Genomic DNA, 72,089 nt, shown 5'->3' with positions numbered 1-72,089 from the left:
TTACAAAACACCCACAACTAAGACAGTAGAATATTTTTACACTAAACCAGCAGTACAGAAGGAAAATACAAAATCTCAAACCTTCAGAAATCAGAAGTTATTTCAAAAGGATAATAAACAACAGTGGGAACAAAGAAGAGCGACTGGCTTGTGCTTCAAATGTGGAGAAAAATATCATCCGAGGCATCAGTGTTCACTGAAGATGAATCAATCTGTTAATACCACAATAGAAGCTGATGAAGTATTTGATGAATAGCTATTGCAGGAAGAGGAGGAAGAAGAGATAGATGAAGAGACCATGACAGAAGAAGAAAAAGATAAAGACATAGAAACAGCTGTATATGCCTTAATGGGACAAAACCAAAATAAAACTATTAAGATTCAAGGAGAAGCTGGTCATAAAACTCTAGTCATTCTAATTAACACAGGAAGTACTCATAACTTTATTGATTACCAAGTGGCTAAAGAAGTGAAGACTACACTTACTGCAGCAAACCCATTAGTGGTAACAGTGGCAAATGGACACAGAGTGTTGAGTAAGCTCAAATGTGTCAATTTTAAATGGACTATGCAGGGAGAACAGTATCAGACAGATTTAAGGGTGATTAGATTAAATGGATCTAGCATAATTCTGAGAATTGATTGGCTAAGAATCTATGGTAAAGTAACATTCGATTGTTTGGATAATGCTGTTACTTTTATTAAAGAAAAAAAACAGATAACATTGAAAGGTATTACAAAAGGATCTAAATTAAAGACTACTAAGGCCAAACTTCAAATGATCATTGCTACATAGTGGTACAAGTCTGGACTTAAAGGAGGTTGTTGGGCAGTTGAGCAACTAAAGAATTTTGATGGAAAAAGAATAGAGATAGAGATACCTGATTCAGTCAATAAAGTATTAAAACAGTACATTGATGTGTTCCAAGAGCCTAAAGGATTGCCACCCTGTAGGCCACAAGATCACAGAATACCTTTGTTATTGAGCACTAATCCAGTTAATATCAGACCATATAGATATACATATGAACAGAAAAATGAGATTGAAAGACAAATACAAGAAATGCTTAAAACTACCATTATTCAGCCAAGTCCATATGCTTCACCTATATTATTGGTAAAAAAAAAGATAACAGCTGGAGATTTTGTGTGGATTATAAGCAACTCAATAAGGCAACAGTGAAGGATAAATATCCTATACCCTTAATTGATGATCTTTTGGATAAACTTGAAGGATCTCAATATTTCTCTAAAATAGATTTGAGATCAGATTACCATTAAATCAGAATGAACCCAGAAGATGTATATAAGACAGCTTTTAGAACTCACATGGGCCACTATGAATTTTTAGTGATGCCCTTCGGATTAACTAATGCACCAGCCACATTTCAAGCTACCATGAATGAGGTATTCTCTCCTTATCTTAGAAAGTTTGTGCTAGTATTTTTTGATGATATTCTACTATACAGCAAAATCTTAGAGGGGGCGACTGGCAGCGATGGAGATAGGGCCGAGGAGGCTATCGCTGGTGGAGTGGGGCCGGGGAGGGGGTGGCCGGCGAACGAGGGAGACGGGGCGAGGGAGGGGGCGGCGACGGGGAGGGGTTTGCACGATGGGGAGGGAGGAAGCGAAGAGAGAAAGGAGGGAAAAAAAGAAAAAATAAAATTAAAAAATTAATCAAATATTTTATTATTTGATTAATAAAAATAAAATCTGAATCACGATCTGAATTGAATCGAGGTCGAGATTCAGGTCGAGACTTCGATTCGGATTGGGATCCGAATCAAGATCTGATCCAGGTGGCGCAGGGTCTGTGACAGTGCCAGCATCGTAGGAGCGGGGGTCGTAGGAGGCCAAATCTGAACGGCACGAGGTGTGTGACAGCACCGGCACAGGTGCCGTGGCAGTGGGGGTCGCGGGGGCCGAGTCCGGGAGATACGGGGTGTGTGACGGCACCGGCATCGTGGGAGTAGGGACCATGGGAGACCGAGTCCGAAGCTCATTCAAAAAACAAATTATTTAGAAAAAAATATTTTTAAATAAAAAATATTTTTTAAAAAAATAAAAAATTATAAAATAAAATTTAGGTTAAAAATATTTTAGAAAAAAATAAAAAACTATCAAATCCTCGGGATTAGATTTCATGTTATTATTTTGCGTTAATATTATTTTGCATGCTCAACTACTTATAGTTTATTTTATATTTATTGCATAAATTTATTTTATATTTATTGCATACTCAATTACTTATAATTTTTATTATTATTACTTAATATTATATTTATTTATATATCAAGAATTGCAGGTATGGTACTAGGAGACAGACGACGACGTTCGTGTTCGCTGTCTACCTCGAAGGTTGAGGCGTCCTCACCGATTTCTATTGCCGCACCAGTTCTGTCATCAGAAGGTCCTGTACTGGTAAGTCCCAGTGAGACGGATTCGAGTGAGGCGGGTCCAAATGATATTATTATTTTTTTTATATAATAAAATTTAATTTTTTAAATTTAGATAGCTATCATATTAATGATTTATTTATTATTATTTCAGGTCAGTCTCCATCGGTAGTGAGGTGAGGGCGAGGTCCATCGAAGAACCTCGCTATAGAGCATTGGAGACATCCAAATTTTTTTTTGAGTTTAATTATTGAATTATTTATTCTTAAATTAAATTTATTATCTATTAATTTGACTGATAACTGTACAGAGAAGATGTGTCTAGAATGTCGCAAATCGGATGAGACAATAATGGTGGAGCGGATGTATCGATGACTATTAGTGCTTCCAGATCCAAATGATAGAGCGGATGATACAGATAGAGCAGACGATACAGCTGATGAGACAGCAGCAAGCCGATCCGAGCTTCGTCGAGCGCTCTCCGTCCCCAGCTCATTCTCCAGATGTCGATATTTGATGGCTTATTGATATTTTTTATTATTTTAAATATCTTATAATTTTAATTTATTATAATAAAATAATAAATTTATTTATCAATTTATTATGTAAATTTTTTATTTTAATTTTTTTAATTTATAAAAAATATTATACATATAAATTTAAAATATATATTCATAATTTTTTTTAAAAAATATGACTAAATTATTAGCGACAGAATTATTTTTGATAAAATATTCATCATCAAAAATATTTTACTAATATAATTTAATTTATCAATAAATATATAATTAACAGTGGCAAAAAAAATTTTATCGCAAGTAATTATTAGTGACATAAATTTTTGTCAGAAATTATCTTATTTGTGATGAAAAATTTTGTCACTAATATTATTTATTTTTTATTAAATTAATAGCGACGACTTATTTTTGTTGCAAAAATTTTTTTTTGCGACGTAAATTTTTCATCGCTAAAACTTTTTAAATTAATAACGATGAAAATAATTTCATCGCTATTAATTTTTTATTTATCATCGATGATTTTTTCATCGCAAATATCTTTTTTTAGATTAAATTTTTTCATCCTATTTTTCTTAACGATGAAAAAATTCATCGTAAATATCATTTATTAGCGACAAAAAAAAATTTTATCGTAAAATATTATCAATGATGAAATTATTTGCGATGAAATATTAGCGATCAAAATTTCATCGCTAATATGTATTAGCGACGAAAATGGATTATTAGCGATGAAAAGATTTCATCGCTAATAACTTGTTTTGTTGCAATGAAAATTGATGGATCTCCATATACAAGGCTACTATAATCTCTGTAAATTTCCACACAAGCCTGGCAAGAAATCAGTATGGATTTCATTGAGTCATTACCAAAATCAAAAGGTAAAGACACTATATTAATAGTGGTTGATCGATTAACTAAATATTCACATTTTATTTCTTTAATTCATCCTTATATAGCACAGAATATAGCAAGATCATTCTTAGACATAATATACAAGTTACATGGGATGCCACAAAGTATTATATCAAACAGAGATAAGATCTTTACCAGTCAGGTATGGTAAGACTTATTCAATTTAATGGGGGTCAAACTACATCTGAGCACTGCCTATCACCCACAGACTGATGGACAACAGAGAGAGTAAACTGATGCTTAGAAACATATTTAAGATGCATATACTTTCATAGTCCGCACAGATGGCTTAAGTGGCTATCCCTAGCTAAGTGGTGGTATGATACCAACTATCACTCCTCCCTAGGGATGACACCTTATCAAGCTCTATATGGACATTCACCTCCTATGTACCCGATAATCAACATGGACATGCAAGAGCAAGGTACAGTGGTAGATTAGAATAGAAAAAGAACTAAGATAATATAAATCTTAAGAGACAGACTTAAAGAAGCACAAAACCGCATGAAAAAGAATATATACAAGAGAAGAATAGACAAAGAATATCAAGTAGAGGAAATGGTATATCTTAAACTCCAACCCTACCGGCAGACTACAATAGCCATGCACAGAAATTTGAAACTTACCTCACAATATTATGGACCATTCAAAATACTAAAAAAAATTGATCCTGTGGCTTATGAGCTTAATCTGCTTGAGGGATCTAAAATACACCCCGTATTTCATGTATCTCTACTCAAACGGAGAATTCAGAAATCCGAGCAAGCAACACCAACAATACCCCTCACATGAGAAGAAGGACAACTATTAATCCAACCAAAAAAAATTTTAGACAGAAAAATGATCCACAAGGGAAACAGAGCAGTTACCAAAGTACTGATCAAATGGAGCAACCTCGATGAAGAAGAAGCTACATGGGAAGACTACTGGTCACTCAAGAACCAGTTCCCTCAGTTTGATCCTTGAGGACAAGGATCCTCTAAAGAAGAGGAGAATGTAACATCTTAGCAAAAAAAAAATAAAATAAAATAAAATGAGTTAGAAATATTCATCCTCATCAGGATTGCTGGTAGAGAAGCAAAAGAACCAGAAAGACTTGGTCTAACTCTAGGAGATCCCGATCCACGCCGGGCACACCCCTTCTCTTTCTTCGGGAGTGGCTAGAGTTTCAAAAGAGGGTCAAGAGTCGGCTAGGGTTTCAGAGAAGAAGACAAAAAGAAACAGGAGAAGCGACAGGATCCAGAGGATTCCGAATCCTTTTATTATGTCGGATTCAGATTATGGATTCAGCCATCAAACCCAACAACCCGCTCCGATAAGCCTCAAAAAAATCTTCTCAAATTTAATTTCACATTTTATTTAGGAAGATTTGCATTTCATTTCACATTTGTATTTCATTCCTGAAAAATACCATCTCCATTTAATTAGAGTTGTATTTTATTTCAAAAATATTGTATTTATATTAAATGTAACTGTATATAAAAAGGAGCTGTTACAGAGATTCAAATCATGCAAAGAAAAATATTCAGATTTCCTTCAAAACTTTCCTTTCTTCGATCTGAACTTCCTTTCCAATCTGACCTCTCTTTTTCCTGCTAATCTCTTTCTTCATCTCAATTCTATTTTTAGATTTATACATACATCTCATTGAATTTTTTTGAAAAAGCTGGGATATTACATGACCACGACGAGGGTGAGGAGAGGAGTCCATCTGCTATGGTGATTGGATGGATATAGGGCCTAACAAAAACGACCTATACCTATCCTTTTCTGTACGATGTTTGGAAGGTGCCGCCAGAATGCGCATCTCTGATGGGTAGTCATATACTTATCGGGAGATGGATGATGTGGCAGATTGAATCGCCTCTGATATGGCTCAGTGTTTTTTTTTTTTTTTTGGGGTAAAGAATATGGCTCAGCGTTTGCGAGATATTTTGTAGACCAAGACGGCCATTGCTCCCACTGATTTTAAAAATATTTTAATTTCTGATTTAATATATTGAATGTACTTGCTGGTATGATCAATTTGGCCCTTTAAAAATAAAAATCTTTTTCGCAGCAATAAGGTAGTTTCCCATTGTAATCTGAGAAATTATTACACGGCCGGGTCAAATATCGGGACACGTTTATGGTGCACTACTACATGAATTCTCACTTCGAAAGATATAAATGCAGGAAAAAGGGTTATGTGGCGAGTGACTGTTGGTCAGCTCCATCTAATAATTTATCCTTTCCAGATTGTTTCTTGCTCCCTGATTTTATGTTCTTGGGGAAGCCACGAGGGCCCACCGTCCCTGTTTATAATAATATTTTTAAATTTTTTTTAAAAAAATTATTATTAAAAAAATATAGATAACAAATATTATTTTATTATAAAAATATTATTTTATTAAAAAAACAGCCCCTAACCAACATCCCACGCCTTCCCCCTGCCCTAGCCCTGCCACTCGCACCCGATGGTCCCTCCTCTCCTTCGGTGCCGCATTCGCTACCTTTCCACTCTTCTTTTCTCCGACATCTCCTTCCTCTCCTCTTCCTTTTCCTTCTCCTTCGATTGTCGAAACTCTCACTCGATCTATCGATCGATGGAGGCGGCAGCGTTATCGCGCATCAAGCTCGCCTTCTCCTCCCAATTCATTACCGCCACCTCTGAGGCCTCCGATGACCCCTCCGACCTCGCCCGTTCCATCTCCGCCGAGCTCGTCAAGCTCTCCACCACTGCCGATCCCTCCTCCTCTTTCTCCTCCCACCTCAACCTCCACCCCCGCATATGGGCAAGGCCATGCGGTGGCTCGTCATCGAGCTCTAACACGATGCCGGGGCCGCCACTAGCGCTGCTCTCCATCCCCACATCCCCGTTGGGCTTTTTCTAAGACTCCATTACGGCCAATCCTGAATCTATGAACTGTAGGAAGAGGGCTGGATCGTCGTCGATGACAATGGCCGGAGCCTTAAGGAAGGGGGAGGGGATCTTCTTGCGGAAAAGTTTCTTGAGACGGTCACCGTTCTTGACGACGAGGTCAGAGAGAAAGGTGGAGAAGCCAGTCTAGACGATGAGGGAGGCACCGCATTCGGGCCGACCAATGCTAGAGATGATTTTTTTTTTTTTATCTCATTCCATGGAAATGAGATTTTGATTCCATTGGGATACGTCCGGATTCGGTTACTTAAAAAATAGATCATTTTCATTCCTCTCTAGAATGTGAATCAGAATGGGACTCATTCCAACCAAATAATTAGAATAGGAGTCATCCATTTCGATTTTCATTCTAAATCTTAATTACCCCAATCAAATATTTTTTTAATAAATATTAGCATCCAGTACACGCTAAAAAGGGAGATATAGAGCAGATTATAGACAGTACACGGTAGGTTCCAGATGAGAAAGAATAGCAGGAATCCCCTGCAAAAGAACATGCAGTTCAACTTGCCGGATAAAAGATACTCAAGAGCTGAACTATGTAAGGAGACCAAACTGGAAAATAACAGACAATGCCGTTGGGTGTCAGCTTATATCGGGAAGCCAAAAAAAAAAAAAAAAACAGGCGCATGGCTATGAAAAACTCCCAGAAGATACCTCTGAACAATTCAAGTAACAAAGAGAAGTCGTAACATGGGCAAGAAATAAGCCACAGCATAACGAAAGGCCAACATAGAATAAATAATCACCGGCTTAGACAGCCAACGCAAACTCCGATCTTGTGAACAAGAACAAACGTAAATCAGAAGTTTAAATGAAGTATAGAGAATGAAGCACCCAGCCACACAGTAAGCATGAAAGGCCCATGTAAAAACATCCTGAAATAAAGTTGTAGAAACAGTGTTATTGGTAAAGGATAGTGTTAGGATTTGACGCCCCGAGATTCAGCCCATATTAAGCCCACAGCGAGGTTTGCGGCGAAAAACGGAGTCCAACGAGACGAAGATCACTTGAAACGGAGCTCGGATGGAGGAGATACGAGCTTTTGAAGTCGGCACGAGAATCGAGGCGGTGGAGGACCGCCGGTGACCGGCGGCAGCGGTGCGGCTGCAGGCGGTGGCGCGCGGGACGCGCGACCCAGGCCCACGCGGTGGGGGCCCGTGGCCCAGGAGGGCGCACGGCCCAGGCGCGCGCAGGCCCGCGCGCAGGCACGGCCCAGGCCCCTGCGCGCGGGCCGGCCCAGGCCAGCGGCCTGCTGGCCCCCTAGCACCGGTCCACCGTAGACCGGGCGGGCCACGGCGGAGCCTGTAGACCGCGTGGGCATTTTCCACGCGTTTCTCGCGGTCCACTGCACTATTTCGTGGACCGGAGCGCGATCCGACGGCCCAGGAGGCTCCCGGTCTTGATCCGACGGTCTGGGATGTGATTTGAGTTGATTAAGGAGTCCTAATCATGATCTAAGTCGTGATTAAGGTTATAAAAGGCCCTATACACAGAGAACAGGGTGAGTGGTTGGGTTTTCTCGCCGCCGTATGAACCAGAGGAGAGAGAGAGGCGTGAGGCTGCTGTGAGAGAAGGAGCAGGAGGCTCTGTCGCCAGACTCTTCAGGGATTCAAGGGGGTCTCCAAGAGAGAGAGAGCTTTTGTGAGGGGAACTTCATTTGAGAGAGAATTGGGTGTACAAGGGTTGAGTGTGAGGTCTCCTCTTATAAAATTTTCTTTTCATAGTGAAGTTTGCATGCCCCGTGGAGGCAAGCCCTTTTGTAGCTGATCCACGTATTTTGATTGTTTTTTCTTTAGTTTTGTTTCTTCTTTCTTCCTGCTGCATCGCGTAGTACTGAAAGGATCTTGGGAGGTGGTGTCCTGGCCAGTCATCCACCCAACAAGTGGTATCAGAGCAAGGCGGTACAAGGACGCAGATTGCAATGGTGGTGAGCAAGACTGAAGATGGAGAAAACAGGAACAATCAAGATGGAGATCAACAAGTTCGATGGTAAGAGCAATTTCTCCTTGTGGCAGGCAAGGGTGAAGGACGTGCTCATCCAACAGGAGTTGATCGATGCTCTCTTGTGCGATGAGAAGCCGACCACCATGGAGGTGCGGGATTGGAAACGGCTACAGATGCAGGCAGTGAGTACCATCCGCATGTATCTGGCGGATGAGGTGGTGATCCATGTGCTGAGCGAGACTTCTCCGACGGTGCTGTGGTCGAAGCTCGAGGAGTTGTACATGGCGAAGTCTCTCACCAACACTTTTTTCCTCTGGAGGCAGTTTTACCAACTGCGGATGACTGAGGGACAGAGCGTGCAGGAGCATCTGAGCCACTTCTAGAAGATCCTCACCGACCTTCTCAGCGTTGGCGAGAACGTTGAGGAGAAGACAAAGGCGCTGGTTTTGCTGGCGTCGCTTCCCTCTTCGTACGAGTCCTTGGTGACTGCTTTTCTAGTGGGGAAGAGCACTATCAAGATGGACGAGGTCACCGCGACGATACTCCAGAACGAGGTTCTCAGGATGGAGAACCCAGCTTCGAGCTCAGGTGTCGACAGCTCAGCTTTGGTGGCTTCTGGAGGTGCAGGAGGTGGTAGAATGAGCGACAGGAGATCGCAACGAGGGCGGTCTAAGTCCAGGAGGGACTTGAGCAAAACCAGGTGTTACCGATGTGAAGAGTTGGGGCATCTAGCCAGAGATTGCCCTCAACTGAAAAATCGGACGGTGGCTGCTGTAGCGACGGCCGGCAGCGATTCAGATGGAGATGTCCTGGAGATATCTGACGAGGTATCTACTTCTTCCCAGCAGTGGATATTAGATTCTGCATGCCCCTATCATGTGTGTTGCAGAGAGGAGCAGTTTGACTCCCTGGAGAACAGTGAGAGCACTGTATATCTGCCGGATGGATCGAGCTGTGCGATCAGAGGCATTGGGACGGTCAGCTGGAGGACACATGATGGTGCAGTGAGGAGATTGGAGGAGGTCCGATACATACCCGATTTCAGACGGAATCTTATCTCACTTGGCAGACTGGATTCGAGAGGCTACAGGACGGTAGCTGGTGGAGGAATCCTGAGGGTGTTACGCGGCGATAGGATTGTGCTGGAGGGGAAGAAGGGGAGCAGAGAACATTATTACCTGGCAGGGAGCCCAGTGCGAGGTGGAGCATCGGGAGCCAGGCGGAGCCCAGAGCGAGGTGGAGCTCCAGGAGGCGGATCGGGCACAAGACAGGAGACTCGGAAGGACGAGAGGCGACGTCGCAAGGTAAGATTCCTATTGCCGCAGGTTGATGCTCCGAGCAGGTCTCAGGTCAGGAGGAGCACAGCATACGACGGAGATGGGATCGAGCAGCCTGGCTCGACTCCCATGTTTGCCCATCCATGATCAGCAGGCGATTGCCCCAGGGCATGGGGGCGAAGAGATCCAGAAGCTCTCGGAGTTTGGAGAAGGTCGAATATCGAGTTGAGGTGGAGATTGTTAGGATTTGACGCCTCGAGATTCAGCCCATATTAAGTCTACAGCGAGGTTCGCGGCGAAAAATGGAGTCCAACGAGACCAAGATCACCTGAAACGGAGCTCGGATGGAGGAGATACGAGCTTTTGAAGTCGGCACGAGAATCGAAGTGGCGGAGGACCGCCGGTGACCGGCGGCGGGCGGCAGCGGCGCGGCCGCAGGCGGTGGCGCGCGGGATGCGCTACCCAAGCCGGCACGGGATGCGCGACCCAGGCCCGCGCGGTGGGGGCCCGCGGCCCAAGCGGGCGCGCGGCCCAGCCGGGCGCGCGCAGGCCCGCGCGCAGGCGCGGCCCAGGCCCGCGCGCACGGGCCGGCCCAGGCCAGCGGCCTGCTGGCCCCCTTGACCCGGTCCACCGTGGACCGGGCGGTCCACGGCGGGGCCTGTAGACCGCGTGGGCATTTTTCACGCATTTCTCACGGTTCACGGTACTATTCCATGGACCGGAGCGCGATCCGACGGCCCAAGAGGCTCCCGGTCTTGATCCGACGGTCTGGGACGTGATTTGGGTTGATTAAGGAGTCTTAATCATGATCTAAGTCGTGATTAAGGTTATAAAAAGCCCTGTACACAGAGAACAGGGTGAGTGGTTGGGTTTTCTCGCCGCCGTACGAACCAGAGGAGAGAGAGAGGCGTGAGGCTGCTGTGAGAGAAGGAGCAGGAGGCTCCTGGACAGCGGTCGCCAGGCTCTTCAGGGGTTCAGGGGGGTCTCCAAGAGAGAGAGAGCTTTTGTGAGGGGAACTTCAGGTGAGAGAGAATTGGGTGTATAAGGGTTGAGGGTGAGGTCTCCTCTTATAAAATTTTTTTTTCATAGTGAAGTTTGCATGCCCCGTGGAGGCGAACCCTTTTATGGCTGATCCACGTATTTTGATTGTTTTTTTTTTTGTTTTGTTTCTTCTTTCTTCCTGCTGCATCGCGTAGTACTGAAAGGATCTTGGGAGGTGGTGTCCTAGCCAATCATCCACCCAACAAATAGAAAGGCTCAAACATTGCGATCATGGGTACGTAATCCCACTAGCAACTGCCATTAACCCGAGATCCCATGGCAAGATGTCAATTCGCTGCAAGCATAAATGAACCATTGGAGAGAGCATGGGTTGCTAACCAATCTGCTGCCTCGTTGGCCCCTCGATGCACATGCGACACCAGCACCAGCCAAGGTGGGAAGCATCCTTCCAAACCCCGACATCTCTGAGAATGGGTAAGGAGCAATGACTTGAGGTTGAGTCTTAGAAAGCGAATGCACCGCAATAGAGGAATGATCCCCAACCCATGAGTGCTGTAGATGAAGGGAAAAAATTGCCTCGCCCAACCAAGCCCCCATCAATTCAGCTACCGCTACAAGAAAAAAAAGGGTTATTAGCAACATTGCTAATAACCACTTTGTCGTCATTAATACTGTTAGCAACTGAATTCCGTCACTAAAAATTTATCAAAAATAAACTCATCACTAATCACCATTATTAGCGGCTGCAAAATGTCCGTCACTAATGTGGATAATTAGCAATGATATTAGCGACAAAAAGTCATCATTAATATTTTTTATTTTTAATTTTTTTCATAATTAAAAATTATTAGCAATAGATTTACCATCTATCATGCAGTCGCTAATAGTTTTTTATTTTTTTTAATTAAAAATTATTAGAGACGGATCTACCATTTATAATGCCATCACTAATAATTTTTTATTTTTATTTTTTTAATTAAAAACTATTAGCAACGGTGTTTTCTGTCTATAATGCTATTGCTAATAATTTTTTATTTTTATTTTTTTAAAAAACTATTAGTGACAGTATTTGCGTCGCTAATGCCGTCGCTAACAATTTTTTATTTTTTAAAAAAATTATAATTAAATTTTTTAAAATCTATTTTAATTATAATAATAAATAATTATATTTTTTAAAATTTATTATAAATAAAATAATAATTATTTATCATAACTATAATATAAAATTAATTATATTATATCAAAATATAAATTATATAATTTTATAAATTTATACTGCTTTACAAGTATCAAAATTATATACATATAAAAAAAAATCATGTAAGATCCTCCTCGTCATCTTTGTTATCCTCCTACTCGTGTATGTTTTCTCTAGTAGTTAGTGGATGAGATCCCGATGTCCCAGCATCTTGTAACAAAGAAAAATAAAATATTATTAATAAGTTTCGATGCGAAAGTGTATATATCGATATGGAAGTATATATTTCGATATACTACTTTGATTCTCGAACAGATTATTCCTACATATTTCATTCGATGATACGGAACTATAGACACTTTTGAACTATGAATTGGATAGTTAGATTGAATTGTTATCCCCTAGATCATATTTCTGAATTATTAATAAGTTTTGATATAAAAGTATATATGTCAATACGGAGGTGTATATTTTGATATGCTATCCGATTTTCGAATAGATTATTTTTATACATTTCATTCGATGATACGGAGCTATAGACATGTTCGGCTCATTAATTAGATGATTAAATTAAATTTTTACCCCTTAGATCTCATTTTCAGACTCAAGCCTAAATATGTGAATGTTTCTCCTGGAATTGATTTTGATGATTATAAAGCATTTGAGGGGGTTACTAACGATTTTGGCTTGAAAAAAAATTTATTATTTTTCAAGAGCAAAATTAAAATTTCATCAAGTCCTAACTCGAAAGCCTCAAAAGCAAGAACAGAAGATTTGTGATCTATTGGAGATAATTTCAAAATTTTTGGATGTATATTTTGAAAGAAAATCATGTTTATAAAATTGAGTCGACCCCATGAGTCGACTCATGTCAAAAAGAGCTGAACGGCATGCTGATTTTTTGGCTGGCACACCCAATTGAGTCGACCTTTATTGCTGTGTACGTCAAAATTATAGAACAGTCATTTTCTGTTCTGTGCCACAGAAGTCGACCCCATGAATCGACTCATGTGTGTGAGTCGACCCTATGAGTCGATCCCTGCGATGGAAAAACTCTGTAACGGCTAGTTTTTCAGCTCATTTTGGTGCATTTAATACTCATTTAATGATCTCCAACGGCTCTATTTCAGTCCAGATTACTCTCCACTATCAAGTGAAGTTATAAAAGGCACTTAAAGGAAGGAATAAAAAAAATTTTGAGGAGGATTTCAAGCACTCATTTCAGTCCTAAGCAAAGAGCCCTCTTGAAGTAAAAGAAGCTTTCATTTCAAGTTCACCAATCCCTCAAAAGCTCATTCAAGTCTTCAACCACCTTGAGAAAAATCAGAAAAGCTTCCTTCTTATTGTGTAAAATACATTTAAAGCTTTATTTTCTCATTAAAGGAGCTACATTTTTATTTCTGTGTGATTAACTATTACACTCTGTTTTTGAGTTGATCTTTAGTTTTGGAAGGATTCCAAAACGTGAAAAGGTTGATCCGAACTTTGAATCGGATTGTATTGGATTAGCTTGTACCCGAGAAACAAGTATTCTAGCTTGGAATAGCTAGAGTCAGAGGTACCGACGTTGTATTCTTGTTGAATACGGTTTAGTGAATTTGAATTCCCAAGTAGGAGCTTGGGGAGTGGATGTAGGTACAAGATTGACACTGAACTACTATAAATCTTGGTTGTTTATGGTGTGCTTACTTGTTCTCTATTTTATTTTTTTTTTTTCTTACACTCTTGTATCTAATATCTTCACTTTGCTTAAATCACTCACTTCAACTAACTTGTCTTTTATTACTTAATTCTTGTGGTTCTAAATTAATTTTAAATTTTTAGAAACCCAATTCACCCCTCCTCTTGGGTTGTATAGCTGGGCAACAGTGAAATTTCTAAATATAAAAATTTAAAATAAATAAAAAATTATTAATAAACTTACTTGCTGTGATGACTGTGATAATGACTCCAGCTGATCACATAGAAGAAGGTTCCGAAGAATCTCAATAACCGTATCGCAGACGACGTCTCGAAAGCTCTAAGGTCACTAGCTCCAAAGTCTCTACACGACCTCCTCCACATGTGTATCATTCCACATCTAGATCATCAAAGTCTGAGAGAAGAACGTCAAACAATATCGAGCTGCTGGAGGATTAAAGCTATGGCCGAATTCTATGATCCGGCTCTTACTTATCCCTCCAGTGGCACTGAGCCATCCCTCGAGATCAAAGAGGAGTTGAGAGGATGGGTCCTCACAAGGACTGAGAAATGTAGTAAACCTTTCTAGTAGCACGAAATTCGCCTACCCTCACGGTCTCTAATGACAAAAGCAGTCACATGATGCTCTTCGACCGCATCATCAAAATTTAAACTTACATATTTCAAGAGGAGGGGCCTAAAAGAATTGTCTGGTGTATAAAACCTATAAATTTTATTATTTGATAATAAAATAAATTTTATTTTTATTTGATGCATATTTTATAGGTATTACTTTTATGTTATATTTGATTATAATATAATATGTCCTTATATTGCATTGTATAGAATTCATGTTGATGACAGAGGTCATGGATAAAGAAACATAATATTCTATTTTCTTTGTGATATTAAAAATATTCACAATCTATGAGCCTAATCAGGATAGTATGCTCACTAGTAGTTGCTGTATGTTGTACTACTATTTGTGATAGAATAATGTATCTCAGTCACTAGCATGGAGACTTTTAATAATATTGTACATATTTATAAGAAAAATATTAAATTGGACCACTATATATATACTCTTAAATCTAACATTGTCACCGAGAAAAAGTTATTTTAATCACAATATACATAAAGTCCTTACAACCTGAGAATGTTATTAAATTTTTTATATAATTTATATAGTTTTGATATTGTTAACTGATGATGTTTAATAAGAGGCTATAGACATGCTGAATTACATAATGAGTGAATGAAGATTTGTAATCATCCAATAGGAGATCTACCGTGCATTCCTATAGTATAAAAGGATATTCTAGATTGTGTCTCTTATATATTGGACAGAAAAACTAATCAATTAATTTAAAAAATTATTTTAAATTTATTTATATAATATATATATATATATATGATATATATATATTTCTAAATTAAAGTTTTTGAATTATTTTAATTATCCATTTATTATCAAGAGACACACATATAAGTTAAAGATTGACAATATCATTGTTGGTTTGATCCTATTAGCTTATATGGAATATTGCGTTGATAGAGGAACTAACATGTGAGAAATTGTGAAATAGGTCTCACAAATAAATCTCTAATCATTTAGGTGAGATTGTAATTTGTTGATAAACATGATTATAATTGCTAAATTAGTTGAGACTAATTAATCAAAGAATCCCAAAAGGATCCCATACTACATGTTCTTATCCCGATCTGAGATAAGGTGTTGGAATTTCATAAGCCATTATGACCTCACCAAATATTTAGAAGGTTTTGGAATTCTGAAAGGAATTTTAATTTGGAATTCAATAAATCATGATGATCTCATTAAATATTTAGAAAGTTTTAGAATTTTAAAAATCATTTAAGAATTTCATAAATCACTATGATTTTATTAAATGTTTAGAAATTCTAAAAATCTTTGAAAAGTTATATAGAGGGTTTAAGAATCCCATAATGCATGAATGTAGAATCTTATATTTTTTTGGGAGCTATCACCTACTCAAGACATAAAGGTGAAAAGTTCAAGAACATCATGTGTGAACTTTGGAGGATTTTATATGTCTGAAATCTCTGTGAAGTAATCTTAATTTATCCATCATATTAAGACATGTACTTCATATGGTTGGTTAATCTGGACAATCATTGATTCATAAAATTTTTGAATTAGATTTGGAGGGCATTTAAATTAACAGGGGCTGCTACGACACTTGAATAGAGGAACCCTGTTGAAATTAAGAAATATAACAACAAACCAATTAAGGTCCTTGATTGAGTGTGAGGGCTGTCACTTGGAAAACTGAGGATACAGAACAAAAATATTCCTTAACAGTGATTCATGTATGCAAGAGTGATACTGAAGTATTCTTTCATTTTGGGGTTTTAATATTGGCCAAGCCATATGTGGGATGCTTTGAATGTAAGTCATCATGTGATCAGCTGAAAAAAGGTCCTTGGCTTATTGACATCCCATCCCCCATTAGCTGTCATTTACATGCCAACTAGCACAGTCAATGTTGACATTAAGATAAGTAGGCCAAGTGCTCGAAGGAATAGAATGAATCCAAGGATCATAGAGAAAACTAAAAGAGGATCCATCGTTGATAGACGAAATAAAATGAAACGATACCAAAATCCCCAATTTACCAATCAAAGACCATATAGCAGAGCATCCTTTCGATGGACGATATTGTAACCATGAGCCAAAAACCTGCATTTTGATGAGACCAACAAAGCCCATGAGGAGTTTGGATGCACATTTAACTGAGCTGCTAATTTGGCTAGCAAGACCTGCCTCCAAACATGCAAGGATTACATGCGAGGCTTGCCCATCTTCTTAGGCATGAAAATGTGATTTCAAGATATTAAGAACTCATTTAGTTCACAGAAATTAATGGAGGGGGGAAGGTGATTCCTAAGAATTGGAGGAGAGTTTTCTTATTTGGTTGGAATTTTAAAAAGAGAAAAAATGAAAAAGCTCTCCCTATAGTAATGCACTTCTCATATTTCATGTCAGATAAGAATCCATGAGGGAGGTGAGTTTCGGACTAAGGGATGGAAATTTATAGTCCTCTTTTATTTTCATTTTTTTTTAAATGCATGACTAAAATTCTGTAAAATATCATAGATAGTCAAAATGAAATTTCGAATAGTGATCGCTGCTGTTGGGTTCAACATAGTATGTACAATTACCTAATATGTTGATTGTAAATTAAAATAATAACAATGATGATGATGATGATTTTGTAAGTATGTAATTGTGGAGCATACAAAGTGTTTAAAAATATCCTTTAATATTGTCCTCACAAATATTAATTTAATATTATATTAATATTATACTATTATTTATATTAATATAAATATTATAAAATTAATAATATATTAATATTATTTTTATATTTATATCGATATAATATTTTTATTAATATTATATCATATTATATTAATATTATACTTATATTAATATAAATATAATATTTATATTTATATAAAGTTTGAGAACATAAAGATATGATCTCATATCTATTAAGAGTATAATGTATATTTTACATGGTTATCTCAGTAAAGTGGATGCTCAACTAAATATAAGCAATTTTTTTTATAGTCAATCAAATATGTTAAAATCATAACTTTTCAAAAATAATTTTTGTTCCCACGAACCAAACAAGTTTTACTGAACCTCCAACAATCAGATAAATGCCCCAATAAGAAAGTCCAAAACTCCATTCTAGATGGGAGACCTCACTTGCTATCTCTTTTATAGAGCATTAAGGTGATTGCCATTGCTTTAGAGATCCCTCACGGCTAATTGATAATAGTTCTCGATAATTTATTTTAATCTTGGACATTGATAACCTTTAGTTGTCGGAGATTTTTCTTATTTCCTACCGTCTGCACACTCGCATGGCAAACAAAGTATTAGAGAAAGCCTTTAAAAGAGTAACAAATGTACGCCCACAGGGAGATTAAAAAAAATGGGCGCACATTGGTAAACGGAGAAGGGATGATGTTTTTGAGAAAGAAAATAATGCTGCTTGGGTCAAAGAAGGCATGCAGTCAAAAAGTAGTTTGCCACCTAACCAACCGCAAAAGACTGGAAATTGAGAAATATTTGGTTAATTAATGGTCAGGGCATTCGCTGCATGTTTGAGTGCCCTATTGTTGAATGCCGATCCACCGACACTATCTTGTTGGCCATTTGATTGGTTCATAAGGGTGACCTCACTTGGATATATAAAATCGATTCATTTATTTATTTATGTATTAGGTAAACCAACAAAATTGAATGAAAGCAGACTCAAAGCACAGCACACTACAGTCGTCCAAGCTAATTGCGTTAACTTTCCAGCCTTATCCCAAACTACTCCATTAGCATGTGATCTGAGAGTCACAGGCAAAATTGAATTGTTATTTGAAAGCTATTTTCTGGCTGCTCAGGTGCAGCAGTTGCCATAGGATCCTCTCCTGCTCCTTTCAAGCTGGAGTGCACCAATTCAACTCACCTGCCGTTAATTTATTGCTTGTTGAGGATAATTGGATGGGGTAGATATTTTGGAGGGCACATGGTTGGAGTTGGTTCAGCTAAATCCTTCGGCTATATATCCAAAATATTGAATAAATTAGTATCATAATTTATTAAATTAAAAATTTTAACGATACAATTAAGTTTTAATCTCAAATTGGCAATAGTAGGTTTGATGAATTCTTGTGTTCCACTCCATTCTATTTAGTTCTATGTTAGATACTCTTTTTTTTAGAATTTTTTTGCATGTATACCCTCCTAAACATTCAAATTTACGTGAATATCCTTTCAAAATTGATATTTATATGCATATCCTCATAAAATACTTGTTTTGCATGTATATCTCCTTTTTTTTTTTGCATATGTGCCCACATCATTTAACTTGGTTAAAAAATTAATGATTTAAAATTTAAATAACTAAAATATCTTTATGAGTATATATGCAAAAAGAAAATTTATAAGGATATATATATAAATAGTAATTTTATGAGGATATTCATGCAAATCTGAATGTTTAAAAAGATATATACGCAAAAAAAATTAATTTAATTTTTATCTATTTCATCTAGATGAATTCAAATCTTCTTACTCTATAATGTAGTAACATATTATATAATCTAACAACAAGATGATGATATTATATAATATTTTATGTATTAGAATACTATATTATATTTTATTTTTATGTAAGATGGGACGATTATGTCCATCTTATAATAACATGATATATCTTATACCTTCACAAAGATATTTTCGATAAAAATTTTTAAAATAAAATAAATAAAATTATAAATTCTTCTTGTTATATAATGCCCAAATTTACAACTATATCCGTTTTATGCAAATATAAAAGCTATTCATCTAATATCAGGTTTAGATATTTTTTTTAGAAGTATATTATTATATATTAGAGAAAACATGGATAGTTCCAATCTGTTTATCTTTTAGATAAAATAATTTTGATTTATCATTTGATAAAAAGATCATTTTATCTATGTAAATTAATAAATTAAGTAAATTTATTATTTTAGTGGCATATGTTAATTTTTCTCTATTAGAATAAGAAAAGAATTAACGAACCAAGAGGGGTATATTTATGTTAAGGATTTTTTGTATATATACCCTTCCAAATATTTAAATTTGCATGAATATCCTCATAAAATTATTATTTACATATATATCCTTATAAATTTTTTTGGTACATCTATCCATAAAGATATTTTAGTCATTTTAATTTTAAACCACTAATTTTTAACGGTGTTAGATGATATGGGTATATATGCAAAAAAAAAATATTTTATGAGGGTATACATGTAGATATTAATTTTGAAAGTGTATTTATGCAAATCTAAATGTTTGAAAAGATATACATGTAAAAAAAAATTTAAAGTACTGATATCATTTAAAAAATATATTGAATAAATGGTAAAAAACTACCTATACTCTTATCAATAATATCGATTAATAATAATTATGACGACAATCATTCAATAAAATAAAAATTAATATAATTTTTTTTTTTTATTTTTAGGGCAACCCAATTATTGGATGAAAAATTATCATCTGTACTGCATCACGTGGCCGTGCACGACAGTTCATTTTCGGGGGCCTTATTCATCAACTATGCATTTCTTGATGTACCACAGTGGCTACGACTGGCTGGATCCATGTAGTGTAGGCAATAATTGCACTGGAACATGGCCTTTGAATCCTTCCATTTCGTTGATTTACATTAATTGTCACCTTGAAAGTGTCCAACATCACGTGGAAAATATTTAGAAAAATGCATGAGCTAATTATTAGTGATCCATTTCTATAACTAGCACCTCAACCATCTTATGATTCTTATTCAGTTGTCAATTACAAGTTATAAGCACATGCATCGTTAATTTTGTTCCTATCTATATTTGTATTCTATACAAATTTAGTTGCTTCATTTAATTCTGAGCGCTGGTGTTACTTGTATTTCTAAGGCTCTCATTTATCGAAAAGTGGGTGACACCTAATGAACCAACCCGAATAGTAGAAGCCAGTTATGAGTGACTTTTAGGAACCATTTGGCTGGGAAAGATCAGATTAATCATGGAGTAATCTCATAATTTTTAAAAATTATTTATTTAAAAAAATATTTTTTATTATGTTTGATCGGTAGAAAAATTATTTCGATGAAAAAAGATTATTATATTTGATTTAAGATAATCTTATATAAGAATATAATAAAATTATCAAATATTTTTTTAATATAAAATAAATTTTTAATACTAAAATAGTATTATCATCTCCAACTAATTTTTATATAATAACTACAATCACATAGTCATTTGCATAATACCATCTGTATCTTTTTTTTTTTTTTACATCAACTTTTTATTGCATAAATTTGAAAAAACATCAAAATAAATTGAATATTACATGTGCAATTTTATTGAAAATATTTTTAATCAAATATAAATTATCATCATTCAAAAAGTTACTAAATATTAATTCTTCATAATATTTATTTTATTTTTTTTCTAAAAAATGAATATAAAATTATTTTTTTATCATTTTTTTTTTAATATTTTTTATACCAAATATAGTAATTAGACGTGGAAATTGCTTTTTTAAACTATCACAACCAAATGGACGACGATCGTTTTCGTCCAACCCCAGCATTCGACCGCCTTTTTCAGCTCTCTATTCTAGATTTTCGCAGACACCAAAAATCGGACCAACTCTAGCAGCACAATCGTTTGTAATTAGTTGCATGGTTCCAAAAATAATTATTATAAAATCACGACTTGGCATGCAAGTTGCGGATTTGATTAGATACGCGGTGGGAAATTTAGTGCCGCAATCCCTTTGAATAGATGCAAGCTGAGAGACGTAAATTACTAGTAAGCCGCGACAATGCAACTGATTCAAAAGCTATCATGTCATGAACATCATATTCAACCTGCCAACGTAAGCATACTTGGCATTAATGCTTGACTTATTCTGTGAGCTGCATGCACTGATTGCCTTATCCTCCTCCGTGATCCCTCAAATGCCGTATGAAATTTTCCATGTAGCGTTCCTGCGAGTCCTTGTCGGCAAAAACGTGCTGCAGCTCCTGGGCTTTGAATCTGAACGGCTCACCCTCTTCCTCCACCATCACCGATCTTATGGCCTTGGCCACAGATTCTCTATTGAAAGACCCATCCACCTCATTCCTCTGGATCTCCAATCCGATCTTCTTCTCCCCCATAATTCGAGCATTGAGGCCTTGATCTACAGCTATGGGCAGTAATATGAGACCATGCCCAAACCGAAGCCCTTCTATAATCGAACCCCAACCACAATGCGTCAAGAATCCTCCGACCGCAGCATGGGCTAAGACCTTGATTTGAGGAATCCAACCCTTGGCGACGACTCCTTGACCCTCGGTGCGCTCCTCGAACCCCTCGGGCAAGATATCGGCGTCGTCCCCGGCCATGCCCGCCGGCTTTCTAAGGGCCCAGAGGAAAGGCACCTTAGATAGCTCGAGCCCCAAGGCAAGCTCGTGCAGCAGCTCAATGCTTAGCATGGCCTCACTCCCGAGTGCAACGTATACCACCGATTTTGGTGCTTGCGTGTCGAGCCACTCGAAGATTCTGGCCTTGCCGTGGACGTCGTCAGGACTCCCTTCTTGAACCTGCGGTGGAAGCAGACCAACTGGAATCACCGGCTTCTTGTAGAGCTCCTCGAGGAGGCGTAGCCAGTCGGATTCGAACTCGAAGCAACTCCGAAAGGCGACGAAGTGGCACCCCTCCACAGTCAGACAGAAGCGTTGGAGATCAGCTATTCCTGATGCATTGGCTTTAAAAGCCTCAACCATCCACTTGGCCTCGTGGAGGTGGTACGCGACGGAGGTAGGGAAGGAGATCCACTCCGGTGGCTTCGTGAATTGCTCGGGGGTCCGCCGCGAGCTGCGCTTCATCTCCGAGGGCGGCCCGACGAAGGCGATGAAGGAAGCAGGCAGGATGGATAAGAAGGCGCATGGTATGTGGAACCCGGAGGCGATTGGTGGCAACCAGTGATGGCCGAAGTCGTGGATTATCCAGTCGGGTTTCGGAGAAGACTCCTCGAGGAACTTGGAGAAGGGGATGGCCAGGCCGTCGAAAGCCTTTTTGAGGAATTGGACCTCGTCGGGGCGGACGTCGGTGGTGGACTCGGCGGCCTCGGGCAAGCCTTCGACCTTTGGCAGGGGCAAGGAGACGAAGTGGATGAGTGGGGCTAGGTCGGGTGGGATTTTTGGGAGCCTCTGGAGGTTTCTTGGGGTGGAGAGGAAGGAGATGCGATGGCCCCTCTTGGCTAACGATTTGGAGAGATCGAGGAACGGTAGCATGTGGCCAAAGGCTAGCCAAGGGAAGAAAACAATGCGCAGAGAACCACCCTCCATGTTCTCAGACAGAGAGAGAGAGAGAGAGAGAGAGTGAATAAGATCAACGCAGCAATATATTGCAACTTAAAGCACCCCTTTGCCTGTACAAAAATCACATGGGCGGATGTAATCATTACTTGACGGGGTCCAAATGAGCCGCGCTGAATCCCACGGTGGATAACACGCCATATTACCCTTTGTGTTTCGGTTTTTTTTAATATTTTTTATTTTATATTTTCAAAACTTATCCTCTCCCAATTTATTTTCAAAATTACCGTCCATCTCAAAATCATCAATCCAACAGGTGATTTTTCAAAATTATTTTTCTAAAATAATAATATTTAAAATTTATTTTATTAATAAAATAATAATATTTAATTACTAATTATTCAGTCTAAAAATAATATTTCAAATTATTTTTTAAAATAAAATTTTTTAGTATTTAAAAATTTATTTTAAAATTAATATTTTCTTATTTTTAAACATTAATATTTTTTGATTATTTAAAAATTTATTTTAAAAATTAATATTATTTTATTATTATTAAAAAATATGAGCGGGCATGAAGAAGAGGTGGCCGCCCGGCTGCCGCTCCTCCATGCTTACGTACTAATTTTTTTTAAATTATTTTTGAAAAATATATATTTTAAATTTTATTTTTTTTTTCAAATTACGGACAGGCGGAGTGCCAGCACAGGGGATAGGGTGCACGGAATCAGAGATTAAATCAAGTTAAGAAATATTTTATTTTATTTATTATTTTTAAAAAATTAAAAAATATTTTATCATTATTTTAAAAATCTATTTTTTATTATAAAAATTTATTATTATTATTTTTATTTATTTATTTTCCTTCCTTTTTCTTCTCTTGCACGTCACACCTCGACGAATCACACCCCTCGCCCTCTACGGCCGCCTCCATCGTCGCCCTCACCCATTCCACCACGAACCCGCACCCCACCCCCCACGGCCCCCCGTGCAGCCCCCCGGCCACCCGCACAACCCCTCGACCGCCCGCACTGCCCATTAACCACCCGCACAGCCCTCCGACCACTGCTTCACCCCTCCAGCACCACATCCCAACCCCCCACCACCCCCTCCATTTGCCCCCTCTGCAGCCCTTCGTTCTCCCCAACAAAAAAAAAAGGAACGTTGAAATGATCAGCCCATGAGGCGCTTTCGGTGAAATCTCTACTTGGGCCTGCAATTTTAGTGAAATCATCGACCCAAGTAAAATCACCGCTTGGGTCGGCGATTTTAAGTTTTTTTTTTAGGGGAGGGGCAAACGGAGGGGGCGGCTGCAAGGTGTGGGAGGAAGGGAAAGAAGAAATGAAGAAAAAAAATTATTTTAAAAATAAAAAATATTAATTTTAAAATAAATTTTTAAGATATTAAAAAAATTAATTTTAAAATAAAAAATATTAATTTTAAAATAAATTTTTAAAATATTAAAAAATTAATTAAAAAAAATTAGAATCTGTTTGGATAATTAGATCCAAAATCCCATAAACTTTATAAAATAAACCATCAAATTTTATTGAATTAGGCTATATTTGGCGGGTCTTTTTTTTTTTCTTTACGGAATTCGGACCGATCCATTGCAGAGGTTCTTTGGATGTTTATAAATATAATCTCATCCGGCCTAATTTAAATATTATTGATCTAATTTATAAATTTTATAAAATTTTAAACTCAACCATCTAAATAGATCATAAATCTACCATAAATGCAGTAGACAAAGCTCATGAAAAAAAATACTACAGCAATATTTTAAGGTGACTAAGCAAGTACATCGAGGTGGTTGTAAATGATATGAAATTTTTTTCATGGGCTTTATCTACAGCATTTGTAGTAAACTAAGTCTATTCAAGAATTTTTTAATAGTGATTGCTTCATTTTGTGCTTTTACCTGCCTGTCAATTACCTACATTTCTCATCTTCGTTTAGCATCATTAACATCTCTATAATGTGGTGCTTAACCTTTCCAACTATGAATGATGATGTGGCTTATAGTTGAAATATTTTGTTGTTTTGCTCCTTCCAAATGCTCCAATCCACCACAAGTACCAACGAGGAGCAAGTGCATCTTTCATGTGAAAGAAATTTGATCCTTCTTTGCAGCCTCAACTATTTACTCATGCTTTGCACAGCTTTGAAAGGCTGATGTCTGCTAACAGATGAAAAGAAGAGATTGGAGGGCTTTGAAAGTTGTGCAAAGCATGATCCAATTGCTGATGTTGCAAGAAAAATCAATCATTCTCTAGCATGAAGAATACAATCCAAACCCTAAGGGTGTCCCATGTTGTTCGCCTATCTTTATTTTTTATAGCTTTTCTCTAGCCGGTCCACAACATATCTATTGAATTAGGAAGAGGAGGGAGGTGAACATGTTTGGGGTGATATTCTTCCATACCACGCATGTGAAGAATCAAGAGGTGAACTATATCAAATAATAATAATGATAATAATAAACAAGAAGAAGAAACAGGAGGTGGGCAGGCGATCTGCCACAAAGTTGCAATACAGGACCACCGCCATCCTGCGACCAAAAAAAAAACCGTTGTAGCCTGTAATGGACTGCAAGTTGTTGCCTTCTTTCTGATTAAGTAGACCCACAACATCCATTGTTTCAGGCTAGGAAAACAATGATATTTATTTCATTTAGTGGTGATAAATGATGTTTGAAAATTGGCTCCACAAATTGTTCGCTTATGGCGATGCAATGAAGGTGGATGGCTAATCTCAACTTCACTTTAGATATGACCTATCCCACTAACTCTTGGCCAAAATTTAAGGGTCCGTTTGGATATTTAGGCCCAAAATCTTATGGGATTCATGGATTGTGCTAGTACAAAAAAAAATCAATCTAAGTTAGATTTATGTTCCCAAATACCAAGAGACTTTGGAGTGGGCCAGCCCGAATCCAGTAAAGAGGAAAAAAAATAACCTCAGTAAGTCATTTTTTTTCCTTCCCAATGCAATTCAGGCCCGCCGACTCCTAAGGGCCTGTGTAGCTATAAAACAAACCTAATTCAGACTCTTTTTCTAATTGTACTAGTCCAACCCATGAATTTTATAGGATTTTAGGCCCAAATATCCAAATAGGTCCTAAATTGAAAGATGAACCATTTGAAGATATGGGCTCTAAAAGTTTGGTTTGATCCATTGTATTAAGATTTTTATCAAAGTCTTGGCTAACAGGGTGTAGCCATTCGTGAATGGCACGATTGATTTAGCTCAAACTGTGCCTATCAAAGGAAGGTCTATCATGGAGCACTTCTGTGTACCAATAAGATTCACTTTCACTCTAAAAATGTAGATAATGACCGGATTGTTTGCAAGCTAGATTTCTCAAAGGCATTTAACAAGCTCAGTCTTCAGCATCAGCTAAAAGTGCCCTCTCTCTCCAGAACTTCCCTCCAAGGTGGATTGATTGGTTGAAGAACACCCATCTCTCTTGGAAAATTACTATAAATGTCAAGGGTGAACTAGAAAAATTAGATTTTATGTAGACGTGAGCTCAGACAAGGAGATCCACTATCGTCGTATTTATTTATCTTAGCAGTTGATTTGCGTTGCAAAATGCTGAATAAAGCAGTAGTAGCTGGAATTTTGAAAGGCTTGGGAACCCATGGATATATGGTGGAACAAAAGTCTCAATAATATTTGCCAAAGCCAAGAAAGAATAAACTGAAACTTTGAAGATAATCTTTTACGATTTTAAGAAAATTTGTGGGCTTGCTATCAACTATCAAAAAAGCTCCATCTCATTGATTAGCCGAACTTGTTCCAATGGAGAACCGTGCTAGATGGCTAAATTGCCTATATACTCTTGCTCCTCCTCGCTGCCTTGGCCTATCTTTATGTAGTGGAAGGCCTTCTAAAGAGGATTGGATTAATTTGCTGCAAAAGATTGAAGCTAGACTATCTGTTTCGAAAGAAAAACTTCTCTCATTTGAAGCTAGAGTCGTTCTTATCAAATCTGTATTTATGGCCCTACCCAGTTTTCAAGTTTTCAACTTGGGTCATCAACAAAAAAATAGAAAGATACACGAGATCTTTCTTATGGGAGGGAGCACAGAATTGTCATGGCTCCTGTTGCAAGGTGAATTGGAGTTCTTTATGTCTTGAAAAAGAAGAAAGTGGGTTGGCGATAGCTTACTAATGAAATGGGCATTTGGAGGAAAAATATTCTTAACGCTTAACACAAAAAATGTGAAACTCTCGATCCATTGGAAATCTAGTATTAGACGTTCTAGTGTATTGCAAAATATGGTAAACACACTTCCCATATTTTGGAACAGAGCAAACTTTAGAATTGGCAACGGCCAATGGACTCTTTTTTTGGGAAAGATCACTGGATTGGAGACTTGATACTCTATGCTCTCTTCCCCGTACTCTACAGCTTAAAGCCAGAAAAAGAATGGTGTGGCGGCTGATATCTTTAATTAAGTTTAGGTCCTTATTTTGGAAAATTAGAATGCCACGCGCTGCTACTTCTGAAACTTGGGTAGAGCACAACTTGATCGCCTCCTCCTAGTAGATATAACATTGAATCAAGACATAGATCAGCTGGTCCGGAATTTTGATAGCAGGGGAAGGTTTCCATTGTATCTTTCTATCATATTTCTGAATGCTAGAGGAGTAAAATGCCGCTTGGTTTTCATGTTCCCTTAAAGATTAGATGCTTCCTTTGGCTTTGCTGAAAGAAGAAGCTTAACACTCGTGATTTCATAAGGAAGAAAATTGATAGAAATTTGAGAAGTTGCGCTCTTTTTGTGGGCAAACACTTAAAACAATTGATCATCTTTTCTTCGCTACAATCTGGAAAGGAATATGCTCAACTCAATGGGTTTTGCATCCACAATCATCTCTCAAGGATCTATGCTTGAATTGGAGATGGAGATCTTTTTCAAAACAAGCTCAGCCTATCATCCTCATATTTCCTGCTACAATATATATATAGCATGGATATGTTGGCAGGAACGAAACAACATAAGTTTTCTTAACAAAAGAGCCTCTCTATAATCTATTGGACTTTCCCCGATCACAAGCTACTGTCGGAATTTGGCAAAATTCGGAACGACGTTAAAATGTTCCCTACCTGCTGTCGGATGCATAGCTTCCGTCTCTGCAGTTCTACCTATCACTTTACTGCTAATTTTAATCTATTATTTTTTTCATGGCTCTGCACTGCCCTTCATGGGTCTTCATGGATTTTTTTCATAGCTCACTGCTCATCTGATTTCACTGTGATGCTTTCATCATTGGAGGATGGTTCTGTCATATTTTGGCACAAGCTCTAAGTGTGCTCCTTGAGCTACTCCCTCCGATTGTGCTGGATCATGTTCAGCTTCATCTACTGTTCAGATGGTTTCTTCCTCTTCTCCTTTCTGCCTTTTGCTAAGCCGGGACCCCTTGCATGTTTTTTTTTTTTTGGATGGAATGTGGAGGAAGGTACTTCCCCTACTCAATTTGAGTAATTTAAAGTATATGTACAGAAGGAAAGAAAATCTGAGAAACATAAGGAAAGAGAAAAATAAATTAGGATAAAGCGGAAGAAGATACACAAGTCCAAATTTGACAATATCTTTCAATTATTTTCTCAGATGTTTCTATTTATGAAAAAAAGTGGAGGGTCCTTTGTAGAACTGAAAATGAATGCTTGCCCATGAAGAAAGATTCTTTGACGAACTTGAAGTCGTTCTTGATCTTGAAGAAATGAAGAGAAGAAGGCAAAGTGTAGATGATGGTGACTTATTATCTCTTCTCAGCCCTAAAATCTAATCCTCAGAAGATTGCAAGTCTTGCACTATTTTAAACACTTGGTCCCACAGCTGAAGCTTAATTTCAAAGCTTCTGGTTCAGTCGTTCTCTTGAAGATTTACTGCTTTCTCAACCTGCTGTTTTTGTGCACCTTAGATCAGCCTTCTCTGATCTTAGCACCATTGGGTGCTGAAATGTTGTCATCTCTCTTTAGATTTACATATTTCCTTGTCCATTGCAAATATCCCCCCATAAATAATCATCATTCAATTGAATAAAAACTGGGGGGCTTTATACAGCCTCTCTTTCCATAAAAGAATACTAGTGACTTTCTTCTATGAAACAACTTCACCTCAATTTGAAGTAAAATAGAATGAAAGATAATTCAAATTTATGTTGCTGGCTTCTTTGATCATTGGATGAAAAAGCAGTCACTAGCAGCTGCCTTAAAGCTTATAACAGATGTATTGGTTATCCATTTACTTATGTGCTAATAATTTTGCTAAGTTATCTATGTTGCACTAAGAAACTAATTATACTAAGTTTGCTGTAAAAATTGACAGTGCTGCCAACCGTGTCCGAGTGCCGACCAATCGTCCTTGAATGAGAAAGCAGAAGAAAAAGAAACGAAAGTTGGTGTTCCTTTTTCTTTTAAGGGTGCGTTGGGTTAGCCCCTAAAAAAATATTTTTTTTTTTATTTTTTAATTTTTAAAAGATAAAAATTAAAAAAATAGTGTTTGATAACAATCTAAAAAGTAAAAAAATCAAAATCAAAAAATTAAACGTATTTGCTTTACGTAGAAAATATTTTTTTTTTATTTTTTAAAATTTATTTTTGCTTCTTCCTGACTTATCTTGACTAGCCCCGACCCCCTCTCCCTACTTTTGGCTCTCTGCCTTCCATACTGCTGCTGCCTCTGGTCGCACCGATCTCATCTCCCTCTTCGTCGGCTCCAGCTCCGATCCGACCTAGGCCAACACCGTTGGACCCGACGGCCAGATGCCCGTCCATACTGCAGCGGTGGAGGGAAACCTAGATGCAGTTTGCCTTGCGTCATCTTCGACGGCAGCAATCCCGATTGAGCTGACTCTCGTGGGTGGACCCCACTTCGTTGCACCGCTAACCGTGGATATCTGGATGTCGCCGACATATGGAGCTGTCTGACATGAGGGGTGACGGTGGAAAGGAGGGACCAGAACGGGTGGACGGGGCTCCATCGAGCGGCATTCAAGGGGCAGATCAAGATAGTAAGGGCGCTGATCGACGATGGAGTGCAACTGAATGCGATGGACCATGAGGGTTTTTTTGGATAAAAATATTCGTGCCGCTGAGAGGATTTTTTTAGCTTCATTACTTTCTCCATTTGATAAGAAGAGGACGATAGTTACCAAACATATTTTTTATTTTTTTATTTTTATTCTGTAGTAAAAATCAAAAAAATCAAAAATCAAAATAAAAAAATATAACCAAACATACCCTAATAGAATAAGAATCTTGATTAGAATTCCAATGCCTCTCGAGTTAGTTCGAAGGACCCTTGATCCATATGATATACCCTAGTCGTTCTTCCTCGGTTTCCCAACTCTAGCCTAAATCCATCTTTCCCCGCTAAGACAATGACCAGCGCCCAGTTTTGCTTATTTATGGCTTTGCTGCCCACCTGGGCGACACTGTTTCGATTTACTGCAAGTTTGTAACGTGCTAACCTGTCTAGAGAAGGACCATAAAAGTCCATATGGAGCATCAAATAATGAAAAAGGTAGTCTTGTTCCATCGTTCTTGTTAAGAAGAGTTACTTGTTATGATGTGGTTTTCTAACATCAATAATAGGCAAGGACAATGACAGGGAATCTACTGAGGAACGATATGGTTAATAAAGAAAATAGAAAGGAAAATTAGTAATGCAAGGTTCTCAACTGCTGCCCTAGTTTCGTCATCACTTCCTGGATCTACCCTCAGCATCCCTTAAGACAAGTGATCATACAAATAAATCAATACAAAAAGAAAAGTCTTTTTACTTTATCACTGCAAATCATGTGTAAGTGCTTGTATTACAATGTACGTGGCTATCCAAAAATAAAGGACAGCAAAGTTGTTTGACATAATTCATGACCAAAAAATGAAAATATCCATTGCAAAGTTAGACCATCCAGAACCATTTTCACATGCAATATTTCATCTCTCAGACCTATCTGTCAGCAAATGAGGCTATAAATTAGCTGTCTCCTCATCATAGCTGCTTTTGTAGCACTTTTGGCTGCAACTTCTTTTGCAAAAGTTCTGATGATAATACAAGATGAAGGTTCAAGGAAGCAGACCATGGGTTACAAGAGATTAGAATGAGGTGGTGTGGAGACTACTGTTAAATTGCTTTAATCCGGACCAATGCAACATGCCTCGAAGCATCGCCGATCTCATCATATGATCTTTCAATCAAATTGCAACAGAAAAGTTCAAAATTCAGGATTCCTATGATCACACAAGAAGAGGCTCAACTAAAGGCCTTGAACGGTCAGGAAGCTTCATGGTATATGTGATAATTGCTGAAAGAAGTGCGCAAATTGCAGGAATGAGTCCCAGACCACATCTGATAATTGAATAGTGACCAGCTGTCACCACATGATGGTCCATGGCATCAGGCAAGCCTGCTTGAGAAAAGGTTGAGCTTGTTAACTGAAAATACCAATTCCACCCAAGTAGAAATTTTTTTCTGGCATATCGGGAATGCATATCATAAAAATTTTTTGACAACAAGATAAATAATGATGTAAACAAACCTCCTGCTACAGAAGTGCATTGTCACAGCAGATGTAATGAGAATGACATCAAAAACATGCAATCAACTTGCAACAAAAAAAAATAAAAACGAAAACAGAAAACTGAATATTGTCATTAAAAATCTTAGATAGCCTTTTCAGCACTGTAGAGAAAAGGGCTAAACTCTAGCCTTGTGGTGATTTTTTTTTTATTAATAGAAGTTTGAGTAGCATTGATCAGCTTTAAGAAGCTAAAAATGATCTTAGCATTGATCAGCTTTAAGAAGCTAAAATTGATCTACCTCAGTATACAAATATTTGTTTATGCATATGTCCATCTAGTTTTTGGAGTTTTGAGGACAACATTTTAAGGCTGCTCTAGAGTGATTGTGAACTCATAGCTCTAATTGAAATCACAGCCAAAAACCAGTAAATAAGGATGCTGGTAACCATCCCAAAAGTGCAGTAGAGTTCACGATTACAGCCAAGTTTTGGCAAGGTGTCTATTGACAAGAGATACTTGTAAATCTGATTAGAGTACCTTGCCAGGGACCAACAAGGCTAGTTACAAGTATATGGGGTCACCAGATAATGGAACTAGAACATTTGAGTGTTATCTTAAGCATATGAGGTCCCTTGTGAGATACAAGTATCATTTTGACGTAAGGACCACCATCAAACAAAATGTGAACCAAACCAATGCTACCCTTCAAGCTGGCATGCCTATCATCACAAACCATATTGAGGAAAGATCATTTACTAGTATGTTCTCCTAATGTCTTGTTCATCATGTCGGCAAGTATCTCCACCAACCTGATGTCAGAAATTCCACTGTTCTCAAACTTGATGGCTTTTCTTATACATCATAAACCAGACTATTGGTAGAGTGATGCCACATCACAATTGCAAAATAGCTATTAAAATACCGTTCCAAAACTTTCATCAGTAAATGAGAGACATGCAGCCACATAAGCTTGCACCATCTGCAACAATATGATTCTTATTTTTTTACCACAAAGATACTATTAACAGGGAAAGGGAGGTGCACAGACCATATAATTAACAGGAAAAGAGCCCCGGTGAAGGACCACCGAACTATTATGTCAAATACTTTGCCCTTAACACACTACTGTTTACTTGTACATATCTATTCAAAGTGTCTTCCAGACATTCACAAACGTGTGAAATCTGAGTTATAATATATTCTCCAATATCAAGTGACTGAGTAATCGATTTACCTTGATATGATTCAAGAACATATAAAGCTAGCCCACATGACAGCTTGTCAAGAAAACTCAGTGATCCATAAACAAAAGCACAACCATTCAAATCTTCCCCAACAAGGACACTTTCCATGCTAATTGCTGTCACCTGCTTTCAAGGAAAATTACCAAACAATCTCCCATAAAATATCCATTAGGAAATGATATAAAAAATATCAACTTCTGCACAGACAACGTTAAGATATCTAGTTATTAATTTCATGGTGTTTCTCACAAGATGTCAGCCTGCGAGAACCATATCATCATGAGCACATCAGGGATGATGTTGAGAGATTTGAAAATACAATTTTCCAATTGCTCAAATGATAATAGCACAAAAAACTAACAAGATTCATTCAGTTGATGATGACCCGGAGGTTGAAATTTTTAGAGCATGTGATTTATTAACGCACCGTCATTAATGCATTAGCAACACCAATAGTAATTGACAAAATATACATGAAACTCTGGAGGTTGCTCGGAAGAATAAAGATTCCTGCACCAGAAAATATCCAGAAAATGGCTCCACCTATAAAGAAGGCCTTAAGGCGCCAACCAGTCCATCGAATCTCCTACATGCAGTTATGAAGGTTATTATTTGGAAACAACAGGCTACTAATTAGCACCCAATGATGTACAAGGTTAAGACACTATAGTAAGACCTGCAGAATGACAGATACCATGAAGCTGCAAATGTAGATAATGGCAGGTACCTGAAAAGAACAATTAAAAACATACGTTTACTCAAAAATCTCAACTGCTAGAATTAGGACATTGGAATGCATCATGGTTATGATTGTAGATCCACATGTTTCACCATGACCGACAAATATTTGGGTGCATTGCCATGAAATTCAGAGGATGAAGTTCTTCCTAAACATAAATAGGTGAGATACCTTGAAATTTTTGGCTAATCCTTCATAGGTATCTCAAACATGAATTAACAATGTGGCTTTTTAGAAATAGGCCACTATAAATGCCACAGGAGTAAAATATTAGATCAAATACTGTTGTCAAGCTTTTCTCCAATATATGTGACTGCTCAAAAGGTTTGAATACTTACCAAGGCCTTTGAAGAATGATTCATTTTCAAGTCATCAATGACATAGAATGCAAGAAGTGCCTGAACAAAGACCAGAATACTATGAGAAAATAAGAAATTTGCAAGGTTCTAACTCTGCTTGAATAAGATTGGAGTATTTGCCTGCTGCATTTAACCAAGCTTTATTAAGAAGTATAGAGTATTTGAAGAGGTGTTGTTAGAATCCACAAGTTAATAAAATGCATAAAAAAATTAAGGAATAAAAAACAAAAGATGTGCGAATATCTTATTGGCCTGATCACTATATTATATATACCATTAGGGAAAGAACAAGAAACAACCCATTATAGATCTACCAATGAAAAACACACCATTAACAAAATATTGGTAAACAATATAGAATTCAGCTCATGAGAGTAACAAAACAATGCCCTGATTAATTTAGATCAAAGTACTTTGAATGGTCAAAGAGAATGTTGGAAATAGAAGTTAAATTCATTTGTTGTAAAAGGATGCATTCCAGAAGCTAAGGAACCAGTATTTCAGAACATGAACTCAGCAGGAAAATAAAAGGTGAGACAACTAATAAGAGAATAACAACAAAAAAAGCAGAAGCTCTGAGTATGTACAGGTACTGTATTTATAGTCAAAAAATTTGAATTTAGGATATCTGTCAAATTGCCTATTTACCATATGAAAAGAAGTATGAGGAAAAAGGAGCCATATATCAAAAAACGACAATACAAAGGACAAGAGGAACAAACAGACTGTATACTAGGTGGTGATTGGTGAAGAAGGGAAATGAGAGTAAGGAGTGCATGCTCTCTGAATGAACTAGGAAAAAACATAACAGAATTGGATACATTTAATATCCTCATGGTTGCTGCATTCAAACTAGAATGAGGTGAACAGCTAAAATATAACAGAAAGCAACAATGATATGCCTTGCGACTGTGTACTAAACTTCTATATTGCTCCGAGCATTTATTACAATATTCATTGTCACCAGTGAATAAATAGAGCAAATGGAGATGGAAAGTATTGTTACCTGTGAAACATTAGTTACTAGTCGAGTAAGCATATAAACAAGAGCAACTTGATAGTATAAAACCTTCTTGAACCAGTGGGCCCATGAAATCCTAGAAAGATCTTTACACTGGACTTGAAGCTTCAACCTACACAGTGAAAATAGAACATGGACACTTGGTTTGTGGGGAAAAAAAGTAGAAAAGAAAAATCTGGAAAAATTACAACTTATCTGATAAACTATATCTAGAACCAGAGAAAAATTATATTTTATGAACCATCAACTTACTCTGGTTCTTTGGTTCCAATGAGAAATATGCCCACAAAGCAGCATCCCATGAAAATCGATAAGTACGCAATCCAGCGATACTGGTCAAAACAAGGGAATACAAAAGATGAAATAAACAAACAAAAAAAAAGAGAGAGAGAGAGAGAGAGAGAAAAGACTTGGATGTTTAGCAATCTATGAACATACCTGAATTTTAACATCCGCAGATTGTTTGGCATTATATACACTGAATACAGCTAAAGCAACTGCATATAAACTGAGATTCGATACCTTCAACAACCATGGATTGCCAATAAATTTAGTTTGAATTTTTTTGGCATTTAATGTGGCATAGATCCAAAAAAAAGTATGCACATGAAAAAACCATATATACAAAGAGAGTTTATGACCATTGTGAAGGCATTACGACAGCTTGCAAGGGCAACTCTGCTTGTTGGATTCAATGTGATGCAATTTACCATTGACCTTTAACAGACAAGAAAAATAACATAATGTGATTAACTGTATGGATAAAATAAAGACAAATTGAAAATAATGAAAATAGAATTTTGGAAAATAGGTAGTATTACATGTGTGAAACTTGGGTAGCAGCCCAACCCACATTAAAAATTGCAGCAAATGTGCTATACCCAATAGTTTGTACAGTAGATGAATTAGTCCCCAAGATTTTGCAGGGAAGGCAGCCACCAAAAACGGATGAAAAAGAAATGGCAACCAAAAACGATCCTCCAGCATGCCATAGTTTGAAATGCCCAAACCGGTCTATCTGATGTGAAGTATTTATTTACCAGAAAAAGACATCACAAAGAATAAAATATATAAATTAGCAATGAAGATGTTGAACTTTGAACATTGACTAACAGAATAACAGAACTAAACACTCCTTGTCGGTGGTTTATTCTAAGTTTCATTGCAAGGACCTTTTGCCTAAAGTCACCTTTGTAGGAAATACAGCAATATTTATTGGGGTGTAGAGGAAAATGAGAGCCATTTTCCAGCCGCACACATGCACATGCTCACGCACACGCACCCACATGGGCGCACGCGCACACACACACATATATATATATATATCCTCTTTGGAGTAAGCAGCAACACCTATGAACTCAATAATGTTAGATGAAATGTAACTCGATAATGTTACATGAAATGCATTGAAAATTTCCGTTCTCCAATTATTTTTCTTTTTGTTATTGTTCGTCATATATCTGATTTGGATCCCTTAATTCTGTAAAAGAGCAACTTTTCTTAAAGGGCTTGGAAGAAAGTCAGACTATCCCAAGTTCATCTAACCTGATAGAGTTAAAAGGAACCAAGGTTTTCCAGATCAGAATATTGGCAATTAAGAGCATCTAAACACGTAAAAATAATTTTACAAAAATAAGAACATTGTATGTCATAATAGTAAAGAATGTAAAGATCAAAGGAAACTTGAGAAATTCGTTAATTAAAAAAAATGATGATAATGTTAGGATTTGACGTCTTGAGATTCGGTCCACATTGAGCCCACAACGAGGTCCGCAGCGAAAAACGGAGTCCAACGAGACCAAGCTCACCCCAAACAAACTCGGACGGAGAAGATACGAGCTTTTGAAGTCAACACGAGATCAGAGGCGACGGAGGACCGCCGGTTGAGCGACGGCGATGCGGCCCTAGGCGGCGGAGGGCGGCCCAGGCGGGCGCGCGGCCTAGCCCACACGCGGGCCCGCGGGGTGCGGCCCGAGCCCAGGCACCGCTGGGTCTGGTTTTCCCGGTCCACTATGGACCGGGGGTCCACGATCGGGTTTGTTGACCGCCTGGTCGTTTTTCGCGGTCCATGGTACTATTCCGTAGATCGGAGCACGATCGGACGATGTGGGTGGCTTCCAATCTTGATCCGACGGTCTGGTGCCTTGATCTGGGTTATTTGAGCTGTGTTTGGGCTTGATTAGGATTGGGAATCCTAATCTAATACGAGTTTTAGCCTATAAAAGGCCTGTGCGTAAACTGTGGGACGTGTGGTGGTTTTTTTATCGTGGAAAACAAAGGGACGGCTGCCTGGTGGTCCTGCGTGGGCGCAGAAAATCCAACCACAGTAGAGAACTCGCATGAGGAAGAGAGAGAACCTGCGACGCTGAGAAGGAGCAGGGCTCCTAGACAGCGGACAGCGATCGCTTGAGGGGTTCAGGAGATCTTTCAAAGAGAGAGAGCTTTTGTGAGGGAAGCTTCTAGTGAGAGAGAAATTGGATGTACAAAGGTTGAGGGAGAGATCTCCTCTTGTAAAGTTTTTTTTCATAGTGAAGTTTGCATGCCCCATAGAGGCGAGCCCTTTTGTGGCTGATCCACGTATTTTGATTGTTTTTTGTTTTATTTCTTCTTTCTTCCTGCTGCATTGTGTGGTACTGAAAAGGTCCTGGGAGGTGGTGTCCTGGCCAGACATCCATCCAACAAGTGGTATCAGAGCGAGGTGGTACAAAGATGCAGATTGCAGCGGTGGTGAGCAAGACTGAAGATGGAAAAGACAGAATCAATCAAGATGGAGATCAACAAATTTGATGGTAAGAGCAATTTCTCCTTGTGGCAGGCAAGGGTGAAGGACGTGCTCATCCAACAGGGATTGATCGATGCTCTCTTGTACGATGAGAAGCCGACCACCATGGAGGTGCAGGATTGGAAACGGCTACAGATGCAGGCAGTGAGTACCATCCGCATGTACCTAGCTGATGAGGTGGTGATCCATGTGCTGAGCGAGACTTCCCCGATGGTGCTGTGGTCAAAGCTTAAGGAGTTGTACATGGCAAAGTCTCTCATCAACACTCTTTTCCTCTGGAGATAGTTTTACCAGCTGCGGATGACTGAGGGACAGAGTATGCAGGAGCATCTAAGTCACTTTCAGAAGATCCTCACCAAACTCCTCAACATTGGTGAGAATATTGAGGAGAAGACCATGGCACTGGTTTTGCTAGCGTCGCTTCCATCTTCGTATGAGTCATTGATGACTGCTCTTCTAGTGGGAAGAGCACCATCAAGATGGACGAGGTCACCGCGGCGATACTCCAGAAATAGGTTCTCAGCAGAGAGAACCCGGCTTCGAGCTTAGGTGGCGGTAGCTCAACTTTGGTGGCTTCTGGAGGAGCAGGAGACGGTAGACGGAGCGACAGGAGATCGCGACGAGGTGGTCCAAGTCCAGGAGGGACTTGAGCAAAATCAGATGTTACCAGTGTGAGGAGTTGGGACATCTAGCCAGAGATTGCCCTCAACTCAAAAATCGGATGGTGGCTCCTGTGGCGACGGCCGACAGCGATTCAGATGGAGATGTCTTGGAGATATCTGATGAGGTATCTACTTCTTTCCAGCAGTGGATATTAGATTCTGTATGCCCCTATCATGTATGTTACAGAGATGAGCAGTTTGACTCCCTGGAGAACAGTGAGGGCACTGTATATCTGCCGGATAGATTAAACTGTGCGATCAGAGGCATTGGGATGGTCAGCTGGAGGACACATGATGGTGCAGTGAGGAGATTGGAGAAGGTCCGATACATACCCGATTTCAAACAGAATCTTATCTCACTTAGCAGACTGGATTCGAGAGGCTACAGGATGGTAGCTGGTGGAAGAATCCTGAGGGTGCTAGCGGCGATAGGATTGTACTGGAGGGGAAGAAGGGGAGCAGAGGACATTATTACCTGACGGGGAGCTCAGTGTGAGGTGGAGCCTTGAGAGCCAGGTGGAGCCGAGAGTGAGGTGGAGCTCCAGGTGGAGGTAGATCGGACACGAGACAGGAGACTCAGGAGGATGAGAGGCGACATCGTAAAGTGAGATTCCTATTGCCGCAGGATGATCCCCGAGCAGGTCTCAGGTCAGGAGGAGCACAGCATACGACGGAGATGGGATCGAGCAGCCTAACTCGACTCCCATATTTGCCTATCCATGATCAGCAGGTGATTGCCCTAGGACATGAGGGCGAGGAGATCCAGAAGCTTTTAGAGTTAGGAGGCCATATATCGAGTCAAGATGGAGATTATTAAGATTTGACGCCTTAAGATTCGGTCCACATTGAGCCCACAACAAGGTCCGTGGCGAAAAATGGAGTCCAACAAGACCAAGATCACCCCAAACAGAGCTTGGACGGAGAAGATACGAGCTTTTAAAGTCGATACGAGATCCGAGGCGGCGGAGGACCGGTGGAGCGGCGGCGGCGCGGCCGTAGGCGGCGGAGCGCGACCCAGGCGGGGCCAACGCGTGGGGCGCGCGGCCCATGCCCGCGCACGCAGGCCAGCCCAGGCCCAGGCGCCGCTGGGTCTGATTTTCCCGGTCCATCGTGGATCGAGCGGTCCACGGCCAGGTCTGTGGACCGCCTGGGCATTTTCCAGATGTTTCTCGCGGTCCACGGTACTATTCCGTGGACCAAAGCGCGATCGAACGGTGTGGATGGCTTTCGGTCTTGATCCGACAGTCTGGGGCCTTGATCTGGGTTATTTGAGCTGTGTTTGGGCTTGATTAGAATTGAGAATCCTAATCTAATACGAGTTTTAGCCTATAAAAGGCCTGTGCGTGAACTGTGGGACGTGTGGTGGTTTTTTGATCGTGAGAAACAAAGAGACGGCGGCCTGGTGGTCCTGCGTGGGCGTAGAAAACCCAACCACAGTAGAGAACCCGCATGAGGAAGAAAGAGAATCTGCGACGTTGAGAAGGAGCAGAGCTCCTGGACAGCGGACAGCGGTCGCTTTAGAGGTTCAGGGGGTCTTTCAAAGAGAGCTTTTGTGAGGGAAGCTTCTAGTGAGAGAGAAATTGAGTGTATAAGAGTTGAGGGAGAGATCTCCTCTTGTAAAGTTTCTTTTTCATAGTGAAGTTTGGATGCCCGTGGAGACGAGCTCTTTTGTGGCTGATCCACGTATTTTGATTGTTTTTTGTTTTATTTCTTCTTTCTTCCTGCTATATCGTGTGGAACTGAAAAGATCTTTGGAAGTGGTGTCCTGGCCAGACATCCACCCAACAAGTAATGGTTTGGACTTCTAGTTACATTGCAAAGGAGGCTTAATTAGGAGAGGACTTGAACTCATGAAGGACGAGAAAGAGAGAAAAGCTATGCAAACTTGAAAAGAAGTTGCAATGACAGGTTTCAAAATGTTTCATTTGCAATGTAACTATTCCTTTCGCAGCAGCTCAAAATGTGCAGCTTCGCATATTTTTCCTTGGACCACCTATGATGACAATTAATATTTCAAATAAAATATTACCAACATTAAATTTGTCTTCAAGATACCTCAAAGCACATTTGCATTTTCAAGCTCTTTACATTTATGATTCTTCACCCAAGTCCAGTTGTCGAAAAATTCCAGCAATAGAAAAGTAATGTCTTGTTTATATTAAAGACTGGTAGGTTTCTTTTATATCAAATGCTGTCAAAATAGAAATCTATGATCCATACCAGCTCTCCAGCAAATACTGTGACAAAGGCATCAGCAATTTGGCCAGATAGCATAACAATGGCTGCGTCCCTATATAAATGATTAGCCAAATACAATATTAAAAGGTGACAAATTAATAATGCACCTGCTTCAGTTGTCTTTATAAAAATTAGAGACAACAAAGGACTGGAAAGAATGCATTTATACACAAATATAGTTTAATTATCTTGCTATATGGAAGCTGAACAATAAAACAAGTGTCTCGGCATTTGTAAGATTTTTACACAAAAAAAAAAAAAAAAAGCTCGCAAATCCATTAGTGTCCAAACAAATATGATATTATAACCAAAATGTTAACATGTCCAATCACAGAGCAGATCGCAATGCAGAAGATGGGCAAAAGCCACTAGCAGAGAAACTAGCTTCAAGAAAGAAACGTGCAAGTCCAGAAACTACCTAAACAGTCATTGGTGTAAGATATTTAACGAAAACATGTTGAGGATGACCAAAGTTTCCACTTTCCATGTTGAGCGCACAATAAGAAAGGGTACCACAAATGACAGTACAGATCCCATAATACATAATTATTTGTGTAAATTAGATAAAATTAAACGATCTTATGAAACAAAATTATCATTTTGCAAATCGTAAGGATTGCCCAAACGTATCAGATATGATTCAAAGCTATAGGACCCCTATTCTGCAATAGATTTTCTTCCACATTAAAAAAAAATGCAGGGAAAAAACTAAGTTAGCTACAGAAATTGGCAATAGTAGAGACTCAATAAATGACCACAAATAAAGGGATCGACCAAACAACTGGCTCAAAAAAAAAAGTACACAATTATATAGATATCATGATCATTAAAAGCATTGAAGATCTCATATATAATATTAGAGAAGTGCCATGGTCTAGCAGCAACCAGGGTTCAAGAGGCATCATTCTTGGAATCTCTTCACTAAGTAGCAGAGAATCACTATAAGCAGGATTTCCTTAGAGGAAGCTGCAAGATGCTCCAACATACAGCTCACTTAAGTCTGTTATGCCATGAGATTTACCCATTTCATATCTGTGGAGACACAAGACAAACAGGAAGAGGCTAGAGAGGTAAAAACTTCCATCAACAATTTCTTAAAAAAATTCTCATGTCATCAAGCAGGGGAGAAATCATGTTTATGGCTTATGAAAAAGGAAATGGCTGTAGGGCTGCAGAAATTACAGTTGCCATTACAACTTTACAAATTATAGATGTTATTACTTTTTAAGATATTACCTGGGCAAGAAGTGTCTTGGGAGCCCTCTTAGCCATCCCTTTCTATTTGATTAATTAAAAAAATCATAAATATAGATTCAAGTATGCAAGTGCTAGAACAACAGAAATAATGAATGAACCAACCTATCATATCATGCTACATCCTATCATAAAGGAACATTAACATTTCAATTGAGCCAAACGACCCTTTCCACCAGAGTAACTGGATGTACATTTTTCCAACAGATGGTACAAAAATGCAAATGCACATCAGGGTCAAGGCAAAGGATCTCAGGGGAAAACCAAGCAAAAAACAATTTAAGATATGCAACTCCAGATGCAATATATACCTTGGACTTAGTCCTATGTCTGTCAAGAATAACAACAAATATGTAAACCAACAGGCCGATGTGATGTCATTTAGCATGTGACCAGCACCATAGGAAAGTATAGATAATCTTCCCAAAGGCTCAGCATTTTGTAGTTCAGTTGATAACTCGACGATAACTGAATTAACCATTGTCGTATAAAGATAAGTGGCACTTCAGATTTTTGAAAAATTGTCCTCAATGTTCAAAACACCTGCAAATAGAAAGAAGCAAAGTGAAAAATTTGGAAATAGAAAATACTTTACCAATCATCATATGACTTCTTAGGGGATTAATGACATTCATAATCAAAATGAGAGTTCTTGTATATGTATGGCATCACAAATTATTAAGGTTGCACTCTGTAAAGCTTAGCATCCCCTTCCCTCTCCATCCAGACTATTGCAAGGTCTAGGGAAGATAAAGAGGTTAGCTCTTGGTTTCATAAGCTTAGATTGTACATAGTAAAGATAGGTTTTCTTCCTACCAACAAATCCTCTAGGTACCATTAAAACTTCTTGACCAGGAATCAACAACATTCCACAAAAGGTAGACACAGAGAGCAAAAACCCCATAACAAGACCAGGAAACTGTGGTAGCAATGACTCTATCGAGCATCTAGAATCTAGAGCCTTCTAAAGAATACCTTGCATACACACCCAAATTAGAAATTTTTAGTATATATATGGGATACAAAAGGCATGGTAAATGTCTAAAAGTTTATCAGACATCACTCTATCAGTTCCTTTAGTAAAGTCACTAATTTGTGCCCTTTCCACCTTATAAGGAGTCACAAGCAGTGATAACTATTAACGATAACTCATAACTTTATTCCCAAAAAGAAAAATGTGTATTTCCTAGCACGAGAAGCAGTTGATAGCAAATCCATTGGCGTGCTTGCCGTTCTTGGCTATCCCCATCTTCATATCTTTCCTTTTCTTCCTCAATGCCCTCACAAAGTTACAAAGCTTATGCTTTAAATACCAAAAAAGATATACACCAAAAAAAAAAAAACCAAAAATATAAAGTGTCGGGAAAGGCAGAGAAGAGATAGGAGACAGTTTAACAGCTCTCATTAAGGCATCCGAATCACAGAAACCCAGTTTCAGGAACTTCCCAATGAGTGTCAAATTTAGCGGAGCCTTCCCTCGTCGAGATTGTTATGAAATAAAGAAGTAATAACATGTGAAGATAAAACCAGCCATACCAACCTAATTATGTCGCGAAATCACATACTCTCTCGGGAAGTTGTGGTTGGAAAAAACAAGACAAGAGGTCGGAGAAGATAAAAGCCATATGGTTATCAATTTTAAAGGGCAAAGATGCCCAAGAAACCAAAGCCACAAAAGCCCAATCTGGACACCTAATAACGCCAGGACTTTTCAGACAAATCAAAAAAAAGATTTTTTGAGAGAAAAAATTCAAATCTCAAGTGCGTGATCGCCAAAACGAGTTAACATCCTAAAGTACTGGCAATAACTTCAAAATACATAAAGAAAAAAAAAAATACCTTCAAGTGACCGAAAGTGGCATGCAATGGAAGAGCAAACAATGGAGAAGCCAAACCACGGTTACTTGGATTGGAAGGGAGATAGATCGAAGGTCTCCAAGGGGAGGAAAAGAAAAGAAGAAGAAGGAAGAAAGCGGTTACGTCTGAGGGGGGGGGGGGGATTGCCATCTCCCCGGTCGGTGTCGCTTGTTGTTTTCTTATGAGCCCATTCCTCGGATCCGGGGGTATCTATCACGTCAATGACTAACCAAAGGATTCCCCAAGCCGCAACAAGGCCTCGGTTTCGGTGGGTACGCCTGGCCCTTGCCTTTTACTCGTATGTGGGAAACGTTGGATCGGAGGAAGTCAACCGGGCCGCATATCTTATGTCATGGCGAGTAGTTACGGTATTAATTTAACCAGATATTTAATATCAATTTAAAAAGCTGCTAGTCATCAGCCAGCCGGACAGTTTCAGTAGAAGAAAGATATTTTGGAGTTTCACAAGTTGCTTAGAAGTTGATTTAGAGAAAGAGATAATTTAATTTTTAGAAAGAAAGATATTTTGGAGTTTTACGAGTTATTTAGAAGTTGATTTAGGGAAAGAGATAATTTAATTTTTAGAAAGTTTTGTGAGAGAAGAATAGTTTGATTGAGATTGAGAAAGGAGAAACTTTGTGCGAGTTAAAAGACGTAACATATTTAAGATGGATAGAATATTTCATGATTGGGAAACTGCCATGTTTAAAGAGTTGGAAAATAAGAATGAAATTATATGAATTAAATAAAAAGAATAATCAATAAGGCACGCGGATAGGAGTTCGTCAGAGGTTACTTTTTAAATGAAGTAAAGAGAATATATATTTTTTCGTTGATATTTGTAAAGAGAGGAACTAAGCCTGTTTTAATTACAAAATATGACACACAGACTCTAAAACAATATATTTCTTAATATAGTATATATTATTACACGAGTAACATCAGTTGGTGGTCACCATACCAACATGGGTGACGGAGCAGGTAGATTTAGCATTTTCTTGGCAACAAGAGATTTTAGGTTTGCAAGTTGGATGGTAAGCTTGGATCTGAGTAATTATATGGGTCCTTTTTTTTTTCTAAAAAAATTATAATCTTTTTCTTGTTGTAATCAGATAGAATATCTAGCATCGTCTTGACAACTAGTTTCTAAAAGAAAAATCTATCATTTTAGTTAGACAAAAAAAAAATCTTTTATCATGCTGGAAACGGCTAAAATAAGCCTAATATTACAATCAAGTAGAAAATATTGTGTCATGCTAGAAAATAGTTTTATTATCATTGCAATTAGAAGAATATCTTGTATCATGTAGGGAAATGGTTATAACAAAAAACCTATTGTTATTTAAAAAGAGGTGGATCAATGCAATTTATGTAGCTTGATGTAGATTAGGCTTGACTTATTGAGTAGGCTTATGGTATCGATCAAATCAAGTTATTAGTGATATTGTATTTGGTCTTCAAATACAAATTCATTTGGTAGTTTGATTAAGATATTCTCCAATTTATGCTCAAACTTAAGGTCCAAAATAATCAAACACTATTAAAAAATACAACTTCATATATATGGAAAAACTATCAACCCTTTAAATATGAAATTTTTTTTTTTAAATGGGGTTTGCTATAGTTTTTTTTTTTTCTTTTTTTATTCAAAAAATAAGATGAATCGTAACCATTGATGATCTATAATTATAATTAGATGACCCTCCAATTACCTCTCTCTGCTTCCTCCCCCAATGACCTCTCCCTCTCCCAATTTGTTCCCCGATGCTTTTTCTTCCCTGTCATAATCTCATCCCCCTCCTCTCTCCAACTTCTCACCCGATGTCCTCTCTCCCTCCTCTTCCTCTCCATCCCTCCCCCCTCCCCACCTCTTTCTTCACCTTGCATCATGCCCATCCACCACTGGATCATCCATTGCACATATCTCGAAGTGCTCTAGACCCATCATTCACCTGTTTGCATGGATCTCAAAGCTATAGTGGATGGGTGAAGGAAGGTGAATCTTTTTATCAAGCCAAGGATACAACTATGATCCTTGGAAGAGGATTTTTATCTAAACAAGGAAAAAAAAAGGTTGATTGCTTATAATCTGCCTTGAAAGCTACCTAAATTATAAAATTATCAGCAAATGTTCTCTTGGCCATTTTATTATATGATATGAATTTTGGCTCTCGAATTTTGTTCAAATTAGAGTACTTGCCATCTGTAGTCTAACTTTCCACCTGTTATAATAGATTTCCCTGTCAAAAAATTTGGACCATTCATCATACAGCGAACAGCAAACAAAAAATTTAAGAAAAAATTTATTTCATATATGGATTTAGGAAGCACTGCAACAAAACCCTTTTTTAAACTAGTCATGTTTAATACTTGGCATCGGCATGGATAGCTAGCACCACAGCTAGAGGGTGGTGCTAGGGTCAAGTGCAGTATGAATGTCGGTGCCATCCACTTTGTTATTGTCCTTTTCAATGATCAGACCAATAATGTTTGCATTATTGTTTCTAGTTCCAATGTGACACTTTAAATCATCCAAAAATATGGTCTCCGCGTGTAGAAAAATAATGTGAAATGAATCTACGAAATCAATCCTCCCCCTCTCTCTACATCCTTAGGCACCTCTGAGAGACAGCTACTACACTTTACAACCTAGCTCCAATTCTGGTCCAAATTATAACAAACCTCTATTATTCGAGCCTGGACAAATCCAAACCCAAAGTCAGTACTTCCAATTAGCTTTATCCTCCTCCATCTTCACACTCTCATTCTATCACTCCCTCTCCTTAGAGATAACACTTCGACAAGGTATACCTCTATTGAATATCTGCACCAAATATTATCAAGCTTTTAACAAATGCTACCACAGAGTTGCTTCAACATTTCTTCAAACGCTATATCATTCTAATAATCTTCTTCTTAGAGTCAACGTCGTCTGGTACAGAACCCTGCCTCGTTGACACCTGCCTCCAGCCTTCCTGAAGGAGTATGCCTGCCCTGTACCTTGAAGAGCGGGACTGCCTTGTACCCTGCCCCTCAGACGTCTCGAGAGATTCTGAAAGCTCCTTCGTGCCTACCGACAAAATTCCCCTGCCGATTAACACCAAACATCCGGAATCAAATCACACTCTCTCCCACTAATCATGCATTCCTCAATTCGTTTCGTAACGCGCAGTCATCATCACTGGTGCAAGGCTTCGGCTGAGCACTACCAACCGCATGGCCACCTCAATGCAAGCATTGGAAAAGATCATATCGTCGGTTCCTTTTAAGTATTTTATAAAACTACCAAGTTTATCCCTAACTTCATGTGCTGTTAGAATTTTAGATCTTAGATCAGGTAAGTTACATAGCATAATTATCTCTGCTTCTATTTATTCCACTAGTTTAGTTTGATGGCGAACCAAAGGGAGAAATAAACGACAATAACACAATAAAACCCCCCAAGAAAAAAATTACATGACGCAACTGACCTCTCGAATCACCATAGAACAACCCTACGAACAGAGTTCCCAGCAATCAACTCCAAGCCGACTCCAGCACCGCACGCAAGCAATGAATGAAAGGCCTTGAAGAAACGAATAAACATCCAAACAAAATCAAAGCAATACGCTACTGAATCCAAAAGGCTCACGTATCTTCAGGCAACAACAATAACAAAATATTTGCTGCCAAATCCCATTTACAGTGACCCCATTGCCCTTTCAAGCAACTAAGATACCAACACAAATTCAATGATCCGCACGATTTTCATAACTAGAAGCCACAATCTTTTCATCAGCTCATCATAAATCAAGCAAAAAGTAGGGGCAACCACAGGGCAGAGCATTCAGACACGTTGGAGACTGTCCCATATCCCAATAGCATAGCAATTGACCAAATAGCTGAACAAATATAATCTTTCTTTTTTTTTCCTTTTGAGGAAAGCTGAACAAAATAGAATCAGCATCCCCCATGTTTCTCTCGTTGCGCCAATGTAGGTCTGACAAGAGGGAGATTGCCATAAACATGCTTGCTCAATTACGCCACATGGACAGCATATCCACTAATACATAAAGACACCATTTTTTTTCCTAACCATAACAGATTCGACAATATTTTTCTGCATGTGCAAGTAAAAGAGAATGAAAGACAAAACAAAATATATTTCAGTATGTTCGAATAACAATATCAGATTACCGTAAAGCACGCTACTCTGTTTCCATTAAGATTTGACATCCTATCCCCTTTTCTCCCTTCCCGTCATATTTATTTCAGTAAATCTCTCAGAAATTTACAACAAGAACACGAAATAAAAACATGGAAAGCAAAAGCCTAGCTCTTGTCTACTCCCCCACCATTAATTCAGGTCTAAAAGAACATGCTATGAGATGAAACAAAGAGCCCCAAAAAAAAAGCCCCTCCCACCCTAAACACATTCTACAACCCCCCACCAAAATTACACCCAACCCATGACGAAAAAGACAAGTAAAAAAAAGAGAAAAAAATAAACAGATCCCATCAACACCTAGAAGTTAGCCACCACCATCAATTCACCATCACATATTAACCATCCAGAATGCCAGATAACACATCCAATGATGGGGAACCAATAAGAAGAGAGACTACTGAACGAACAGAAGACCAAAAAAGGGACAATTACCCACTGTTTAACCCTGCGAGTGTGCAACCCTATCAAAATTATATTCTAGAAAACAAGGGGCAATAGAACTTTAGTTGTTTGAGACAATGGGGATAATGTTAGTCCCAAGCACTAGTCACCCCCGGACCACCATAGCCACCCCCGTACCCCGGAGATGCAGTTCCATATCCCCCACCACCATACCCACCACCTCCACCATAGTAGTCACCACCTCCACCCCTACTGAAGGTGGAATCCCGTCGGAAGTCCCGACTGCCAAAGCGAGCACCTCCACCACCAGATCGACGGTTCCTACCACCACCACCACCATAGGAAGAACGAGCAGCATAGCGGGAGAGCCATGCAGGAACCTCCTGGTTAGATTCCTGCATAAGCTCAGCCAGCGGTCTTGCGAGGTTTAAGTTGCCATCATTGAAGAAGGCAGTGGCCAGACCAGTCTTTCCAGCTCTCCCTGTCCTTCCAATACGGTGCACATAGTCATCAATGTCATTTGGAAGGTCAAAATTGACAACATGTGCCACATGGGGGATGTCAAGCCCACGTGCTGCAACATCTGTTGCCACTAAGATTGGAGTTGCACCGCTCTTAAAGGATCTCAATGCATATTCTCTTTCCTGTAAGAAAACATAAATGACGTGCCAATAGAGCACCAGCAGCAACATCCAATTCAAAACCCGTAATCAAGAAACAAAACAAATTACTTTCACAAGAGCAGCAGAACTTTTAAACTTATTTTTGAAGAGGAGAGGAATAATAAGACAAGCTCAGGGATCAAGTAAATCCCATAAAACTACAATTAACTCATCAATAAGATAGTAACAATCATCTGGTTGTTGAATACTGCAACTTTGATGTCAATGACCGGGCAATCACTAGTTGATGCTTCAAGGGGGCGTTGGTAGTCAGTCAATGGCTAATTAATATTATGTCAGAAATTAAATTAAGCAGATAATTTCCACTTAAAACTTTCTAGCAAGAGATTTCCAAAAAGAGGAAAACAAAAAACAGTAATTGAGGCAGTAAAAAGCTCATTATTTTGTATTAAGAGCACGGTGTCAACTCAAACTAGTACTGGAAAAGCAACATTTTCTAAAAACCTCTTTATGAATACATAAGCTTAAAAATGACAGGCTCCAACAAGCTTAAAGAGTAGTTCAGTCAAAAAACCAAACACAGAAAAACAAAATAAACATCAAGGATTTCCTGGCGAAGAGCAAACTGTTAGTCCTCTGTCCTCATCATCCAACATTTTAAAAAAAGTATTGGCTCATCATAAAAAGTATAACAAATCCAATGATTCTAATGCCATCCATGACGAAATATGCTTTTTACTAAGACATTTATCCTCTTTTATCCACTATGCAATGCTAACACAATCAATTTTCACACTATTAGCAAAATAACAAGAAAAACAATCTGATTTGCAACCAAACCCTTGGCATAGAAGACCAATGAACACTTGTTCCAATGACTAGTCTTGGGGTATAGCCTTGCGAAGGAGCCAGGCATCTGACGAATTTTTCAGTTTAGAGCTCAGTCATAGACGCAACCAGTCATATGTAAGAAGTGGACTGCCATACGTGAAGCCACTATACATGAAGTGGACTTCAATGTCTCAGAAACCAAAAGGCAGAAGTCCAAACCTTTCTTCGAGTGCTTGTAATCACAGCTTCTTAACCCTGTCATATCTTATACTTATAAATTCTCCCATAAATGACAAAATAGAGACTACATCTCCTCAGCCCAAGATAAGCTACATCTGCCTATTTAACTACAAATATAATTAATAACGTGGGAAATTCAGAAATCCTGCATGCTTAACTGTCAGCTTCCCGACAAGCCAAGTCCACAACCATTTCTCATGAATAGCATTACCTAGTTACTAGAGAAAAACGAAAAGCTTTACCTTCTTGCATTATACAATATCTTTTACATAAAAGATAATTGAAAATAGTAATTACAGACTCCAATGAGATTCACTAAACTACTCCAAATTTGGTCCACAACAAAACCATATGTTCCTCAGGAATGTGATAAAAACTCCTCAATGTTTTCATTCTTTAGTATCAATGCCAAAAAAAATCAGTAACTCTTATACTGATCATTTCATAAGGACATACTGGACAACCTCCTCTTTCCTACTATATGTCGCAAGCCATCTTATGAGGGTATTTTATGAAAAAAGTTAGGGCTTTATTGCTTTTTATTTTGATGGGTTGACTGATGCAAGGTAATTTTATTTTTTTGGTCAGAAAGTAATTTGATTTTGAAAGTTGGAAGCAAAAAAGAGGCATTATACTGCAGGCCATTTCAGAGTCTTCCCTGCACCATTTTCCTCTCTCTCCATAAACTTCTTCCTTTCCTCTTCTTCTATCTGGAAATGATTTTGTAGTAATACTTGCAGGGGCATATATAATCTTTCCACTGCTTTGCTCTTTTCGGTGCATAATAATCATCCACTTCCAAGATGTCTATCATTTCGTGCACAAAAATATTGGCATTTTGCGCCCAGAAATTACTTGACAGCAATCTAGTGTTTATTTAAACCCATCTACATGCCTCAGAAAGCACTCAAAAGCCTACAACTATAGATTTTCATACTTGAATTTAAACTCTTACTTGCAGAGACATCAGAACAGCACTCAGATTTTGCATAAAATTTATTCGATCCTCTTGCTTTTTTCGGGTGGAAATCCTCTTCAACAAAAATCCAGAACCCTCAATAAGCAGTCCTAAATTCTACTGCTGCATCAGCTTTGCAATCTCTAAGAAAAAAATACAAATAGATTCATGGTAATAATCAAAAATCAATAAGTCATCTAACAACCATCTTTGTCTAGGGAATTTCTCATCTACTCAATAAAGATAATGATTAATCAAGAAAATAAAAAAATAAAAAAGTATGTTCATTGTAATGTTGAACACAATACTTTACACCATCCAGAATGAAGCACAAATACAGGTATCATGGGCATAATAGGCAACTTCCTTAACGATAGATATACAACAAATAAGATTGGTGAAAAAAATGGGAAACAAATAAGACAATTTTCAAATATCATCAGAACAATAATTCGACAAATCACCCATTTGCCTACCTGCTGTGTTCTATCCCCGTGAATAGTGGTTGCAGGGAATCCATTCATACACAACCAGTGTTCCAGTGAATCAGCTCCTTTCTTCGTCTCCACAAAGACCAAAGTCAAAGCTTGCTGCAGGGATCAAAGTAATGGTATCATCAACCACAGAAATTACCCAATCAAAATAATATTACCATATAAATGAGTCAGCAAGAAAATGTTGCAAAAATCCAATAAAATGAAACCCAATGGAGCCACCCTCGGGTGTGAAGAAAAAAAGCACAAGAAAGTTCAGTTTTGAAGTGGATATGACCTTTCCATGAACACCATTAGCTTTTTGGGCATGAAGAAGGTCCATAAGGTGGCTTCTTTTGTCTGATTCAAGAACAAATTCAACTCTCTGTATAATCAAATCAGTACTGGAACCAACCCTTCCAACAGCAAGAAAGATGTAATTGGAAAGGAAGTCAGAAGCCAATCTCTGCATAAAAAAATTGCAATTTTGTTAGTGCCAGGATAGGTATTAAAAAAAATTCAATGGCATACTTAGAACAACATGCAAGGAAAATGAAAAGATAGATTCGCCAGACACATATGGTAACCAAATTACATATAACCAAGCAAACCAATCGCCCTGAAACATGTATAGAGCATATCTATCGGCCTAAATATTTTTTTTCAAACCGTTGTAACCACATAAGCTATATCCAACAATGCAATGCCATAACCTCTTTATTCCAATGGGATTTGGCACAGGTGTCAGGTAAGAGAACAGGTGTTGGGGACTTCAATCCTTGTTATCCTCCAATCTTAGAATACAAGGACTCAGCCAACAAAAAAAAGGCTCCAAAAATTAGGTGCAGGTGCATGGAAATGCGGTACATAACCAGATTCTGTAAGGCCTTGCGCTATTTCATTTGACTTTTCATCATTATAGTCTACTTAATATGCACCTCTGCTTTGTCTTATACAAATTTACACATGCCAATTCCTGATTTTTGAATACACCTATGTCTTGTTTCTAAGACAGGCCATGGACTGGATATTAAATGGCCATCAAAATAAGAGACTGGATAAATTATTTTTATTGAACAAGTCCTGCTCATAAGATAGGGTGCAAGTTAAAGAAAAGAATTTAATTTGCTTATCAAACTCAAATAATTCCTGATCGGATCAGAACCTTCCATCAAATGCTCTTCCCCTTATGCCATGTGCATCTCCCATGCCAACAGCCTGATCTGGACCAACTGTAACTTAATCCTTCTCCTTTCCCAATATTGCACCTACCTTGGCCTCAATTACCACCACCCCCCTCCCAAAGCATGCTTTATCCGCTGTTGGTGTGCTCCACCTGATCCGGTCCATGAACCAGCCTCATGCCATGAAGGTGCCCCACTTTCCATCAGTGCTCTCTACGCCTTCCGTCCCCTCTCAAAAAAAGTGGATAGATTCCATAGCTATCCATGGTTCAGATTCACTGAAGATGTGTCCAAACATGATGATTCTGCCAGACACAATCCCATACCCATACCCATGTCTTGTCATGTCGAACCCATGTTTGGAGATGTGATGCAGACTTCAGGTATTTCCTTTTTTTCCCATCAAGCATCAAAATATCAAAAGCCTAGAGAAACAATACTTAAATATTTCTATATTATAAACAGTTTTTCCCCGTTGAACTTAAATCCTTAACATTTCTAACGAAATAAACATCAGAAATATTAGCTTGAAATAATTTTGCCTATATGTCTACATTTTCTAGTAGTCCCATTTCTTATTCAACTTTTTGACATTCCTCCGCCACTTCTCACTCTTGACCCAAGAAAGATTGAACAACGTAATTTAATGCATACCAGTGACTATGAGGTGTTAGCAACAAAAATATCAATAGAAAAACAAATTTAAAAAAAAAAGTACATATCAATCATTGTGATTGGATTGCATCAATTTATAATGCCATTTCTAGATCAAGCATTTATAGCACCAAAGTTATAACAGATTCATTCATAACTAACATATGTCTCATCGCACGGTTCATGATAGCAAGCACCAATTCATATGCACCAATTACAGATATACAGCTCTGTTATAAAGGCTTTAGGATGACTCATACACAGATTCCTCAAAACTGTCATGCTTACCATCTGAAATCTGGTGCATAACATAATCAAGAGATACATAGGCACTTCATATGTTATGTTATATCCAAAATTAAACAAGGACCAACCAGCACAAAAATGTTGACACCACAAATTGTAAACAATTTACAAAGATTCTAGTACATACATAATATAAGAATCCTCAACACGTAATGAAACAAACCTGTATCTCTTTGGGAAATGTGGCACTGAACAGCATGGTCTGTCTTACACCTCGTGGGGACATGTCCATTTGTTCAACAATCTTCCGAATCTGTGGCTCAAAACCCATGTCAAGCATTCTATCAGCCTCATCTAAGGCCAAATATCTGATCATCTGTAATGAAACTCTAGCCCTCTCCAACAAATCTACCAAACGACCAGGAGTGGCCACAAGAATATCGACACCCCTCTCCAGATCCCGCAACTGCCAAAATGCATGAACTGTAATCAGTAACAATGCATAATAATTTTTAAAAAAGAAACAGTACACTATGTATCGGGATTTCAAGGACACTTTTCTTTATTTAATCAGGCCTAATTGAATGTTAAAAAAAAAAACAATATTGGTTATGCAGATTCTGTTTTGGCAGAAAGGTTACGCATCTGTACCACCATGATCCTTGACCAGTCTTGGACAAGACACCAAAGACATAAGAAATTAAGACATTTCAAACAGTAAATGAAGATTCCCACAGGACTTTATCTTCAAACATGCTAATTGATCAAATATATATATTTTTTTTTTTAAAAAGTATTTAAGATGTAGAGTCCAATAAAATAAACATCATAATGCACTAATAATTTCATGAACAGAATTCACCTAAATAAAAAGGGAACAAAACTGTAGGATTAAATAGAGATCTTTCAAAGATTTCCTTAGCAAGTAATTGGGTAGAAAGCCTGTCACAGGAAGAAAGCACAAGAGAAGTATGATGGAAGCAACTTCACATTCCAAGACACGCTCTTTCTTTTCACAGTTGCAAGACAAAAAGATACTAAATGCTCGATCCCAAGTTTAACTGTTTTAACAAATAACTGCTGCTTAATCAGAAGGGTGCTAAACCGCATCAACAGCATAGCAAATGTATTTGAGGAAATACGAAGTGTAAAGCATCAACAAGTTGGAACCCAAACCTTCAAGCACAAGCCACAAAAACCCAAATGAAATCTATACTTGGACCAATTCCACTAATCTCTTTTATTTAGCAGAAAACCAAATAGCTTCAATGACAGCAACTGACTGCCACAACTCATAAAACCACTTGTCTTAAAAATGCTCTGCTCATCTACTTTCAGTGCCAACCTTGCTAGGATCATAAATTTATATTTTGACAAAAAACCTACTGACAGATTATCAATTGACTACATCCACAAAATAAGAGCATTTCAAGAAGCTCCGTTTAGCTCTCAAGCATATTTTTGCATTTGGCTTTCAGTTAGTACTTGTTAATTTCCATGATTGTTTGTTCCCTTAAATTGTCAAAGTTCTTAGTTATACCTTTAGTTGTCTTCCCCTTCTTCTACATCTGAAACTTGTTTTGCATTTTATGCTCTCAGGGAGTACGATTCAAGCTCAGTGCATGCTCCTTATGCAGTACCTAGTATTTCCTCCTAATCTCTGCATTTCTGCCACCTCTCGCTATACTTCAACAAGAAAGAATATCACATCCAGGGTCAGGGTACTACCTAGTCATACTAGTCATATTTCTCAAGCAGACAATCAAAACCAGAAACCACACCATAACATTGACCTAAGATTGAACATGTAAGTAGAAAATTGAAACCACATCTCTAAGCTAAATTACTTGCTGGACCATAATAATTAAATATTCCATGTTCAGCATTTAAGCACAACCTGTTGTAAAATTTGATACTAAACTAAAATTGTCCACCTTACTGAACAAGAAACCATTTAACTTCCAACATTCTCATTCCATTAAAGCATTAAACTCTTTCCAACCACCAGCCATCCATCCTCCTCCACTCTGGCGTACAGCACATCAATTCCTTCCAGACATGAACTTAGTTTAAGTCTGTGCAATAATAACCCCATCATGAAGCTCGCTAATTTCTTGCTAGTTGAGTTCAGATCTGTGATATACATCCATTTGGCCAACTCTAGCAGCCATTGGCCTGAAATTTTGCCAATCTTACTGTATCCCTAAATCTATGAGATCTGAGGCAAGATAATTATACATAAATAAACAACTGAGAAATTATCTGTCAAAACAAAGAGGAATTTCCTAGATCTTTCATTATCAACAGGGTTGCGTTCATTTTGTTTGGAACAAATTAGCTAACATGCTTTTGTTATCACCTAGTAACATACTGCAAGCTAAGCTTACGTTACATATACCAACTAAGAAGAAAAAATGATACATGAACAACCTGTCCTAAATAATGCCCAAGATACAGCTACGCTTTGCAACTTGAAACAGCATAACCTTTCAAATGAGTGCAGAGAGAAATGAGCAACTCTCTATAACAAATTCTACAATAATGGGACATACTAATCTAGAAAACATGACGAACAGATCAGCTTCTAAAAGATCCATAGGTCTGATTTTGCACATGCCTGAGTAATATTATCACATGCTGACTAGCAACGCATTCAAGTGTACGGCACTGCATCAGATGTGCAACTCTCTATGTGCATATTTTTTTTGGCATTGATAATCAAAGGTATAGTTGCAATTACAAAAGGCTATAGTAAAAAAAATATCCTAATGTACAGTACATTTACACGGGCAGTAAATTTGAAAAAGCAGTAGTCCCTATGCATATATTTCCCACCAAAGCATAGCACTACAACAATAAATAAGTTTGCTTGGGAATCTACAGAATAATGCAAAAAAACGTTTTTTTTTGGGGTTTAACTTGCATCATGTATATGTAATTATGTATGCCAGAACATAATTTACACATTCATGGATCTATAAACAAATCTGATCAACAACCAAATGGTTTCATAAGCGAAACAGGTTTCCCATAAATCACTATCACTATATCAGGAAAAAATAACCAACTGATCTGTTAAAGTAAATTTTGCACATATCAAATGCCAATTTGGACATCCTCCAAAGAACTTTTAGGCATAAAACTAAACTTCAAATTATCTTTTACAATTTATCAATTCTTAGTCATTGCAAATGATGACTTCTGTTATTTTTAAGTAATCCTTCTTTGACTGGCTATTTCCAAAAGTGGGATATCCACACCTCGCCTTGGGTAGCTGATTTTTTTTGGCACAAGGTTATAGTGGAAGGAAACGTCCACATATCAATACTCCAACCTACACTCAACCTAGACCACCATGAAGGCATGTGACCCTTTTCCAACTTAAAGCTACCTTCAGCTTAGTATGCCATGATTAAAATTTAAAATTCATCCTAATAATATGCATTTCTTCCATTTACCTTCAAAAGATCTCCAATCCAGTGATGGAAAGAAGATAGAAAAGGAATAGCAAAAAAAGCGGTGAGCTGAACTATCAATGTTCTTTTGCCTTTAAAGCCTTCAACAAATTCCTGAACTAGTGACAGATCCATCCAAAAACCAATTCCACAGAATTATAATATGCATTCACATTCTTGGCAATCTCTAACCCATTTTATTACTCATATATGTAAGAAAATAAAACATACATCCAAGGTTTTAAATCATGTGGGGAGAGCTTTCTCAGTTTCTCTAGGGAACAAAACACCCTGACATCCTGCCTTATCAGTAGAGATGTCACATTCAAGCATCCCTATAGCTACCCTCCATCTATCTTCCATTCTTTCCTCTATTTATTTGTTATTTTTCTTCTTTCTTTCTTTTCTTCCTTCTTTCCTTCCTTTCATTTTTTTCTATTCTTCCTTCCATTCTTTCTTTTCTTTTTCTTCTTCTTTCTTTCCATCTTCTTTCTTTCCTTTCTTTTTCTTCTCCCAGTCTTTCCTTTTCTTCCTCTTTCCTTCCTTTATTCCTTCCTTTCTTGTTCTTCTCCCTTCCTTTCCTCCATCCTTCCTTTTCCTTTCTTCCCCTTTTTCTTTCCTTTTTCTTCTTCTTTCCTTCTCTCTCCTCTTCTTCTTCTTTCCTTCCTTTCTTCCTTTCCTTTTTTTCTTTCCTTCCTGTCTTTCTTGTTCTTTTCTTCTTTTCTTTCTCTCCTTTTCTTCTCCTATCCTTCCTTTATTTCCTCTTTCTTCGTCTTTCCCCATGTGGATGGTTCCCGTCCTAGTCATATTTTCTCACAGAGTCACAGGAAAGGAACCAGATGTACAGGACAAGATGGACATCCCCATTTGCCCAAGATTTGAAACACGGCGTACAACAAAAATGCTTGCAACATGGTTATCATATATAGATTAAATGATTTGATTCATAACAATCAAATTTCCAAGGATTATTGCAACAACTGGATATATTTCCTTTACAAACTGACCATGTCACTTGGGACATGATCATAGACAAATGTTTCATTAATTTATGATGTAAATCATCTATACGGCACATCTAATGGACGGTTGGAGATTCCATCAGTTGATGAAATATTTTAAATCCAGATTTTACCATCAAAATTATTTGGTTATGTAAACTGATAAAAGATAAATACATGACCATTTTTTACAGAGTTGTTTCTCTTGTTTTTTTAGCTCTCTAGCACCAATAAAACTAAGGATATACACAAGATGGAAGTATACTCATTGAGGCTTACCTGCTAGCCATCAAATATACCCAAGATTCACATATATAATAGAGAACTTGGCAAAACTAAATTCCATTCACTTTCAAATTGCTAACATGAAACTCAAGAAACACTTTCAAATTCCATTCACCAAATCCTAATTTTTGAGTTTGAAGAAATCAGCAGCTGCGGTTTACAAGCGGACAAGGAACCATATAGTGCATATGAGGTAGGAGCAGCATATGCAGGTTCATAAGCAGTTACTATTTTTAAGCATTTAGAAATAATATAATATATTAAGTATAATAAAAAATAATGACAATGATAGGAACTTCATGGATCGATATAATAATGTTAATAACAATAATAACTAATCCAATAGCAAGAATTTTCACATACATCTTAGCACTATTAATACTGTATCGGGCCCACTTGAAACCATATCACACCCAACCATCAACTTAAACCTGCTTCACCTACATAGGCCCACATAAAAGTAGGCTATATATGTAGCTCTAGTTTGCTAAGTGGGCTTACATATAAAGCCTCACAATACTAAGGAAGCCACATACATGCACAATGCTAAGTGGACTTCCTTTTTGGTCCATATGTGGTATGACCGCATACAGTAATGTATATAGGCGATGCGGTGCAATCAGGAGACTGCATATGCATATGCAGGCACTATGCAACAATATGCATAACATTTTTTAAGTCATTGGAAGAAATCAATTCATATAAAATAGTACTTGAACCATCACCCAAGAGATTTGGTTGAAAGAGCATGTAACAAGCATTAGCACTAACATCAACCTCTCATTATCATATATATCAAACAACTAGTAGTAGTATAGTTTAAAGCTTATGATACCATGCTTACAATGCTAACAAAAAGTTATTAAAAAAATGTGAAGCCATGACACCACCTTGTCTTTTGGAACTTTGGCAATAACAAGAACTACCTGCATAAAGTACGAACCTAAGTGACATCAAATCCATGTTACCCCTAGCTTATATCATACTTCAAATTCAAGCACCCAGACTTCCTGTAAAATAGGCTCACTCAGACTTCCTATAAAATAGCCTCATACTGGATCAAACTTCCTTTTTTTAAGCATTAGCACTAACATCAACCTCTCATTATCAAATCCCTGTAATGCATACATTCATTTAATATATAGGAATCTCAATCTAAATCTCATGTGGCTGGTCCCAATTGCTACTCAGAACTTATATATAATCCATCATTTATTGTAGTGTCAAATTCAAGCATCTCTCGACTATGCTTCAAAGGGATTTAATATGATACCACTTCTACACATTCAGCTCATGATCCACCATTCAGCTCTCTCTCATCTTTCATATCTCATTATTAGCATTCCTTTGTCGATGTAATAACTACACTATATCAATGTCAACCAAAAAAGACTCAAAGGCTCCAGTCCAACCCCATAAAATTCTCATATCCTATGGGTTGTTTCCCTCTTCAACTCTCATTACTCAGCTCTCTATAAAAAAATCTCTTTATCACTCCTCACTCTACAAAAAGTCCCATTAAATCCACCAATTCTATGCCAAGGTCATGCCATCTAAGAAGCTTCATGGCATCCAGTAATAGTGATGGTATGGGTGAAAGTAGCCTCACTGAAGGGAATCAAAGAATCCAATATAATTTTGCACTAGGAATGAAGGTTAGGAGTTCTACTAAAATAATGGCAAGTTCTGAATAAGTGTAACACATGTTCTTCATAAATATAGACCACTTTTGCCATAGCACAAAGACTATCACACAGGCTAAACACAAATATATGCAGAAGTTGCATGCATCTAAGATGAAATATAAAAGTCACTTATACATCAATGGATGCATGATTGCTGTAGAAAGTAACCATTTAGGCTGTTACTAAGGCACCTAAGCCAGGACAAGTATCTAGGTAGTGGCTGCCTCCTCTTTAGGAAGGCAAAGTAACAACCTCAAATCTTTTAGAAAACAAACTAACATATGTTTGCATTAGTCACCGGTCTAAAGACTAGACAGCAGCTCACATGTCACTAAATGTCAAATCTTTACCAGGTTGCACCACTCACTGGTCTTAGATGGACTCATATCACTAAATATTAACAATGAACATAAATTGAGCTGTATAAACAGTAAGAATCTGTCACACTAACCCACAAATTAAGCTACTTATTAGCTATTCACCACTTGCAACGAGTACTACGTACGTACGTATGTTGCATACACACACACCCCCCACAAGCATGCATCACACACACGCACCACACATGCACCACATGCATGCATCACACACACGCACCACACATGCATCACGCACGCACCACAAGCGTACACGCACTCTCACACATGCACACACACCACAACACACCCACACACACAGATATATTAACGAAATAACAAATGCCAGTTATAACTTGCAAATCAACCACCCAAGATGCAGACCATAAATGATATCATACAAGCAAAAGGACATGTCCTTGCTCACTAATTTGTCTAACACACACACACCCATCACACACAGATGTATTATCTAAATAACAAATGCCAGTTATAACTTGCAAATCAACCACCCAAGATGCAGACCATACATGATATTATGCAAGCTATTATACAAGCAAAAAGGACATGCCCTTGCTCACTAATTTGTCTAACATAGGAGGGGAAGTGTCTCTTCTTCCTCAACCCCTTCAATCATCTTTATCCTAGTCAAGATATAATTATCCTTTTAAATTTTTGACGTAATTATATTTGATCCCTCTTCTCTTTGTTATTTCTTTTCACTTTGCATTTTTCCATTTTCCACATTCTCCCTCCCTTTTCTTCAACCCTTTCTTCTCCTCCTTCCTTCCCTAATTTGATCCAAAATAAAAAAGAATCTGTGTTGCCATCCAGTCCATTATAGAAGCCGAGGGTTTCATGCTGTCTGGGCCACTTGGCCCCATTAATAGTCTTCCGCATGATGAAAGCATGCATGTTTTATAACGATAAGGAATTCCATAAAAATGAGGTTCCAAAAGTAAAATCCACTTTCTTGGATAGAAAATGCCACTAATTCTAGTTACTAATAATTAGTCACTGATAGCTCTTAGCTTTATTGTTAATTTATAATTTGCATATAATAATGCAATGTTTCATATCAAAGTCTGAACTTTGTAAATTTTAAGCCAAACATGAAAACTCATCCTAAAAAACATAAATGAGACTCCAACAAAAGGTCTGGTGATCATGATCCAGCTCATAATAACACAACTTCATGATATCTTGCAATTACATATTTTAACATCGCGTAAAATCACAAGATATTTATAAGCAGCCTTGGTAGTATGCATGTCCAATTTTAAATGATTTTATAGCAGAGAATGCATTTTTGATCCCATAATGGTTCAGCTTCAAACAAATACCCATGATACATACATGAAGAGGACAGAAAATGCTAACTGCAACTCTGCAAGCCACAGACAGTAGTAGAAACTAGACGAGAACTTAAATTATCTCTATCGTCATATATGCACATGCAGGTGCAGAGGTGCATGCACGTGTGCATGTATCTATTGACCATGGCCTGTGTCTATGGTTTACCCCATGGAGAGGGATTTAGTACAGTGCAGATGGGCAAAAAGCAAGAACTGCTTGTGACAACCATCCATCATAAGTCAAACTCCACACAGAATCAGCGCATATCAGAACAATATGCTGTAAACGAAATTTTCTACAGGCTCAACAACAAAATAAAAACCTAAAAATGTTTCAAATGCCAGAACAAAATCAAGGTTTGTATGAACAGTACCGTACTATCCAAGGTTTGTGGCATCTGTACACTGTGTATCAGTATAGGATGCTATCCTACATAGTGTCAGTTCCTGGTACTACCATTCTGGCAAAAAAAAATTGTACGATATCCGTACCGGCATTTGAAACTTTGGCAAAAATCAAATAAAAAGTGAAAAACCTGTTGATTGATTGGTGCTCCTCCATAAGCAACAACGACCCTAACTCCAGTCTGGTAGGCAAACTTTCTAGCCTCCTCATTTATCTACAACACAAAGCTCAACAAATATAAACAACAAAACAAATGGAAATAGAAAAATGAATCATCAAGACCAGCAGATGAAAAAGGGAATCTGAAATGGAACATCTAAATACAAAAACATACTTGGACAGAGAGCTCCCTTGTGGGTGACAAAATCAGTGCAAGCGGGTAAACCGTCCTTGCACCCCGTGGCCTCTGCGCAGGTGGCCCCCTCATGATCCCACTAATTATTGGGAAGCAGAAAGCTGCTGTCTTTCCTGACCCTGTCTGAGCACAGGCCATCAGGTCCCGCCCCCCAATGGAGATTGGGATTGCATGGCGCTGGACTGGTGTCGGCTTCACGTACTTGCACCTCCTTATGTTCTCATTCAGTGCATTCCCTAGATCAATCTCAGCAAATGTGTTCACGGGTGGTGGTACATTCTCACCACTCGTTTCAACAGGGATGTCCTCGTATGCATCAAAATTGATGCCAGTGTTCTCCTGATCATCAAATGCAGCCTCGGTTGTTTCGTCATCATTAGCAAAGGGATTCACCTCCCGCTCCCTTCGATCCCATCCACCAGTTCTCGAATTCCAACCACCCCCTCCGCGGCTTCCACCAAACCCAGGGCGGCCCAAATCACGAACGGGTCCTCCGCCCCAGCGGTTCCCACCGGCAGACCCACCATACCCGGACGGCCGCGACGCAGCAGAGGGGGCATCGACAGGAGCTGGGGCCGGGGGCTCGGACGACGACGGGCGGCTGCGGAGATGAGGCGGGACGTAGGTACTGCGAGCGTGACGAGGAGCAGCAGCGGTGGCGTTGCTAGCAGAAGAACCGGTGGCGGCCGCCGAGCTCTCGGCGTTCGCGACCGAATCAGCCCATGAGGTTCGCATAATTCAAGGAAAATCAATCTAAACCCTAACTCCACAACCTCGATCCAGCAAAATCACAACAGATCTAAGAAATGTGAGCAACGGACCATCAACCCTAAACTTTCCCCTTTCTGCCAAAAAATAAAAAATCAAAATCAAAACTTTTCCTCCGATGGGGTGTCAAAACGCTAGAAAATCACAAAAAGAAACGCAACAAATCCACAAAACCCAAAGACGAAAAACCAGATGAAAGAGAAAAGCTTGATCTAAATCAAAGCACAGGTTGGCAAAGAAAACGAGACGAAAAAACGCAAAAAAAAAAAAAAAAAAAAGGGGGTCAAAGATGAGAAAAAGACCTGGACAGGTTGGGCAGAAACCCCTGAAACGATGACTAGGAGCGACGGGAAGAAACCCTAGAAGCAGAGAGAGAGCGAGAGAGGTGGAGACCGAATCCGGCGAGGACCAGACTTAAGAAAATATCTTTTGAGTTGGAGGTTCGCCTTTTTCTACTCCAACGCGAATTCCTCTTTTATTTTCCATCTTTATATTTATTATGGGAACCCTAAAAAAATAGAATTAGGAGAGAGCAGGAGGGGTAATTCGGGAGAGCTCGGGCTGACGTCATCGATCGAACCAGCGATCGGCCCGGATTATAGGGTCGACGAAGGGACATCGATCCGCTTAGTACAGCCGTTGGATCTGTGTGGAATGTACATCTCCGCTGTCGGGTTGGTGTACCTTCGATTAAGTTTAGAAGGGCACATGGCACATTGGCACTAAAATACTGTCACGTGCACTCCTATAGATTGGACTTTTGCTTTTAGGCCCCCATAGAAATTGGATATTATCGGGCCCTATATCATTCAAACTTTTAAATTATAATAGATAGATTTCTTTTTTTTTTTTGGTAAAATAATAGATTACATTTCATTGACCACCTGCATTTGTGATGCTCTTGAAAAGACGCAGCATTTCTATCAAAAACAAAAAAAGAAAGGAAGAAAGAAAAAAAAAAAATGCAGCATAACGTGTACCAAAAAAAAGAAAAAAAAAGCAGCAGCATGATATGTACCAAAAAAAAAAAAAAACGCGGCATAATGGATGGCTGTACCTATTAGAGTATATTTACTGTACAGCCATTTAGGAAAATTAATATTTCTATTATTCATATAATTCGGTGAATAGACTCTATTTTTAGCAGTATATTGTATTATTTTTCTATTAAACGAAAGGAAAATTTAAACCACCATGATTATCAAAGCATTTTTTTTTTTTTTTTTAACTCAAAGTACCTTTATGTTTATGCAAGTATCCTTATAAAAATGAGATATTCAAACATCGTTCTCTTGATCATTGCACTGGGGGCTCTGTTGAAGTAACAGATCTTTGTACAAAAAAAAAAAAAAAAAATTAATATTAGCTATCTACTAGTCATCATTCCAACGCAACGGCAACATAAACATAATTTCTTTTATATGTTTTTTGGTTCACTTTGTTACATGTTTAATTAAACATCATTTTTTTAACTCAGAGTTTTTGCGTATCTAAATCATATTTTTCTTCTTATATAAACATGAAATAATCAAACTATTTATTGTTTCCATTACGATATCGAAAGTTCTCAGAAAATTCAATTGGAGGCTTGATCAGATAACTAACAGATGGTGATTATATATACACATGACGTCAAATATCAATTCTGGAAGAGTTCATTAATAGCGACCGCGGCAGATGATTGAAGCATTGGGACTTGGCTGCCAAGGACATTAGAATTTTGAAAGGCGAGAACTGTTGGAGAAGCAAAGGCGGAGACGCCTTGGAAATTTGGTTGCGCCGTGGGGGAAGGGATTGGAATCAACTATATGAAAAAATATTCGTTACAATAATAATATTATATCAAATTTATAATAAATTAATAATAATTTTTATATTTTATCGATTATTATATATTTTATTAATTTTTATAAATTATATTTTATATTATTTTGTATATTTCATTCATTTCTGATTCACGATTGGTTTGCTACAATGATAATGTAATATCATGGTTGCAGTGAATATTTTGTCCGAGTAAATGCAAATCAAGTATATGCAAATGTACTCTTGATTTTTCGGATTGCTGGAGTCAATAGCTGGTAAGACACAGTATTTTGTCCAAGTATATGTAAATCAAGTATATGCAAATATATTTTTGACCTTTCGAATTGCTGGAGTCAACAGCTCGAAAGACATGTAGAGTAATAAAAGGATGGTTATATAATTGGCTTGATATATTCATTAGTATAATTTTTATATATATATATAGATAAAAAGGGTTGAAAAAGAGCGATCTAATATTTAATCGAAGTTCCAATATTCATCGTGATTCGAACTCAATCACTTGAATGAAAGTCAAGATCCATTCTGTCAAGTCACTCTCTTGATGGTTATCAGCATAGTTCTTTAAAATAGTAAAGCTATACATTTTTTGTTGTTTGTATGAATTTAGATATATCTTTTATGATAATTCAATACAGTAACTGTTAGGATACATCTAATATAATATATAAAAAAAGATCAAATTAGTGATCTATTGACAAGTAACATTCTAAATATTTGACAGATGACATTTTAAATATTTAATATAATTTATTATTATTTAATAAAAAAATTAGATTGATGATCTTTTGGCAAATGGCATCCTGAGTTTTTGAAAAGTTACATTCCGAATGTTTATCACTATTTATTATAATTTAATAAAAAATTTATATTAATTATTTAAAAAATTATTTATTAATTATTTTTAATATTATATCAATTAATTAATTTTAATTATTATTTTGTTTAATTTTAATAAAATATATAAAATTTTTTCGTATATTTTTACTCTGTACATCATTCGGATTTTAATATCTAGTTGCAATAGTAATGCTGTCTGAATTTAAATCTTGGGTACGTAAGAATTTACACCGCCGTAATTACAGTACCGTTGGAACTCCCTCCACTTCCTTCAAAACAACAATAGTTATAATTAGTCTCAAGAGTCCCCTCGGCTCGCACGATGGTCGGTAAGTAATGCACCATTTATACACCCAGATGAAATCTCTTCTAATCCAGCCATCCAGGCAACAAAAGGCAACGCAAGTTCCCGTAATTACACTACCGTTGGAACTCCCTCCACTTCTTTGAAAACAACAATAGTTATAATTAGGCTCAAGAGTCCCCTCGGCTCGCACGATGGTCGGTAAGTAATACACCATTTATACACCCAGATGAAATCTCTTCTAATCCAGCCATCCAGGCAACAAAAGGCAACGCAAGTTCCCGTAATTACACTACCGTTGGAACTCCCTCCACTTCTTTGAAAACAACAATAGTTATAATTAGGCTCAAGAGTCCCCTCGGCTCGCACGATGGTCGGTAAGTAATACACCATTTATACACCCAGATGAAATCTCTTCTAATCCAGCCATCCAGGCAACAAAAGGCAACGCAAGTTCTATAAAAATATATATCTAGTATAAGGATAAAATTTAGCTACGTAGGAGCAAATTATTAACTCACAGTGGGACAGATCTTGATTCAAGTGATAGCTAAAAAACGAGATAAGATGCAAATGGTGACACGTGAAAACGAAGTAGAGCGAGCGAAGTCATGAGGTTGCAGTTCATGAGTTTACAACGAAGTGGGACCTCCATATACGATGGATTAATTCCAACTGCTGCGGGCACCAGGTGAGATCGTCCGAGAAGGACATGCTTGGTGACCATGGTTAATTGCCGGTTGAGTGTGAGATTTTCTTCCAACACCGGGGATGTAATGGGGAGGAGCCTGCTGGACTTGCTCTGGGAGGACATGGAGATGAACATTGCCACGGATGCCGAAACAACATTACATGGTGGAACTCGATCTGCACCATCTGTGTCATCGGAGTCGAGCATGCCAGTCGATCTAGCTCGCATGGCTGCACTTCTTGTCCTTACCAAATCCTTTCGTTGCCGGCATCAGTCGCTGGCGGTTGGGTTGTGGCAACGGTTCATGTACAAGAGTATGGGGGTGTTTTGTTTTGGTTGCACCACACGAACAACGACTAAGTGGCTTAATTATACCCCACAGCGTGACAGGTTGGACCAACAATATGGTGGCTCTTGATAGTGGACAGAGATTGTATCTTCTGTGCAAAAAAAAAAAAAAAAAAAAATATATATATATATATATATATATATATATATATATATATATAATTTTGGATTGCACAATGATTACTTGAGATCGAGATCCATGCAGATGAATGGCTCAAAAAATTCGAAATACTTTGAGAGTTGTGCAGAGAACCATCCAACAGTTCACAATCAGCCTTTCGCGTTCAAAGATAAAATCACCGACAGCACCATATCCAGCATGGATAGCACCATATCCGGCATGGATTGCATCCTTCGTGCGAAAGAAAGACGCCTCTTTTTTTTCCTTTCAAAAAAAGACACCAACATCATGTCCAAGAGGACAACGTTTGAGCAAAGTCGACATCGAAGCATCCTGTCGTCTTCTCAGGGACTTGGGTCGCTATAGCTAGCCCTTCGCTACTCGCTTGGGGGCCCTAACTAGTTGTGTATGGTTCCAGATCGGCAAGCGAAGGGAGTACCACGGCCTTTCGAGTCACAAGGCAATTTGACTCGAGCCTCGCAAGAGTTGCCATGCCAGGTGAGTCACTTGGCATGCTTCCCCCAAGTGAGGTGATGCCTCAACATCCAGATCGATGTACGGCTACAAAGTGGTCAAGCCGACCCATGAACCCAAGCCAGTCTCAACTCCATTAAACCTGGTGCTATCTGTATTTGAAGCAGGTTTAAAAATTGGAGCTGCTCTAAATTCTTGGTCGAGTTGGGATCTTGTATTTTTCAGTTCCATTCGATTTGACCGGGTTCGTATGTATATCATTCAGGTCTCATTTGAGTCGATAAAACAATAGATCTGATCTAAATCATCCAATCCAGTCTGATCTAAAATCTGAACTATATACATCCCGTCTTGTTTGCTCTAAAATTATTTTTCGATTCATTGAATAAACTCTCATGTATATTAATTACTCTTGATTTGTTATCTCCCATCTCTTGGGTTCTTATTTTATTTAATATTACATAAAATATGAAGATTTATTTTATATTTTTTTAATTTATTTAATTTGTATGAAAAAAAATTATTTTTACAACTTTACCCGATTTAATTCGTCCAACCTATCGCATCTAATTCTACCCACCTCACCTTCCATTGAGATGAATATGAGGTGGTACAGATAACGGCCTATTTAATCCGTTGTCATCTCCACGATACATAAACTCAAACATTTCAAACTAGGTCCATACCATACATGGTCCCCGCCTAACTCGAAAGCCCCACCACATCTAAAATTCTTTCCATACATCCTATCCAATTTGATTTGAACGGCTAATCGGATGGATCTAAGTACAAAATTATGATCCAAATATAAAATCTAGATATGAAAAGCATATAGCCTATGCAGCGTTTTTTCTATCTAATCCGTAGCGAATTCCTGATCCATTCTGATTACTTTCAACTCAAGAGGGACATGTGGCATTCAGCCTTTAAGAGAGGTCCTCCCTGGCCATAACAGTCACTCGGGCTCATCTTGCCTAAGTATAGAGCAAGAAGGAAAAGAAACATTCAAGTACAAACAAGAAGGGGAAAAAAGAGGCTCATCTCATAGAAAAAAATAAAGAAAATGGAAGAAGTTTTCTATGGAAGTCCAAGGTAAAAAAAAAAAGTTCAAGCTAATTAAAAAAATAGTAATACCAATTTGTAATACTTAATTCACAAAAAATCTAGAGATGAGTTGAAATCTTACTGTTATAAATGTGAAATTCTAAATCATTCTAAAAGAGATTATTGATTCAAAGATTAAAAAAAAGAAAAGATGAAAATAAATTTTTTAAAAAGAATAATAGTTAACAATTATTTTATTCTTGCATATAATTGCAACAAGAATCATAAGATATTTGGTATTTGAACAGTGGATATAGCTTTTGTTGACAAAGATGGTACATAAGAGCTTGCAGATCTTCTTGAGAGAAAAGATGTTATCAAACTCAAATCAATTTATAAAACAAAATCAAGAACCATAATTCTTGCTTGATCATAAAAGGATATACTCAGCAACTATGCATAGATTTTACTGAGATATTTGCATCAGTGGTTCGTATGGAAATAGTCAAGAATGTTCTTACATTGTCAGCTTAGATATAATTATCAATCCACCAACTTGATATAAAATCATCATTTTTAAATGAAAAATTTGAAGAAAAAGTCTATGTTGAACAACCAGAAGGCTATATTATAAAAGAAAAAGGGAACAAAATTTATCAACTTCGAAAGGCACTATATAACTTAAAACAAGTTCCTCGTACATCTCGTGCATGGAACCACAAGATTGATAAATATTTTCATCAAAATGATTTTGAGAGACATCCAAGTGAGCCATCACTATATGTCAAAAGAAAAAAGGTATGCAAAATTTCTTGATTCTTTATTTATATATTGATAATCTTAATTACACTGGCATTAATATCATCATGATAGAAGAATTTAAAAAGATAATGATGAAGTATGAAATGACTGATCTTAGTCTTGAAGTATTTTCTTGACATTCAAGTCAAACAATCAAAAAGAAAAATATGTATATCATAAGAAAAATATATCGAAGACTTATTGAAAATATTTCATATATCTAATTGCAATCCTGTAGACCTCTTATGTCCAAGAGCAAAAAATTTCAGCTATGTGATGGTGCTCAAAAGGTTGATGCTACAACTTATAGAATCTAATTAGCTCACTTATTTATCTAGCAAATAGAAAAACAGATGTTGCATTTTCTTTTAGTCACTTATCCAGGTTAATGAGTCAACCAAGTATGTTTCATTACGAAGCAACTAAGAGAATTCTTCGCTACTTACAAGGTATTAAAAGATTGAGCTTAATGTATCAAAAGGAAGGTTTTAACAAACTTATTAGATATTCAGATAATGATTAGGTAGACTTTATTGATGATTACAAAAGCACTTCAGATTATGTATTTTGTATGAAAATAAAAGTCATTTCTTGATAAGTAAAGAAGCAAAATATAGTGGCACTTTCATCTGTAGAGGCTATGTACATTTCAATAACTAAAGCAGCAAGTGATGTGAAGTAGTTTGGCTCAAAAAAATTCTTGCTGATTTGCAACATAATGAATAAGATCCTAAAATTATTCGATATGATAATATATTTATCATTTTTATAACCAAGAATCTAAGATTTTATAATAGGACAGAATGCATCAACATGCGTTATCATTTTATTCGAGACTTGATCGAGAAATGAGATATATAATTAGAGTTTGTCAATATCAATGAGTAGCTGATCAATATCTTCATTAAAGTAGTTACAATTAAAAAATTTCAGCAAGCAAGAAGTATCGTGGGAATTACAAATTAAGAGGTTGTTAGAAGTTAATAAGAGTTATTTTAAGTAAACTAAGAGATACGTAGAGATCAAAGAGTTATCTCAAATAAACTGAGAGACGTATAAAGGTCAAAAAAATCACTCCCTTGATCATGAGGGGTAGTCTAAGGGTCACGTTTATATTTATAAATAGGCGGTCTAGAATATTTGATAAAATAAAGTCATTGAAAGTCGCTTGTCCAATTTTAGTATTTATGAGTGAAAATGCGTACGCTTTCCACTAAAAGTTTTTTTCTTACATCTTATTTTCTATAATTCTTCTACCAGCATCCAACAGTAAAGGCCAAGCCGGATACGATAAAGAAGTGCTCCCTTTATTCACCAAAGGAAATAGGAAGTGTTCCCCTCCGGCTCCGACGCCCACAGAGGGGCTGGCACTAGCGGCGACGGCCTCCTGGCGATGGTCGTGGAGCTTTCTCCTCCGGTAGGGCTGGTGGGGAACACAGGCCTCCAACCGCTCAAACTTCCCAGGGACGCGAGGTTAAGGTAGAACAAGGTCCGGGTGGACGACCACCAGGGTCGACTGCAAAGGCCTCGGCATCTCCATCAGCGCCAGGTCATCTCTTGGCTACGGAGCAATGAGCACCGCATGATGCAGCAATGGATGAGGTGAGGACGGCCCTAATGGGGCGGAACTTTACCGGTTCCCCTTCACCCTCCTCCGATGCTGCTGTCCAATTAAGACACTTTTCCATTGCTTTCGGCGGCAACCAATGGAGGCCTTTGCGACGTCGGAGGGCCAGCCCGCGGTCTCCTGGCGTGGTCTTGGCCTTCGGGGCGTCTCTATACGGCGGTCATGCATCCATTTTCCAATGTGTTCTCTCAGTGATCACCGCTACTCCGCGTTGTCGCGCACGGTCACGCTTCCCCCATGCTGTCGAAGGTCTTCTCTGCCCAACAGGTGCGGTGTTGATGGGGTTGCGTGGTTGGTGTACGTTTGAGCCACTAGCAACAAAGCCACCTTTCCTGGTCAAAGGAAAAATTAAAAAAAAAGTGCCCGGCTCAACCTGCCGATGGACTTTTTAGAAATAAAATAGTTCTGATAATAGTCATTATAGCTATTATAATGAGAAATAACGGATACATGGTTAAATAACAGCATAATTTCTGTGACTTTACATGAAACTTCAATCTGATCAATGTCATTTTAACCGGATGAACAACAAGAATGCCAATATAAGTCGTTATGCCCGTGACATGACAGTGGTTGTAATTGGATAATGAACATTATCGAAGTTTTTCATTATTGCTGAACTGAAAGATAAACAATCACAAAAAAATTGCAACTATATGTACAATGAAACACTTGTATTCCAGTATAAACCCATTTATTTACCTATGTTTTGCCGGGAATGAGCAGAATTATAATTATATATATTTTTAAGGAAACCTTCCAGAAAGTCTGCAGCCCAAGGCCGTCCATACTGGCACCCTCCTAACGTGGACTACCTAGCTTCAACGTTGCTTCAGGCTTCGTCAACTTATGCGTGGCATCATCATTAATGTTTGACAATGTCCCGTGTAAGCTAATTCTTGGAAGACAAGCTAAAATGATTTCTACAATCCATGCATCCACTAAGAGGTTTCCGTTCAATTATTGAAACTTGACAAAAAACAAAAGCCTCAGCTTGGATGGGAAAAACAAGAAAAAACAAAAACAGCTTTTGCAGAGAAAATAAGGGGGGTCGAAAATGCGAGCTGCTACCGCCCATTCAACGCA

The 72,089-nt window shown here is 37.9% G+C and overlaps 4 protein-coding genes across 6 annotated transcripts in view; all 4 read right to left on the bottom strand.

The window, feature by feature from the left end:
- Positions 1–21,143: 21,143 nt before the first annotated feature.
- On the bottom strand, positions 21,144–22,817 carry LOC105054575 (putative UDP-rhamnose:rhamnosyltransferase 1). Its single transcript, XM_010936114.4, has one exon. The coding sequence runs from the start codon at positions 22,778–22,780 to the stop codon at positions 21,383–21,385; it is 1,398 nt and encodes a 465-aa protein (XP_010934416.2). The 5' UTR covers positions 22,781–22,817; the 3' UTR covers positions 21,144–21,382.
- A 7,707-nt stretch (positions 22,818–30,524) lies between these two features.
- LOC105054582 (uncharacterized) lies at positions 30,525–43,579 on the bottom strand. 2 transcript variants are annotated; one of them, XM_010936132.3, is made up of 13 exons: positions 43,428–43,579; positions 41,900–42,131; positions 40,317–40,386; positions 35,474–35,670; positions 35,294–35,369; positions 35,091–35,174; positions 34,905–34,984; positions 34,638–34,764; positions 33,611–33,670; positions 33,210–33,260; positions 32,961–33,119; positions 32,524–32,656; positions 30,525–31,174 (listed from the first exon to the last, which is right to left on the bottom strand). In XM_010936132.3, exons 2-13 carry the CDS (start codon positions 42,067–42,069, stop codon positions 31,005–31,007), a joined length of 1,377 nt encoding a protein of 458 aa, XP_010934434.1. In that variant the 5' UTR covers positions 42,070–42,131; positions 43,428–43,579; the 3' UTR covers positions 30,525–31,004. The 2 variants fall into 2 exon arrangements, with proteins under 2 accessions (XP_010934434.1, XP_019704180.1); XM_019848621.3 differs by lacking the exon at positions 43,428–43,579 and adding an exon at positions 43,129–43,277.
- A 3,988-nt stretch (positions 43,580–47,567) lies between these two features.
- On the bottom strand, positions 47,568–63,410 carry LOC105037033 (DEAD-box ATP-dependent RNA helicase 37). 2 transcript variants are annotated; one of them, XM_073252090.1, is made up of 8 exons: positions 63,232–63,410; positions 62,141–63,006; positions 61,937–62,020; positions 53,676–53,729; positions 53,487–53,576; positions 51,478–51,645; positions 51,183–51,296; positions 47,568–48,698 (listed from the first exon to the last, which is right to left on the bottom strand). In XM_073252090.1, exons 2-8 carry the CDS (start codon positions 62,894–62,896, stop codon positions 48,183–48,185), a joined length of 1,782 nt encoding a protein of 593 aa, XP_073108191.1. In that variant the 5' UTR covers positions 62,897–63,006; positions 63,232–63,410; the 3' UTR covers positions 47,568–48,182. The 2 variants fall into 2 exon arrangements, with proteins under 2 accessions (XP_073108191.1, XP_073108190.1); XM_073252089.1 differs by having other exon boundaries at positions 53,487–53,729.
- Positions 63,411–72,031: 8,621 nt separating this feature from the next.
- LOC140855692 (succinate--CoA ligase [ADP-forming] subunit alpha, mitochondrial) overlaps positions 72,032–72,089 on the bottom strand; it is a gene marked incomplete at its 5' end in the record, with an annotated part of 8,838 nt that continues 8,780 nt past the window's right edge. Inside the window, 1 exon segment of the mRNA XM_073252088.1 lies at positions 72,032–72,089. This exon segment is cut by the window's right edge and continues 201 nt beyond it.

The sequence above is a fragment of the Elaeis guineensis genome, chromosome 2 (genome assembly GCF_000442705.2).
Source record: "Elaeis guineensis isolate ETL-2024a chromosome 2, EG11, whole genome shotgun sequence".
NCBI lineage: Eukaryota > Viridiplantae > Streptophyta > Magnoliopsida > Arecales > Arecaceae > Elaeis > Elaeis guineensis.
This window is presented reverse-complemented; position numbering and strand designations above follow the sequence as displayed.

Bases quoted from the DNA above. Each gene is read 5' to 3' on its own strand.
- LOC105037033 (XM_073252089.1), bottom strand. From the start codon at position 62,896: ATGCGAACCTCATGGGCTGATTCGGTCGCGAACGCCGAGAGCTCGGCG. The intron at 51,646-53,486 runs GTTTGTTTCATT...TTTTTTATGCAG, and splicing joins CATTTCCCAAAGAGATACAG to AGATTGGCTTCTGACTTCCT. The intron at 48,699-51,182 runs GTAGGCAAATGG...GTTTTCTTACAG, and splicing joins ACGGGGATAGAACACAGCAG to GAAAGAGAATATGCATTGAG.
- LOC105054575 (XM_010936114.4), bottom strand. From the start codon at position 22,780: ATGGAGGGTGGTTCTCTGCGCATTGTTTTCTTCCCTTGGCTAGCCTTT.
- LOC105054582 (XM_010936132.3), bottom strand. From the start codon at position 42,069: ATGGTTAATTCAGTTATCGTCGAGTTATCAACTGAACTACAAAATGCT. The intron at 35,175-35,293 runs GTCATAAACTCT...TGGTTGTTGAAG, and splicing joins GTCGTAATGCCTTCACAATG to GTATCGAATCTCAGTTTATA. The intron at 33,261-33,610 runs GTAAGTATTCAA...TGTTCTTTTCAG, and splicing joins ATCATTCTTCAAAGGCCTTG to GTACCTGCCATTATCTACAT.